At 45.8% G+C, this 72,089-nt stretch overlaps 1 protein-coding gene across 2 annotated transcripts; it reads right to left on the reverse strand.

Moving 5' to 3' along the window:
* Positions 1-22,261: 22,261 nt before the first annotated feature.
* Positions 22,262-28,737, reverse strand: TIMM17A (translocase of inner mitochondrial membrane 17A). Of its 2 annotated transcripts, none has more exons than XM_075853485.1 (6): positions 28,650-28,737; positions 27,527-27,626; positions 25,206-25,269; positions 23,609-23,737; positions 23,333-23,443; positions 22,262-23,126 (listed from the first exon to the last, which is right to left on the reverse strand). In XM_075853485.1, exons 1-6 carry the CDS (start codon positions 28,673-28,675, stop codon positions 23,053-23,055), a joined length of 504 nt encoding a protein of 167 aa, XP_075709600.1. In that variant the 5' UTR covers positions 28,676-28,737; the 3' UTR covers positions 22,262-23,052. The 2 variants fall into 2 exon arrangements, with proteins under 2 accessions (XP_075709600.1, XP_075709602.1); XM_075853487.1 differs by lacking the exon at positions 28,650-28,737 and adding an exon at positions 28,511-28,582.
* Between the last annotated feature and the right edge of the window lie 43,352 nt (positions 28,738-72,089).

Below are 72,089 nucleotides of genomic sequence, written 5' to 3' on the forward strand. Positions count from 1 at the left end.
CCCTCACCTTCAGCGACCACTACTCACACTGATACTCTATGATTTATTCAGGAATATTGCAGCATTGTTCCGAACGGAACTAACACAGGCGGTGGCCGAATTTTCCCGCCAAATACATGAAGTGGGCCAACGAATCTCTGACATAGAGACCCGAGCTGATGACATGGCGGATGCTCTGGAGACGGACTGCAGAGATATCGACACACACGCAGCACAGTTGGAGGCACTGGAATTGAAATTAGAAGATCTTGAGAATAGGTCCCGGAGAGGGAATCTGCGGGTCAGAGGCCTACCGGAAACTGTTACAGAACTGGAACCCACTCTCACCACACTGTTTCGTACCCTCGTAGCTCAAGCTGCCATTGATTTATTTCGGATGGATAGGGTTCACAGAGCCCTGACGTGTCCACGCAACCAGGATTTACCGCGTGATGTGATACTGAAGTTCCATTATCCAGAGGCAAGAGATCGGATCCTAATGGCAGCACGGAACCTCTCACCCCTACCGGGTATGCCACTCTCAGTCCACTTGTATGCGGACTTGGCACCTTCTACACTCCAACGTCGAAGAGAAATGCGAGACATCACTCAATCTCTACAGACGGCCCAGGTCCGTTACCGATGGGGATTCCCCTTTTCGCTTAATTTCCAGGTCAACAACAGAACCTATGTAGTTAAATCGCCGGCAGAGGGTCGAGATGCCTTGCGTTGTGCTGGACTCCCAATGGTCCCTGCCTCAACCCTTCCGCCCAGACCTCAACGACCGACTAGGACCTGGACGCCCGGACCGAGAACCTCGAACTTCACTACTAGGCTGCCCGCTCCCCGGGGGCTAGGAGGACACAATGTATAAGGATCCTCTTCTTTCGCCTGATATCCAGATGAGTATCATGCCCTATGGGGAACCACATTATTTCTGTATGCTCCGCCTTATCTAGGCTATAATCGCTATTTCTTGTACCAAGGAACTTTCCGGCTAGATCCTATCATCAGGCTTAGTGCTGCTGGCCACCATGCTGGCCTTTTTTGTGAGAATTGCTGTAGCAGAGATGTGCACCTCGGGAGGCACTACCTGTCTGCGGAATACTCCACAGAATAGTTGGACACTTGTCCATTGTTTTTTGTTTAACCTGTTTATCTCGCTCTCTATGCCATATACGAGCCTATATGCGAAAAGTACCAGTCACTTACTCCCGCTACACTGAATGCCTAGTAATTTTCTGCTTTGTGTAACTGCCGAGCATATGCCACTTCCTTCCTTGTACTATGTGTAGAGTACTAAGTCATAATGTGAGGGGATTCAATTCACCGCAGAAAAGGAGAAAAGCATTTCTCTCCTATGTTAAGCATAACCCCGATGTTATTTGTTTGCAGGAATCCCATTTCACACCTACGTCTCATCCTAAATTCTTTCATCCCCGGTATACTACATTTTACTCTGCTACATTTCCCTCTAAATCACGCGGAGTGATCACCTTAATTAAGAATAGTCTTCCTATCCAAGTCACTGAGTCTATAGTAGACCCCCAGGGCAGATTTGTGATCATACTAGGTGTGTTATATGATAAAGTCCTATGTATAGTGAATTCTTACGCTCCAAATGAAGACCCGCTTCAATTTTTTGACGGGTTACATGATACCTTACTCACTCTACAGTACCAACACTTAATATGGAGTGGGGATTTTAATTTTGTGATGAACACTACACTAGACCGTTCCTCGCCCGCTCCCTGTAGACGCACGCGTACTGAGGCGGCTTTGATCAATAAGATTCTGGGCTCGCTTTCTATTGCAGACACTTGGAGAGAATATAATGGGGCGCAACGGGGTTAAACATACTTCTCTCCGGCACATTGTCTATACACCCGGATCGACATGATCCTGGCCTCAACTACAGTGAAGGAAATAAGTATTTGATCTCTTGCTGATTTTGTAAGTTTGCCCACTGTCAAAGACATGAGCAGTCTAGAATTTTTAGGCTAGGTTAATTTTACCAGTGAGAGATAGATTATATAAAAAAAAAAAAAAATAATCACATTGTCAAAATTATATCTATTTATTTGCATTGTGCACAGAGAAATAAGTATTTGATCCCTTTGGCAAACAAGACTTAATACTTGGTGGCAAAACCCTTGTTGGCAAGCACAGCGGTCAGACGTTATTTGTAGTTGATGATGAGGTTTGCACACATGTTAGATGGAATTTTGACCCACTCCTCTTTGCAGATCATCTGTAAATCATTAAGATTTTGAGGCTGTCGCTTGGCAACTCGGATCTTCAGCTCCCTCCATAAGTTTTCGATGGGATTAAGGTCTGTAGACTGGCTAGGCCACTCCATGACCTTAATGTGCTTCTTTTTGAGCCACTCCTTTGTTGCCTTGGCTGTATGTTTCGGGTCATTGTCGTGCTGGAAGACCCAGCCACGAGACATTTATAATATCCTGGTGGAGGGAAGGAGGTTGTCACTCAGGATTTGACGGGACATGGCTCCATCCATTCTCCCATTGATGCGGTGAAGTAGCCCTGTGCCATTTGCAGAGAAACACCCCAAAAACATAATGTTTCCACCTCCATGCTTGACAGTGGGGACGGTGTTCTTTGGGTCATAGGCAGCATTTCTCTTCCTCTAAACACGGCAAGTTGAGTTAATGCCAAAGAGCTCAATTTTAGTCTCATCTGACCACAGCACCTTCTCCCAATCACTCTCAGAATCATCCAGATGTTCATTTGCAAACTTCAGGCGGGCCTGTACATGTGCCTTCTTGAGCAGGGTGACCTTGTGGGCACTGCAGGATTTTAATCCATTACGGCGTAATGTGTTACCAATGGTTTTCTTGGTGACTGTGGTCCCAGCTGCCTTGAGATCATTAACAAGTTCCCCCCGTGTAGTTATCGGCTGAGCTCTCACCTTCCTCAGGATCAAGGATACCCCACGAGGGGAGATTTTGCATGGAGCCCCAGATCGATGTCGATTGACAGTCATTTTGTATGTCTTCCATTTTCTTACTATTGCACCAACAGCTGTCTCCTTCTCACCCAGCGTCTTACTTATGGTTTTGTAGCCCATTCCAGCCTTGTGCAGGTCTATGATCTTGACCCTGAGATCCATAGAAAGCTCTTTGGTCTTGCCCATGTTGTAGAGGTTAGAGTCAGACTGATTAATTGAGTCTGTGGACAGGAGTCTTTTACACAGGTGACCATTTAAGACAGCTGTCTTTAATGCAGGCACCAAGTTGATTTGGAACGTGTAACTGGTCTGGAGGAGGCTGAACTCTTAATGGTTGGTAGGGGATCAAATACTTATTTCTCTGTGCACAATGCAAATAAATATATTTAATTTTGACTATGTGATTTTCTTTTTTTTTTTTTATATAATCTATCTCTCACTGGTAAAATTAACCTAGTCTAAAAATTCTAGACTGTTCATGTCTTTGACAGTGGGCAAACTTACAAAATCAGCAAGGGATCAAATACTTATTTCCTTCACTTTAACTCCCTCCCCTTATTGGCCTACTCTAGACATATCCTGTCGGCCTGGTCGGATCATGATATAGTCCTAGCTGAATTTGACTTTTCCAAACGAGGCGCCATGCCCTTCTCCTGGAGGCTCAATGAGTCACTCTTATCTAACCCTACGGTTCAGCTCCAGATTCAGACTGAACTCTCTCAGTACTTTATGGACAACTCCACTCCTGATGTTAACTCACATACTGTGTGGCTTGCCAATAAAGCATTTATAAGGGGCAGGATAATAGCAATGGCTTCTCGTTGTAAAAAAGAACGGTCTCAGGCTCAAAATGCCCTTGAAGCTAAACTGGCCCGACTGGTGGCGGCCATTCAACGAAGTCCTTCCTTGTATCTCATTCATGCTATTAAAGATACTAAGTTCCAGATTAATTTGTTACTGACCAACAAGACAGAAAAAGCCCTCAGATGGACTCAATCAAAATATTATAAATGGGCCAATCAAATCAATCAGGTGTTTCGTATCTAATCACGCCCAGGACAGACCACCTCTAACCCGGACCGTATTCATGAGGTCTTTACCAAGTTCTACCAAACTTTATATGCCAACCCCTCTCCCCCTTCTGGGGCTGCGGTGAGGGATTTTTTAGCCTCTGTAAAAATCCCTCAACTTCCCGAAACGGATGTTGAATTTTTGAATGCCGAGATCTCGAGCTATGAGGTAGAGGACACTATTAAAGAGTTGAAATTGGGGAAGGCCCCGGGACCCGATGGATTCACGGCCTTATACTACAAAAATTCTCCCAGCAGTTAGTCCCGCATATAGTAAGCTTTTGTACGGACCTGATGAAGGGTCGGCCCATGCCCACTGAATTTCTCTCCGCCATGATTACAGTTATTCCCAAACCTAACAAGGACCCCTTGATGGCAGGTAATTACAGACCGATATCGTTACTTAACCTAGACACTAAAATATTTACTTCTATTCTAGCCAAACGGTTGAACAGGTTTATGTCTCAATTAATTCATAGAGATCAAGTAGGATTCATTCCAGGACGGGAAGCACCTGATAATGTTAGGAAAATCCTCAATACTATACATTCAGCCAACGTCACTAAATCCAAGATGGTCCTTCTAGCATTAGACATCGAAAAGGCTTTTGATAGCCTTTCCTGGGAATACCTATTTAAAGTATTAGAAAAGGAGGGGATTGGGGGTCCCTTTCTTCGGGCTGTCAAGATAATATACCACAACCCTGAGGCACACCTTAAACTACCAGCTACCTCACTTCATCCTATACACATTCGGAGAGGTACTAGACAGGGCTGTCCCCTATCGCCAGCTTTATTTGCACTCGCTATGGAACCGTTAGCGGAACTCATTAGATGTAATCCAAATATTACGGGACCGAATGTTGGTAATAGGGAACAAAAGTTAAGTCTCTTTGCTGACGACCTCATCCTCACCCTCACTAAACCGTTGACTTCCCTCCCGAATCTGATGGCGGTTCTCGACTCCTTCTCCGCAGTCTCAGGATTACGTGTGAATCAATCTAAATCGGAGGCCCTGTATTGTAACGTTCCACCTCCCCTGCAAAAACTGATAGAAATAAATTTTGGCTTCCACACCCAAACGCATTACCTCCCCTACTTGGGCATAGCTTTGACCCCCTCCCTTGATACATTGTACAAATGCAATTACCCACCGGTATTTAAGTCCATTAGGGCTGATATGGCAAAGTGGACTAAACTACCGATCTCTTGGGCGGGTAGAATTAATACGATTAAAATGGTGACCCTTCCCAGATTACTCTATTTATTTAGAACCCTTCCTATCCCCCTTCAGAAGGGTGATCTGCAACTCCTCCAGAAAGACATTTTTTTATTTATTTGGAACGATAAACGCCCCAGAATATCAACACGTGTCATGATGTATCATAAAAGAGTGGGGGGGCTCTCGGTTCCCAATATGCTAAACTACTACAAGGCAGCTAGGGTGGCTCAACTGTTACTATTGCATCTCCCGCCAGATAGGGCACCGGTGTGGGTCTCATTGGAGGCGGCTCAAATTACACCTTATTCATGGGGCGCATTGCTGTGGATGGTATCTCCCCTACCGACTACGTTTAAAGAATATCTCCCTTCTATCATATCACTCCCTCATCCTATGGCGATCAGTTAGATTCCGACATGGGCTGCAGTCCCGATGCTCCCCGCTGCTTTCTATGATTGGAAATCCTGAGTTTCCCACGGGCCTTCAGAGCTCAAACTATCGCTGGTTGTTTTCCAAAAACGTAACAAAACTTCATTACTTCATTAGGGCTGACCATCTGATTTCATATGCGCAATTCAATGAGGCCCATACCCCCCCCTGCCCCTGAGCGTTATAGGGCTATCCAGATGTTTTCTTTTATGCGCAAACTACTTCCTGCCCAAACGAATATGACGTACACCCTTTTGGAAAGAATATTACTCTTCTCACCCTCTCGGCTGGGTTTGTTATCTATGGTATATAGTATTTTTAATACCTCACACCCCGATACCAAACTACCGTATATGTTGAAGTGGGAGGAGGACATGGGTACCGCACTCTCACCTGCACAGTGGAGACAATGCTGTGACACTATTAGTAAGGGTAGCTGGCAGGTATCCTTGGTTGAGACGTCCATAGAGCATACTACATCCCAGCAAAGCTCCACGCCATATACCCAACGGTTTCGGCAGGGTGTTTTAGAGGATGTGCCATGGATGGCACTATGTACCATATATGGTGGTCTTGCCCACGTGTCTCAACTTTTTGGTCTGGTATCTGTACTTTGATCATTAATATCTGCCAGTTTACCGTCCCAAAACGGCTTCCTACATGTCTACTAGGAGCCACTCCTCCCAGAATGCCGAATTCTAAATTTAAGCTTGCCCAGTTTATATTCCTAGCGGCTCGAATCTATATAGCGTCCAAGTGGCGTACAGCTGATCTTGATATCTCTATGGTTATTAATAGAGTCAATCGTATAGCTATATTTGAAAAACTTGAGGCTGTGAGAACTGATTCACTCCACCTCTATCGTGCGGTGTGGGACCCATGGCTCTCCTCCCCTCATTCACCCGCCTTTCGGTATACTATTACCCTATAGTTTGTGGTCCAACAATGTGACACTAGGCTCGCTCTACAGTCATATGACTGATATGTATAATTTTATGGCTCAGTTGGTTGGTTTATATTTTCCTACCCTATGTCCCTCCAAATCCCTTATTTCCCTGTAAATGTCTCCCTGTTTGATACAAGCACTTTCTACTGTATCCTCCTGCGCGAGGATTGATTAAATGTAATTGTATATCACATTTCTGAACCGATATACCAATAAATACCTTTTCAAACTAAAAAGTCTGACAGAGATTTGAGACTGGGACATAGGTTTACCATCCAGCAGGACAAGGACTCTAACATACTGCTAAAGCTACACGAGTGATTTAAATGCTATGGACACCTTTGAGGGCATTTTTTTTTTTTAAATAAATAGATTAGTCAGTGTGTTTAGTGTAACTTTGCAATTACTCTTTACTAAAAAATAGTTTTACTTTTGGAGATACAGCTGTTCTGTATTCTCTATCCCACGGAGCTAACAGGTTCAGTGTTGTAATCTATCACATCTAAGTTCATAATTTAGATATGATAGATTACAGGTGGATCCTGCATGTCAGAGACACACGGAGCACGCTGACACTGAACCTGTCAGGTCCGCAGGACTGACAGATTCAGTGTAAAGCGAATGATACAGCTGCTCTGTATACAGAATACAGAACAGCTGTATCTCCAAAAGTAAAGCGATTTTTTAAATAAAGACTAATTACAATCTTACACTAAATGCATTATTTTTAACCCGTTAGTGACTGGCCCATAGTGTTTCTACGTCGGTCACTAACGGGCCTTATTCCGATGCCATAGACTTTTTACGTCGCGGCATCGGAATAAGTAAACAGAGCAGGGAGCTGTTAAATCTCCCTGCTCTCAGCTACCAGAGGTAGCTGAGGGCTGGGGGCGTCCCTGCTCTGCCGGGTGAGATCGATATTAGTATCGATCGCACCGATTTAACCCTTCAGATGCGGTGCTGAATAGCGTGCACCGCATCTGAGTGGTTTTTGAGAGAGGGAGGGAGCTCCCGCTCATCCAACTGACACCCGGCGATAAGATCGCCGAGTGTCTGTTTCTCCGATGGCAGCCAGGGGCCTAATAAAGGCCCCCAGGTCTGCCTGTGGTGAATGCCTTCTAGGTCATGCCGTTTTACACGGACAGGCATAATACCAAAGGGGAGAGAATAGACATGGACCGCACATCCACTGTATACTATGATCAATGCGGCTAGGCAAAATATTTAAATATGAACGAGAGGTTATTTGTAACATTTTGATCAAATTGTATGCAAGCCCACTTGCCACTTCACGGCGACCTCTAAAAGTGGGTCCCTACTCTAGCGGTTGCAGCACCGCATGGCGGCTACCGCCACCGCAGCCCCGCTCCTGCAGAGTGAGCAACCCAGGGGCCCAAAAGCACCCATGCCTTCAGACTGTGCCAAGCCTCCTTGGCTCTGGGCCACGTCCCCCAACAAGTGCAGCACTACAGCAACAGACACCACCACACAGCACCACAACATGTGAACAGATGGAATGAGCTCACCTTGCCATGCGCCCCCAGTGCCCGACTGAGAGTATAAGCAGGAGCAGGAACACTTATGAGGTTATTGTGGTGCTGCGCTTGTGGGGGGACGTGGCCCAGAGCCAGGGAGGCTTGGCTTGATGGCATGGGTGCTTTTGGGCCTCTGGGTTGCTCCCTCTGCAGGAGCGGTGCTGCGGTGGCCGTGGCCGCCACGCGGTGGTGCAACCGATAGAGTAGGGACCCACTTTCAGAGGTCGCCGTGAAGTGGCAAGTGGGCTTGCATACAATTTGATCAAAATGTTACAAAGAACCTCTCGTTCATATTTAAATATTTTGCCTAGCCGCAATTGATCATTCTATACAGTGGATGTGCGGTCCATGTCTATTCTCTCCCCTTTGATATGGACAGGCATAATACACTGCAATACAGAAGTATTGCAGTGTATTATAAATGCAATCGGATAATCGCATAGTGAAGTCCTCTAGTGGGACTAGTAAAAAAAGTAAAAAAAAAATAAAAGTTTAAAGAGGCTCTGTCACCAGATTCTCAAATCCCTATCTCCTATTGCATGTGATCGGTGCTGCAATGTAGATAACAGTAACGTTTCTCTTTTTGAAAAACGTTCATTTTTGGCCAAGTTATGAGCTATTTTATTTATATATGCAAATGAGCTTTGAAATGGACAACTGGGCGTGGTTTTTTTTGTATGTCCAACTGGGCGTGTATTGTGTTTTTAACTGGGCGTGTTTACTTGTTTTACTAACTGGGCGTTGTGAATAGAAGTGTATGATGCTGACGAATCAGTGACCAATCAGCATCATGCACTCCTCTCCATTCATTTACACAGCAGCATCACATTCTTACTAGAACGATGTGCAGCCACATACACAAGTGTCCTGATAATGAATACACGACATCCAGCCTGGACATCATGTGTATTCAGAATCCTGACACTTCTGAATCTTTTCTGTGAGATTCCAGCAAGCCACGCGTAATCTCGCGAGATTACGAGGTAAACGAGATTTCGTTTCCCTTGCTGGAAATCTCACAGAAAAGATTCAGAAATGTCAGGATTCTGAATACACGAGTCCAGTCACGGCGTTCTTTACACTACTCCTTGTGCTTGGTGATGTAAGGCTTGCATGCAGCTGCTCGGCCATGGAAACCAATGCCATGAAGCTCCCGTCTAGCAGTTTTTGTGCGGATGTTAACTGCAGAGTTCAAAGCCTCCTCTGGCATTGAGTCAGCAGAGCGTTGGCGTCTTTTAGGCACTACGCGCCTCAGCACTCGGCGACGCCACTTTGTAACTTTTCATAGTCTGCTACTTTGCGGCTGAGTTGCTGTGGCTCACAAACACTTCCGTTTTACCACTCACAGTTGATCATTGAATATCTAGGAGGGAAGAAATGTCACGAACTGACAAATTTCAGAATCCTTAAAGTGTAGAAAAAAAAAATCTTCATAGTTAAGAGCAGGCCTCATTTATCTGGATAGAACAAAATCCTTTCGAAAGTCTGATTCCATTTTCTAGAGTTCCTGGGTCCCAGGAAATGGTTGCAAGCCAACAAGCCTGTCTAGATAAACAAGAGCTGCTATTTCAGTTGCCTACTCTGTTTAAGGCTTGTGTTCTTCGCTCCAGAAAAAGCTCACTCATCCAGATTAATGGCTACATCCTGGTCAAGATTGGCACACATTTCTCTTGATCTTATTTTCTAATTACAGTGATCCTTCAGACCTAGGTAGGATAGGAACTTTAACCAATTCGTGCTGCCTTTGGACTCAAGGGCAAGACATTTTTAGATAACTTTATTTATTTTCCTAATTCCTAGCACACACGGAAATAAATGGGAGGTCTGTGTATTGCACAGATGAGACATCCTAATTACGAAGGCCAAAAGATAGAACTATTTATACTTACTTTCCCACGGCTTAGACATGCATCATATGGAGAAAAATCCTCAAACAGGTATACGAGTGTTTTTGCTTCAAGTTCAACTAGAGGGGTAATTCTTACTTGCACCAAGCAATTCTTAAATGAACAGCATTGTTATGTACGTAGAAAAGTTGTTAAGGATCTGCCAGACACAGCTTCTGTATCCACGCCCACAGGTAATCAGTCTGCACCTGCTTCTATGTCTGTGAGACTGACTCCATATTCCACCACTCAGGATGACAGGCTTAGGGGTGGGAAAACCTATCACAGCCTGGGCAGACGGAGCTAGCTCCCGCCCTCTGTCTATTTATACCTGCCTTTCCTGTTCCTCCTTGCTTGTGATTCTTCTCTGTTGGTTTCCTGGCCATGCTGCAGCTACTTGAACTACTTGTCCCTGCTTCGTATTGACCCTGGCTTACTGACTACTCTTCTGCTCTGCGTTTGGTACCTCGTACACTCCTGGTTTGACTCGGCTTGTTCACTACTCTCCTGCTCTACGTTTGGCACCTCGTACTCTCCTGGTTTGACTCGGCTCGTTTACTACTCTTGTTGCTCACGGTGTTGCCGTGGACAACTGCCCCGTTTCCCTTTGTTCTGTGTTTCCTTGTCTGTTGTCTGTCGTGCACTTATTGAGTGTAGGGACCGTCGCCCAGTTGTACCCCGTCGCATAGGGCGGGTCGTTGCAAGTAGGCAGGGACTGAGTGGCCGGTAGATTAGGGCTCACTTGTCTGTTTCCCTATCCCTGTCATTACATAAACACAAGCCCATATACCTACTCTACCCTGGTCCCTCACACCACTATGGACCCCCTTGAGACCCTGGTTCAGCAAATGCAGGGTCTCTCCCTACAGGTCCAGGCCCTGGCTCAGAGGGTCAACCACCCTGACGCTACCATGGTAGGGCCCCTCACCTCACCTCTTGAACCCCACCTCAAGTTGCCTGACCGGTTCTCAGGGGACCGGAAGACTTTTCTCTCCTTTCGGGAGAGTTTTAGGCTCTATTTTCGTTTAAAGCCCTACTCCTCAGGTTCTGAGAGCCAGCGGGTGGGTATAATTATGTCCCGGCTCCAGGAAGGGCCCCAAGAATGGGCCTTCTCCTTGGCTCCTGACGCCCCTGAACTTTCCTCCGTTGATCTTTTCTTTTCTGCTCTCGGACTCATTTATGACGAGACTGACAGGACTGCCTTTGCCGAGAGTCAGCTGGTGACCTTACATCAGGGTAAGAGACCTGTTGAGGAGTATTGCTCTGACTTTAGGAAGTAGTGCGTAACTTCTCGGTGGAATGACCCTGCCTTAAGGTGCCAGTTTAGGTTGGGTCTGTCGAACGCCCTGAAAGACCTGCTAGTTAGCTATCCCTCTTCTGACTCCCTAGACCAGGTTATGGCTTTAGCGGTACGACTTGACCGACGTCTCAGGGAACGACAACGTGAACGTTTATGTGTTTTCTCCTCTGACTCCCCCATGATGCCTCCCGAGGTTCCGTTGCTTCGTTCTTCCACGGAAGACTCGGAGGTACCTATGCAACTCGGGGCCTCCGTGTCCCCCCAACAACGTAGAGAGTTCCGCAGGAAGAATGGTCTCTGCTTCTATTGTGGGGATGACAAGCATCAAGTGAACACCTGTCCTAGGCGTAAGAATAAGCAGCCGGAAAACTTCCGCGCCTAAGTGATCATCGGGGAGGTCACTTGGGCGCACAGGTATTTCCCGTAAATATGAAACGTAATAAAATCTTGCTTCCCTTTCAGGTCTCTTTTGGTGCTAGGTCTGCTACCGGCAGTGCCTTCGTGGATTCAGGGTCATCTGCTAATATCATGTCTGTGAAATTTGCTATGTCTCTAGCTATGCCTTTGATTGATTTGCCTAAACCTGTCCGGGTAGTGGGTATCGACTCCACTCCTCTTGCTAATGGTTATTTTACACAGCATACCCCTGTTTTTGAACTCCTTGTTGGCTCCATGCATTTGGAGCAGTGCTCTGTACTATTGATGCAGGGATTATCGTCCGATTTGGTTTTAGGCCTTCCCTGGTTGCAGTTGCATAATCCCACGTTTGACTGGAATACTGGGGATCTTACCAAATGGGGTAATTAATGCTTGACGTCATGTTTTTCTGTTAATTCTATTTCTCCCCCTGAGGTGAACACGCTACCTGAGTTTGTTCAGGACTTCGCTGATGTTTTCTCTAAGGAGGCCTCCGAAGTGTTACCTCCTCATAGAGAATACGATTGCGCTATAGATTTGGTACCAGGAGCTAAGCTCCCTAAGGGTAGGATATTTAATCTCTCTTGTCCCGAACGTGAAGCCATGAGAGAATATATCCAGGAATGCCTGGCCAAGGGTTACATTCGCCCCTCTACTTCTCCGGTAGGTGCTGGCTTCTTCTTCGTAGGGAAGAAGGATGGTGGTCTTAGGCCATGCATTGACTCCCGTAACTTGAATAAGGTCACTGTAAGGAACCAGTATCCCCTTCCTTTGATTCCTGATCTCTTTAATCAGGTTCAGGGGGCCCAATGGTTCTCTAAGTTTGATCTACGGGGGGCGTATAACCTTATCCGCATCAAAGAGGGGGATGAGCGGAAGACTGCTTTTAACACGCCCGAAGGTCATTTCGAATACCTCGTCATGCCCTTTGGGTTGTGTAATGCTCCCGCGGTCTTCCAGAATTTCATAAATGAGATTTTAAGAGATTACCTGGGGGTATTTCTTGTAGTGTACCTTGATGACATACTTGTGTTTTCCAAGAACTGGTCCTCCCACATTGAGCATGTCAGGAAGGTGCTCCAGGTCCTTCGGGAAAACAAACTGTTTGCGAAGACCGAAAAATGTGTGTTTGGGGTGCAGAAGATACCATTTTTGGGTCAAATCCTCACTCCTCATGAATTCCGCATGGACCCCGCCAAGGTCCAGGCGGTGGCGGAATGGGTCCAACCTGCCTCCCTGAAGGCGTTACAGTGTTTCTTGGGGTTCGCTAATTATTACAGGAGATTTATTGCTAACTTCTCGGTCATCGCTAAGCCTCTTACGGACCTCACTCGCAAGGGTGCTGATCTCCTCCGCTGGCCTCCTGAGGCTGTCCAGGCTTTTGAGGTCCCGGTGTTGGTTCAGCCCAACCAAATGGAGCCATTTATCGTGGAGGTTGACGCGACCGAGGTGGGAGTGGGGGCTGTCTTGTCCCAGGGTACCAGGTCCCTCACCCATCTCCGTCCCTGTGCCTACTTCTCCAGGAAGTTTTCGCCCACTGAGAGTAACTATGATATTGGCAACCGCGAACTCTTAGCCATTAAATGGGCATTTGAAGAGTGGCGCCACTTCCTGGAGGGGGCTAGGCACCAGGTAACAGTCCTTACCGACCACAAGAATCTGGTTTTCCTAGAATCGGCCCGGAGGCTAAACCCGAGACAAGCTCGATGGGCGTTATTTTTTACCAGATTAAATTTTTTGGTTACCTATAGGGCTGGGTCTAAAAATATTAAGGCTCATGCACTGTCGCGTAGCTTCATGGCCAGCCCTCCTTCGGAGGAAGATCCTGCTTGTATTTTGCCTCCAGGTATAATCATTTCCTCTATTGAGTCTGATTTAGTCTCTGAAATTGCTGCTGATCAAGGTTCAGCTCCCGGGAACCTTCCTGAGAACAAGCTGTTTGTTCCCCTGCAATAGCTACCTTGTTTGTCAAACACATCCTGCGTCTCCATGGGCTCCCTGTCAATATTGTTTCTGACAGAGGGGTACAATTTGTTTCTTTGTTTTAGAGAGCCTTCTGTAAAAGTTGGAGATTGATCTGTCCTTCTCCCCTGCCTTCCATCCTGAAACTAATGGCCAAATAGAGAGGACTAATCAGTCTCTAGAACAATATTTAAGGTGTTTTATCTCTGACTGTCAATATGATTGGGTCTCATTCATTCCCCTCGCCGAATTTTCCCTTAATAACTGGGTCAGTAACTCGTCAGGGGTCTCCCCCTTTTTCTGTAATTTTGGGTTTAATCTACGGTTCTCCTCCGTTTCACCTGGTAGTTTCAACAATCCCGAGGTAGAGGTCGTTCATCGGGAACTGTGCACAGTCTGGGCCCAGGTTCAGAAGAACCTAGAGGCGTCCCAGAGCATACAAAAAATTCAGGCAGATAGAAGACGTTCTGCTAACCCCTTGTTTATGGTCGGGGATCTGGTGTGGCTATTGTCAAAGAACTTGCGCCTTAAAGTCCCGTCCAAGAAGTTTGCTCCCCGGTTTATAGGGCCGTACAAGGTCATTGAAGTCCTCAATCCTTTCTCCTTCCGACTGGAGTTGCCCCCATCTTTTCGAGTACACGACGTGTTTCATGCCTCCCTCCTTAAACGCTGCTCCCCGTCCTTGGCTCCCTCGAGGAAACCTCCTGTCCCCGTTCTCACCCCTGAGGGGGTAGAATTCGAGGTGGCCACGATTGTGGACAGCAAGATGGTCCAAGGTTCCCTCTAGTACCTGGTCCATTGGAGAGGATACGGGCCGGAGGAGAGGACTTGGGTACCCGCCCGGGATGTTCACGCTGGGGTATTGGTCAGGAGGTTCCACCTTCGTTTCCCCAATAAACCAGGTCCATCTAGAAAGGGTCCGGTGGCCCCTCATAAAAGGGGGGGGTACTGTTAAGAATCTACCAGACACAGCTTCTGTATCCACGCCCATAGTTAATCAGTCTGCACCTGCTTCTATGTCTGTGAGACTGACTCCATCTTCAACCGCTCAGGATGGCAGGCTTAGGAGTGGGAGAGCCTATCACAGCCTGGCCAGACGGAGCTAGCTCCCGCCCTCTGTCTATTTATACCTGCCTTTCCTGTTCCTCCTTGCTTGTAATTCTTCTCTGTTGGTTTCCTGGCCCTGCTGCAGCTACTTGAACTACTTATCCCTGCTTCGTATTGACCCTGGCTTACTGACTACTCTTCTGCTCTGCGTTTGGTACCTCGTACACTCCTGGTTTGACTCGGCTTGTTCACTACTCTCCTGGTTTGACTCGGCTCGTTTACTACTCTTGTTGCTCACGGTGTTGCCGTGGGCAACTGCCCCATTTCCCTTTGTTCTGTGTTTCCTTGTCTGTTGTGCACTTATTGAGTGTAGGGACCGTCGCCCAGTTGTACCCCGTCGCCTAGGGCGGGTCGTTGCAAGTAGGCAGGGACTGAGTGGCGGGTAGATTAGGGCTCACTTTTTCCCTATCCCTGTCATTACAAAAGTACTTAATTTCACAAATCCTTGGTTTTACTTGGACATTTGACTTTTTTCAACCATACTATCTCTATTATGCCTAGTGGTTAATTTACATGTATGTAATGTTTTATCTGTAAATTCCATGCCAAATAGGATCCCATCAGAAGGAAGTAAGCAAACTCTTCACATGTCAGGTGCACATGCCCACATTTGTAATACAATTTCAAATATTGTGGCTGTCAAAATAAGGCTGGTAACAGAAGCAATTTACCTGGTTACTTCAGCCAACATATTTATAAAAATTTTGTACAAACTATATAGATATGTTAAATAAAGTATGTTTCCTATGATAAAGAGCTATGTCCTGGCTAGCTGACACAGATTTAAAGAGCTGTATATTAGAACTATTTAGGGTTAAAAAGTGTACATTACGTTTAAGGTTTGCTACGGACAGGAGCAAGAGAGGGTGCCCAGTCTTGCAGTTTACTGGTGTAAATATTGAAAAAAGTTTACTTATCGGTAATCCGGTTTTCAAGAACCTATGACAGCACCCCTGTAGACATCCCATCCGCTGGACAGGAAACCTGAGAATATAAAAAGGGACACACCTCTCCACACACCCAGTGTTTAGGAAGAACTCAGGATGAGAATTTAGTTTAGTTTATATATATATATATATATATATATTTATCTATTTTTGCGCCACCCAAGAGAAATTACCTTACACCTTCATATATACAGTATTTACAAGGAATCCCTTTGTATTCATGTTGGCAATTTATCTTATAATGGCTCTATATGCTACAAGAAATATTGAGGGTAACAGAGGGGTGCTGTCATAGGTTCTTGAAAAATGGATTACCGGTCAGTAATCTATTTTTTACCCTTTTACCTATGACAGCACCCCTGGAGATGTACAATAGAAATCAGTATTTAGGGTGGGACCACAGCTTGTAGTACCTTTCTACCAAAGGCCAAGTCAAAGGCTGTATGCAGTTGTAATCGGTAATGCTTGAGAAAGGTGTGAGGAGAACTCCATGTAGCAGCCTTGCAATCTTATCAAAGGATGCCTCCGCTCTCTCGGCCCAGGAAGTGGACACCGCCGTGGTGGAGTGAGCACCTGTCACGAAGGGTCTGTGGACCCACTGGGCCGTACCGCCTTGGCGGTATGGCAGCTGGCCAACAGGGCGCCGGTCAATGTCTATAGTTCGTATAGGTACCTGTGGCAGCGCGGACAGTAGCAAGGCATGCTCGGCTGGAACTAGGCAGTAGGTAGACGTCAGGCGAGGTGATGCAGGTAAGGCGTGGTACACAGCACGGCATGACTTAGGCTCAGCACAGTACTCGACCAGAATAGTATGGAAGGCAGGGAATAGGAACACACTAGGAGGCCATCACATAGACAAACTTACGAAACAACAACGCTCAGGCATCAAAGCAGGGGGCTGGACCCCGCTTCTAGTCCAGGGTACTCACGGCTAGATGTTCATCAAAGTCCAGTGCGCGCGCTGCACCCTTTAAGAGCAGGCACGAGCGTGCACGCGCACCCTACAGGATCCGGCTGCGGTGAGTGGAAGAGAGCGCTGGCGTCTCCTGAGGAGGAGGCTGGGGCCAGCTCTTGCCGACTCGTGGCTGCGGCTGTCAGGGGGAGATTGGAGCTGACAGCCCGCAGCCACGGACATGACAGCCCCGAAGAACTCTGGAGGTTGGAGTTTCTGATTTACATAGGCTAACTGTATGGTCTGTTTAATCCATCTCGCTATAAAGGCCCTACTGGCTGCCGAACCTTTGTTAGGACCATGAAACTGGACAAACATTTTCTGAGGATCTTAGATCCTTGGTGATTTTTAGGTACTGGACTACTGGCATCTCCTTACGTCTAGGCAGTTAAACTGTTGTTCCCTCTGATGTTTTGGGGAGTCGCAAAAGGAGGGAAGAATAATCTCTTGGTCTAAATAAAAGGGAGAGACCACTTTAGGAAGAAATCCTGGTAAGGTTTTTAGGATGACTATCCTCTAATAGTAGAGTATGTGAAGGAAAGGCAGAAAAGGCCTGAATCTCACTCTACGGGCTGATGTAATGGCTAACAAGAATGTAATTTTAAGGCTGGATTCACACGAGCATGTTCGGTCCGTAAAAGTACGGAACGTATTTTGGCCACAAGTCCCGGACGGAACACACTGCAGGGAGCCGGGCTCCTAGCATCATAGTTATGTACGATGCTAGGAGTCCCTGCCTCGCTGCGGGACAACTGTCCCGTACTGCAATCATGTATTCAGTACTGGACAGTAGTTCCACGGAGAGGCAGGGACTCCTAGCGTCGTAGAGAACTATGCTAGGAGCCCGGCACCCAGCAGTGTATTCGGTCCGGGACTTGCCGCCGAAATACGTTCCATCCTTTACGGACCGAAGATGCTCGTGTGAATCCAGCCTAAGTGTCAGCATTTTTATGGGTATAGAGTCTAGTGGTTTGAACGGTGGATTTGTCATAGCCTGGAGAACGATGTTTAGGTCCCATGGAGGAACTGGTGATCTTATCTGGAGCTTAAGTCTGCAAGACGCTGTTCGGAATCTCTTAATCTAGGGGTGTTCTGTTAGTTTAAAATTAAAAAAGAAACTTAATGTAGATATCTGAACCTTTAATGTACTAGGTGTAAGGTTCTTCTTTAATCCTGCCTGGAGAAAATCCAATATTAGAGGGATAGAGGTTAGCTCGGTTAGAGAATTAATGACCCTGACTGCAAAATTCAAAAAAGCTTTCCAGGCTCTCAGATATATTTTTGAGGTAACCTGTTTCCTACTAGCCAGCAGGGTGGAAATAACCAACTGAGAATCCTATCTGCCTAAGGATTATCCTTTCAGTTTCCAGGCTGTCAGATGGAGTTTCTGAATCTCGGGGTACATTACTGGGCCCTGGTATAGGAGATTTGGTACGTTCTGGAGAATCCACGGTTGGTCTGATGACATTTTCTTTAAACAGTGAACCATGGTCTCTCTGGCCAGAAGAGCGCTATTAAGATCACGCTGGCCTGATCTTCCCTGACCTTTCCGATTACTCTTGGGAGGTTTAGGGGGGGTAGGCATAGCCCCTCTCTTGACTCCTTCATTGGTAGTGCGCGTCTACTGCTGTTGGGTGTTATGAGGGGTCTAGGGAGAAGAATCTTTTGGTCTTTCGGTTTTCCCTGGACGCAAATAGATCTATTGAGTGGGTCCCCCATTTGAAGATGATCTTCTGAAATACGGTCATATTCAGAGACCATTCTGACCGGCGTAGCCTTTCTCGGCTTAGGAAGTCTGCCACCTGGTTGTCTTTTCCCTTCAGATGGACAGCTCATAGGGTCAACAGGTGGTGCTCTGCCACAGAAAATATCTGGGAAGATAATTCCATCAGCAAGGCTGATCTTGTGGCCCCTTGACGATTTCTTTAAGTCACTGTGGTTGTGTTGTCGGAATAGATTAAGTTCCGACCCGAAATTGCTGGTATGGATTTCTTCATGGCCTGAAGAACTGCTGCCAGTTCCCTGAAGTTGGGGGATCTCTGTATGGTCTATTGATCCCACCGACCCTGAAGAAAAGAGTCGTAATGAGCCCCCCCCACCAAAGGACTTGCATCTGTGGTAATACTGAGGAGTAGGAGTTGATGTCCATGGAATGCCCGGCCTGAGGTTCTCCCTGTTCAACCACCATCTGAGAGAAAAGCCTGGCTGCGGATGAGATGTGTAGGGATTGATCTAGGGAGAGACTGCTCCTGTCCCACTGATTCAGAATGTCCCACTGTAGAGCCCTGGACCTGAAGTGAGCCCATAGTACGCCTGGGATGCATGACATCATGAGGCATAGGACTGACATGGCCTTCCTGAAAGAGGTCGTATGGTCTAAGTATAGTTCTGAGACCGTCTATCAGGGGATTGATTTTCCCTTCTGGAAGGAAGGACATTTGCTTGGAGGAGTCTAGAAAAATTCTTAGGAATACACATCTGTTTGATAGGTTTAAGTTTGACTTTTTTAGATTTATGTTCCATCCTAACCTCGTTAGTATAGCGCAAACGCTCTCTATTTGTTTGGTCAGGGTCTGAGATATTTCTGCAACTTTTAAAAAATCGTCAAGGTATGGGATCAGGAGGATGTCCTTTGTTCTGATGTAAGAGGTCATTTCGGCTATTAGTTTCGAGACTACCCTTGGGGCTTGTGAAATGCCGAAGAGGAGGGCTCTGTATTGCAGGTGAAGTAAAGACCCTTTGAGGGACACTGCTACCCTTAGATATTTTTGATGGGGACGGCATATTGGTACGTGGTAGTAAGCACCCTCCAGGTCTAGTGATGCCATCGCACAATCCCTGGAGAGGAGATTTACGGTTGAAGTAATGCTCTCCAAGTAGAATTGTTTGTAGGTCAGATAAAGATTCAATTTTTTTATAGATTTATTATGACCCAGTGTTTTCCTCACCAGGAAGAGAGGAATAAAAGCCCTGACCTGTTTCTGTCCTTGGGACCTGAATTAGGACTCCTTTTTCTATAAGTGACAGGATTTTTTAATTCTAAGACTTCCTGCTCCTCCGGGTCCCTCAGGGGCCTTGTGGGAAGAAATCTGTCTGGGGGAAGAGACCAGAACTCTAGCACGTACCCAGTCTTTACAATCCCTAGGATCCAAGGACTCGCTGTTATTCTCTGTCAAGCCTTGAAAAACAGGGATAGATGATCACCCACCATGGAACTTTTGGCATCATTGTTGGCCTCTGTTTTTAGGGTCGTTTTGAGGACAGAAAAGGAAGCCCTTATTTTTTTTGTGAATTTTGAGCCTCTAAAATCCTGTCCCCTAGGGTTAGGTCTTTTGCTATTAGGCCTTTTGGGATGACAGGAATCTCTCGTTGGTCTTGCCTGTGTAGGGAAACCTTTTTTGCTATCAGACGCATGTTCTAGTAGGTCGTCTAGCGGGGGCCCAAATAGATAATCTCCAGAGCAGGGAATAGCACACAGCTTCCCTTTTGACCCAGTGTCTCCCTTCCAGGGTTTTAGCCAGACAGCTCATCTAGCGGAATTTGACAGGGCTGCTGATCTGGCGGAAAGGCGTACAGAGTCTACTGATGCATCCCCCAAAAAGTCTGCAGCCTTGGAAAGCATTGGCAGGGAGGATAGGATTTCATCCCTAGAGGTTTTATCCTTGAGATGACGCTCCAATTGTGCAAACCATATTTTTAGAGACCTGTCCACGCATGTGGCTGCAATGCCCGGTTTAAAGGCCCCCATAGAAGCTTCCCAAGTCTTTTTTTAGATAGAAGTCGGCCTTTCTATCCATGGGATCAGACAAGGAGCCTAGATCCTCGAAGGGAATGTTTCCTTGAAATTTTTGCCACTGGGGCTTCAAGTCTAGAGGTGTTATCCCACTCTTTACATACATTATCCTCAAGGGGATTATTCCTCTTGAGGAATACCCACTTTCCGATCAGGATTTTTTCCATTCCCTTTTAATGAGCCTGATTATATATATTCCTATGAATGGGAAAGGTTCTGTTTTTTTCTAGGACCTAGGCCTTGAAACATTATGTCCTTGACGGCCCAAGGTTCTTTGGGATCATCAATGTTCCTGGTTGCCCTTATGGTCTTGAGAAGTTGATCTATATCTTCTGTTGGGAACAAATTTCTCCCTCCCTCGTCTTCATCCGAGGTATTATCTAAGGAGCTATACTCTCCTTCCTCCTCTGGCTGAAAGTCCTCTTCAGCTGAGGAATCGGATAGATCTATCCGGCTAGAAGAGGTAGATGGTAAATCCTTCTTTCTTTTAAGGGACTTTAGGGAGTTCCTAATTTCTGCCCTCACAATATATTTAATACTTGAGGCCAAGTTTGTAGATACTTTTGAAACAATGTTGTCTAAACATTTTTGACAAAGTCTCTTACTATAGGAGGATGCTAGTTTCTTTTTACAAACAGCACATTCCTTGTTGTGAGTTTTTTCCTAGGACAATCCCTGGCTTAAAAGTATGCAAAAAAAGGGACACAACATTTAGTAAGGATGAGGTTTTTTTTAATCTTACCCCATAGTCCTGACTTTTCCTCAAGTACCGGACTGGAGGACTTGGTGGCATCCGAGCGGTCAGCGCATCCTGATGCTTCTTCTGGCGTTTCCATAATGGAGGAAGAAGCTAGAGACTGAGGCTCCGTGTTGTTCAGGCCTAAATAGGCCTTGGATTAGCTGGCAGGCCCTCTCCTCCAGACGCCTGGAGCACCTCCTGTTAGGGTCACCGGAACCAGCGCCACCTGGAGCAATAGACGACCCCGCCGGAAGTGACGCGTCGCGGCGACCGGAAGTTTTGCACCAAGTGCGCCGGAAGCTGCCAATGCTAGGCATCGTCCGGCCACACCAGGGAACCGAGTATGAACCCGGGAGACCGCTCTCCCGCCAGAGGACTCACCCTGTGGACCATGAACCACCTCCAGGGAGGGAGGTGATGGACCGGGAGAGGAGGGAGTACCTGTACCAGGCTTAAGGTTGCTCCCTTCAAAGGAGACTTATACCTTCCAGAGCACCCCTAGGGAAATAAGGTAGGAACCTGGCTAGGGGGTCTGCAACCCAGGGAGAAGTGCTTTTTCCTACAGGACAATCCCATCCGGACGACAGGAAACCTGACTGGGTGTGTGGAGAGGAGGTGTGCCCCTTTTTATATCCTCAGGTTTCCTGTCAAGCGGATGGGATGTCTCTCCAGGGGTGCTGTCATAGGTGAAAGGGTAAAGATAGAATTCATGCTTGCATGGTGCACTCATATTAAAAAACCTTCCATGTAGTCTTCAATTTTTAAACTATGTAACAGGTCAATCGATTGTAAATTCTTTTTTTTTTAAATTAGATTACAGTAGGTTTTATGACAATTTTCTAACCCTTGAAGGCCATTTTTGCAAGTGTAATAAAACGTATTTCACAGTAGAAATAGAATGATACATACTATAAATTAAAAGCTGTGACTTGTCCTAGTGTGGATGTATCAAGGTCACCTTCATATAAAAAGTATGCATTAAGGCAATTTCAAATAATCATACACAGCAATTTTGGAACAGCAGCATGGTACTTTAGTAATAGAACATAGCCATGTAAAGCTGAAAACATGCGGCAAACTGTGTACAGTACAATATCCATTGGATACAAAATATAAATGATACCAACCTGCAGGTGGAGATTTATTATCAATTAGGCGCATCTAATGTCCATGTGCCTGAGAGGGAAATCTACGGCAGCTACGAGCTCCCGTAGATTTCTGATACAATTTGTGCCAGTTATCTTTGGCCTGGACATGCCATAACCCCTTTTTGCGCCTATTCTACGCCAGAAAACTGGTGTAGAACATATAATAAACTCCACCCACAGGGTACATAAATGCCAACATTTCTTGCAACAACAGTTTAAACTTGCTGGGCTTTTTGATGAATTTACTGAAGAAATTGATGCTCCAGTTATATTCGGTTTCAGCATTACTTTCCAAGGAAAATAAATGCTGAAAACTATTAGGCCTAAAAAAGCCTTTAATCGTGTGTTTGTTTGGGTAAACATAAAATCAAATATACATTATTTATACCCATGCTTGGAAAAAATCATGGGTGAAACCTGTGAACTTATAACACATCTTGAGGTTGTTTTGTAGCCCCCGTTGAATGAGCCCAACTATATAATTTATAAAGAACTTGATTGATAGTTGTCATATTTATGTTCTTTAGTCCCTTGGTAGTCCATGAATTCACAGCCACAAGCATAATTTAGAAGCCAAAGGATCCAAATGTGCACAGGGCATGGTGGTCGTTGGTTCAGAGGATGTGTTTCAAGTCTTTCTTATCATTAGCTATTCACTGATATTGCTGGTAACTACCGAAGGGGGATGCTTGGCTCAACTGGGATGAGTCCTCTGCTATTGGTGGACCTAAAGAATAGGGGAAATTATTATAAACTCCACATCAATCCCTGAACGAACATCAGACATAACCTGCAATTGTGATTTTAAAAGAAGCTGGTTTGCATTTACACAGAGAATTGGACAAACCAGACCCAACATAAATAATTGAAATGCATTCCCCCCTCATGTTTAAAATCCACATTACAAAAATTTGTCTTTGAGTCTCCACTTACCATTTACAAACTGTGAAGAGGCAAATCTGGTCAGTAAAATTCCTGCTCCTTCTATCAAGGCCAAAAGAATCCCACCCATTGCAGCAGAGCCCACCATGGCAACAGGACCATCTGGAAAAATAACAGCAATCGGCAAACTGAGTACCGTAGTAAAGTACAAAGCAGCATAATCTAAGGATTTCTGAAAGGCGGTGACGTTCCATAAATCATCAGATTTTATTACCAAAATGCAGTAATGAAAACTCCACACTGTTCTTTGTGAAGCCAGATACTTACTTCTTGCAGCCAAGATCGCCCCAGTCATAGCCCCACTTGTGATAGAATTCCAGGGATCTTCCTTCCCCCGTATCTTAACCATACTGCAATCTATCATGGAGAACAGACCACCCCATACTGCAAAGCTACCTAAAAAAAAAAACAGGAGGAAGTATTCGTGTTTCACTGAACATAGCAAAATAGGCGTAAAATATGTCTGAGCTGCCAAAAACTACTGGTAGCTCAGATGATGATATATATATATATATATATATATATATATATATATATATATATATATATATATATTAGTCCCTTTGCCCACCACATGCTTCAACTTGATGGACATATCTTTTTTCAACCGTACAAACTAAGTATATAATAATATACATGTGTATCTGTGGGTATGGTGCAACTTTCTAAATAATTTTTACTTTTTGAAATACAGCTGCTTTGTATCATGCATAAAGAGTACCTGTATCTAGCGCTGAAACCTGTATCCATCAGGATCCACCGGTTATCGATCAAATCTAAGTTGATAACGTAGATGTGATCAATAATATGTGGACCAGTCAGTGCCGCTGACCTGACGGATTTAGGTCTTAGCGTAAGACACAGCTACTCTGTATACAGGATGCAAAGTAGCTATATTTCAAAAAGTAAAAATAATTTTTAATAAAAAGTATTTAGAAAGTTGCACCAAACACGCTGATAGACATTTTTATTTAAAAAAAAAAAAAAAAAGCATTTGTAAGGCGTTTTAACACACATCGGCCGGGCAGTCTATCGATATGTTTGCAATACTGGTACACCATAATATTTCGATATACTGATATCACTGTATTTTGACACGGTCATCATTGGAAACCAAAGAAACTTATAGACAAGGCAGTGTGCAATTCAGCAAATGGCTATCCCGCTCTTAGGGCTTATAGACTACAGCGATGTATACGAATATAAATACACTGCTGCATGGTTTGCTCATTGAGAAATACCAAGAGCAGTTTTTCAGTCACTTTTGAAAAACTCGAACTTCTAGTTCGGCTGTCATCCAAGCTGATTTCACTTTCTAGCTCAAGGTCTCGATCTAGAACAGTCAAAGGTCAGGGCTTCCATAACAAATACAACACAATGAGACATAAACCTTCAATTGCTGTATGTAAGCAGTCTAAGGCTCTGTTCACACCGAATTTAAAAAAAAATAAAAAATTGATGCGGAATACGCCTCCCATTGTTTTCAATGGGAGGCGGAGGCGTTACCGGCTCACGGGAAAAATCAGCAACATGCCCAATCTTCGGGCGTTTACGTCTCTGACCTCCCATTGAGATCAATGGGAAGCAGAGAAGGAGTTTTTCCCTGCGTTTTTGCCCGCGACGCTCAATGGCCACGGACGAAATACGCAGCAAACGGAGTGCAGACAGATCAAAATCTGCCTCAAAATTCCCTCTGGAATTTTGAGGCTGAATTTTCTGCCTGCAAAAAAACTCAGGCCCTAACATTGCGATGAAACTAGATATTGTTACATTGTACATACAAGGCTCCTTTAAACTAGTTACTTGCAATATAGAGAATTCCAGCCCACATATGTAAAGGAGCAAGTGAGGAATGAAGTCTTACCTCCTAGTTGTGGGGCCCGGGTTCGTATAGCGACAAAACTGCCCTTCATACGGTGCTTAACACCCTGAAAAATAGAAGTTATACCATCACCAATCATTGCAGAATACATGGATTAACCCCTTCCCGACGTATGACATATACTTACATCATATCCGGGTAGGGGAAGTAGGGAACGGGCTCACGGGATCAGCCCGCTCCATACAAAGTGGGTGTCAGCTGTATGTTACAGCCGACACTTCACTGTAACGAGCGGGATCTCGCTCTTTTAACCCATTAAATGCCACGGTCAATAGTGACCGGGGCATTTAAATCATTAGAAAAAGGGGGGGCAACACTCTCTAGCAGCCCACCAGCCCCCCGCAACACGATCGCGGGGTGCCGATAGTTGTTATGGCAGCCTGGGGGACCAATGAAGGCCCCCAGGGTTTCCATTTTTGTGCTCCTTTTAAGCCCTGCCTCAGGCTTAATAGAAGACTGCCAGAAAGACTATATACTGCAATACATTGGTATAGTATATAGCACAAGTGACCCAACAATCGTTGGTTCAAGTCCCCTAGGGGGACTAATGCAAAAAAATTAAAAAATCTGTTAAAATGTTTGTTTATTATTTTATGTACAAAAAAAGTATTAAAAGCTCAAAAAACAACTCCTCTTTTCCCATTTTCATCCTAAAGCATTGTAAAAAAATAAATAAATATAATTGGTATCGCCACGTCCGTAAAAGTCTGAACTATTGCAACATATTATTTAACCTGCAGTAAAAGGAAAAAAAAAAAAGTAAAACTTCAGAATCACTATTTTTTGGTCACCTCATCTCCCACAAAAAAATGTAATAAAAAGTGATCAAAACCTTGCATGTACCCCAAAAATATGCCGCTCAATTGATGGAAAAATTAAAAAAAAAAAAGTTATGGCTCACAGAATTTGGCAATTTTATTTATTAGTTAGTTTTTTCCTTGTAAAAATAGTAACATTTTTAAAAAACAATATCATTTCGCTGTAATCGTATATTGTTATAGTATCGCTGTAATCGTTTTGACCCGCAGAATAAAGTTAACATGTCGTTTTAATTGTACGTTTTTTTTCATTTTTTAGTCCAAATATTTTTTTGCCCGTTTCCTTGCACATTATATGGCACAATAAGTGATGCCATGAAAAACTACAACTCATCCCGCAAAAACCAAGCCCTCATAGGACTATATAGGATGGAAAAATGAAAAAAAAAAAAAAGTTATGGCTTTTGGAAGGTGGGGAGGAAAAAATGAAAATCTGAAAAATGGCTGCGGGAAGGTAATGAGGAGCAATTCATTAGACGTACAAAGAATCTATACATACACAGATGAATAGTGGCTTCAATACAGTAATGACAATGAAACAGATTACAAGCTGCAGATCCCAAGGAAAATGATCACCAGTAACCTGAACTAAAGTCAACCATGTACCCAGTTCTCGGAGACTGCATCATCTCATATGCGGCGTCCTCTTCAATATGCGGTCACCCTGAAGAGAGCTGATCTTAGGCCCAGTTCACACAGAGATTTTCGTTGTTGCGGAGACCGTGTCGGAATCGGCGCCAAAAAACGGCTGAATCAGCCTCCCATTGATTTCAATTGGAGCCGGAAGCAGTTTTTTTTTTCCACAGCGGCTTTTAGCTGCTCACAGTAAAAAAAAAAGCGGCGTGCTCTCCCTTGTCGCAGTTACGCTCAAATTCCGCAGGTGAAAAACTGAAAATCGTGGCAAGAAATTGCAGGCAGGTCAAAATCTGCCCCAAAATTCCAGAAAGAATTTAGACGCAGATTTTTCTCAAAAAAAAATCTCAGTGTGAACAGGGCCTTAGTGTTCTAGCTGCAGGGTACAGCTTACCTATAGTACCTCCGCTGTTGAGCAATACATACATAACTCTTACATACAGTGCATCCGCGTAGCTTTGTTCCTTACGATCTCCAACACATAAGAGATTACAGAAGTGTCAGCACAAACTCTTCTCCAGAACTATATAAAGTTTTGGTTTTTTTGTGGCGAACAGCTTTTCGTTGCCAGACGCTGCAAGTACATTTCTGTAGCCCACTGTGTACACATATAGGTATTTACAGTCAATAATTGTTCCGCTTTACAGAGTTATTGAAAAGTCTCCATTCATAGAGTAGCGTGCCTCAGTTTGTAGGTTCACGGACCCCCCCTGCTTGCATTTTCATCGATCCATTTCAAGATCTATTTGCCTTTCACAGAAATATCTGAAAGCTACGATGGTCCCATCATATTCATATTGACTAGTAAATAATATAAACATTAGAGAAATTCACTATTAACACTATACTTACTTGAGGAGAGTTCCTAAATCCTTTGATGGCCTGAAAAATGCCTCCTCCAATGATACCCATCGTAAAGGCACCACCACAGTCATCTACAATCCTCCAAGGACTGGAGAAAGAGACGAAACGTTATTACACACAATCTGTCAGTAAACCTGGTGCCTGATCAAATGCCCTGGATTATCAGATAGTCAAATATATGAAACTTAAAAAGGGGTATTCAGCTCAAGTCACCATCCTGGCCACTCGCAGTACAGGCAACTGCAGCATTCAAGTGAATCGGCAGATTTTGTTGCAGAAATTTTACGCGACTGAAAATCTGTTCATCTGAATGGAACTTGCAGAAATCCAGACACCTGCCGCAGAAATAACCCCATTCAGACGAATGGAACTGATTTTCAGTTATGGAAATTTCTGCAACAAAACCTGCCGCGTGTGACTACACCCTAATAAATGAATCTCTGGAAAGGCAGTGTAAAAGAAATGTTAATACAATATAATAATGAGGAGTCCAAAAAATACTAATAATTAAATCAGAAGTGTTTTGATGGGTGAAATTTCAGAATATCGTGCAGTTCTGTGCCATCAACTACTGCTGAAATCCTGAGTTCCTGATTATCAGATGCCAGATTAAAGAAACGTTACTGTATAACAAATGACATCACCGTCACAGTCACACAAACTATACTGCTCGGACTTTAATAACACTATATGGATGTATATGTAACATTATGTCTGGGAGCCTGTCACTGGGGCCATAGATGGAATTATTCTTTGTATGTGGCATTTATATGAAAATCATCTAGAATACCAAAGTAATACAACAGGATCCATTCAAATACGGGAACATGTATAGGCAGTGGGTCACCCAGACCTTGTGACCGGATTGTGACATGAGGTAATTGTAATATCAACCAACCAATACACGATCCCCTGACAAATACCGTATGATCTATAGATCGTGCTGCCGGGTTCTGACGTGACCTCACTTACCGGGTTCCGTCTCACTACACTGACAAGTCCCCAACCAGGCAGAACATTGTACCCATATATTAATCGCGGCCCATCTTTCCCACCCACTGTCAGAGTGCAACGTGCAGCTACAGAATCCAAATCCCGAAGTCTGAATTACCAGGGCTCCCGTGTGTACTCCTCCATGATGTCGGCGAAGGTCGAAAAGAGAAGACACAGGAAGAGAGTAAAGCATGTGACTGCCGAAGAACGCCCCTCATTGGCTGTTAAGACATGTGACGTCACTTATTTGCTACCATAGAGAGCAGGTTTAGCGTAACGAATGTCTTTCAGTAATCTGTCGCCATAGATAAGCTATATGGCCATGTTTTTGGTTTGTATAACTCTCCGTGATTTCCAGAATACCTACTGCCTACAGAAAGAAGCAATTCGTTTATCATGGGACCCCCTCCCCGCAACAAACACTGGGCCCCCCCATAACAATGATTCTTGGTATCAGAATCCTTATTTAAAAAATAAAAATAAAAAATAAATATATATATATATATATAGAAAAACAGACATTTCTCCTCTATTGGCTGTTTGATAGAGGCTACTGTTAAAGGGAATGTGTCGCTAGAATTTTTTTTTCAGTTAAACAGTTAGTATATAAATGATTAGACATTGTGTTGATTTTTTTAATTTTTTTCATAAGTCAGGAAATATTATAAATTAGATTCTAATTTATAACATTTCCATGTGCTGGTCACTAGAGGGAGCAATTCCCCAAATTGCAGCATTGGCAATGTAGTAAAGCAACCTCATTGCTTTATGCTGCAAATTTGGAGTAGACACACTCGCTCTAGTGTCCTCACACAATCCCCCCTCCTTTATCCTGGCTAGTGCCAGGAGAAAGGAGGGGGTTGAATGTTCAAACCTCCTACACTGTGTGCCGCCATTTTCTGAGCGAATGCACAGTGTAGGAGGATTAGATACAGTGTAATCACACAGTACAACACGAACATACACACACATCACATACACAAACATAACTTACCTGCTCCTGCCGCCGCTGCCACCTCCGCTCCTAGTCCTTGCGTCTGCTCTGCCTTGAACATATGGCCGGAAGCCGCGACCGGAAGTTGTCATCTTACTGTCCGGCCGCAGCTTCCGGTCCACATGAAAATGGCGCCGCATGTCGCTCTACCAAAGACCTTCCTTTTGGTCTGTGTGGGAGTGGCGCATGCGCCGTTCCCACACAGACGGCGTACGCTATAGTGAATGGAACGGCTCCCGTTCACATTCTCTATGGGGATGTATGTGCCGTATTCCATCTCTGTATGTGTCGTTAATCGACACATATAGAGATGGAAAAAAAATGTCAGCCCCCATAGAGAAGTAAAAGAAAGAAAAAAGTAAAAATTACAACACAAAAACGCAAATAAATACAATTTATTTTAATGACATACTAAAAGCAATATTATATATAAAAAAATAATAATTTGTGACACCTTCTCTTTAACTCCCTGAGGATGCTGCCTATTTGTGCTTTTAGGACCTATCATTTTTTTTCATTGTTGCATTCCAATCTCCATAACTTTTTTCACCTAAGTAGCTGTATGAGGGCTTGTTTTTTGCGCCCCCTCACTGTTTTCAACTGCACAGTGGCGTTTAGGCCATCTGCTATGCAGAGAACTGATTCACAGCTCCATTCAAGTGAATAGGGCTGACTGCAGCTATCTGTACAGCTGAGTAGCCAGGAGCACCCTTATGTAGGGAAAAAACTCATATAACAAACACAGCACCAGACCTAAGGTCAGTACATAAATACAACACCAGAACCAAGCTCAGTACATAAATACAGCACTAGAACTAAGCTCAGTATATATATATATATATATATATATATATATATATATATATATATATATATATATATATATATAAATTAAAAAAAGATATATATATATATATATACAGCACCAGAACCAAGCTCAGTACATAATTACAACTTCAAACCTAAGGTCAGTACATAAATGCAACACCAGAACAAAGCTCATTACATATATACATCATAACAACCAAGCCCAGTACATAAATACAACACCAGAACCAAGCTCAGTACATATATACATCATAACAACCAAGCTCAGTACATAAATACAACACCAGAACCAAGCTCAGTACATATACACACGACACCAGACCTAAGGTGAGTAAATAAATACAGCACCAGAACAAAGCTCAGTACATAAATACAACACCAGAACAGAGCTCAGTACATATATACAACACCAGAACAGAGCTCAGTACATATATACAGCAGCAGAACCAACTCAGTACATAAATACAGCACCAGAACAAAGCTCAATACATATATACAGCACCAGAACAAAGCTCACTACATATATACAGCGCCAGAACAAAGGTTAGTACATATATAGAACACCAGAACAAAGCTCAGTACATATATACACAACACCAGACCTAAGGTCAGTGCATAAATACAGCACCAGAACCAAGCTCATTACATATATACATTATAACAACCAAGCTCAGTACATAAATACAACACCAGAACAAAGCTCAGTGCATATATACAGCACCAGAACAAAGCTCAATACATATATACAGCACAGAATAAAGCTCAGTACATATATACAGCCTCAAAACAAAGCTCAGTACATATATACAAAACCAGAACAGAGCTCAGTACATATATATAGCAGCAGTACAAAGACCAGTACATAAATACATCACCAGAACATAGCCCAGTACATAAATACAACACCAGAACCAACTCAGTACATATATACAGCACCAAACCCAAGCTCAGTACATATATATATACAGCCCCAAAACCAAGCTCAGTACATATACATACCTCCCAACTTTTGAATATGGAAAAGAAGGACATTTTAAGCCACGCCCCTAACCACGCCCAATATCCAGCATAAGCACATTAAATCACGGCCAGATTCTTCTTCAAATAACATGCGCATATTCTCACTGCGGATCTCTAGACTTTATGGATATCACGGATATTATGGGTCAGGTTATATCGTCTTTGTGTTACTTTTCCTAACTTGGGTATAACATTTGCTCATCAGGGCAGCAGCACCTGCAGGACAAACCAAAAGGCTGAGGACAATGAAAGTCAAGAGGGAGACCCTGTGGTGGATGACTTTTCAGTTGACAGGTAGCAGAGTTACATGATTGGGAATTTTTTTTCCTGTTGTGTAACTCTTTTACCTGTCAATGGAAAAACTATCTGCTAGAGGGAAAAATGTTTCCCCATAGCGGAGTATCACAAATAAACACCTGGGAATCAGACATGATGGGGAAACATTTTTCCCTGTGGTGGATGACTTTTCAGTTGTCAGGTAGTAGAGTTACATGAAGGGGAATTATTTTTCATTGATGTCTAGTTTCTATTGCAGTGCAGGAAAGAAGTCGCTGGAGATGAGGAGAAGTTTTTTTATTTTTCTAACGTTATTTTTTTTGTTTTGCAGGTTCCGCTGTACCATTTGGACTACGTCGTAGATTCATTGGACTACTTCGATGATCTACAGTTTTTTAAAATAAAATGGTCAAAAAGGGTTGTGTGGGGGAGTTCTTATTTATGTAATAAAAAATATTTTCTTATGTGTCTGTTTTTTTAATCCTTTATTAGCGCCTTAGTAATGGCAGTAGTCTGATTGACAGTGCCCATTACTAAGGTGGGGCTTAGTGTTAGCCAGTAAAAAGGTTGCAAACTAACCCCCCATTATAACCCCGGTACCCACCGCCATCAGGGGTGTCAGGAAGAACCGGGTACGATCCAGTACCCGACCATCTGTAGTGACGGGCGGACACTGGGGCAGCCGCAGGCATGTACTATTAGGCCAGGAAAGGCCAAAAATAGTGGGCCTTCCCACCCTATTACCACTAATACTATTACCACTAATACTATTCTCCCTCTCCTGCCAGAGGGAGAAGTTACAGCAGTCCCACAATGCTAGTGTTCCCAGGCACTAAATATAGACTCTGTACTCACTGTCCTGTGGCTTCTTTTTTCTGAAGTGCTCCGCTCTGGTGTGTCTGCTACGCTCCCTCAATCCAGGCAGACTGCTGTTGCTGTGTTGCGCTGATAATCACAGTGTTGCGGGGGTCTGTGTGTGGCTGGCAACAGGGAGGGTCCGGGGCAGGACAGGACATTGTTCAGACCGCCCAGGTTGCCGGGACAGCGGGGAAAAACCGGGACTGTCCCGCCGGATCCGGGACTGTTGGGAGCTATGCATATATACAAAACCAGAACAGAGCTCAGTACATATATACAGCAGCAGAACAAAGACCAGTACATAAATACATCACCAGAACACAGACCAGTACATAAATACATTACCAGAACTAAGACCAGTTCATAAATACAACACCAGAACAAAGCTCATAACATAAATACAATACCAGAACCAAGCTCAATACATATATACATCACCAGAACAAAACTCAGTACATATATACAGCACCAGAATCAAGCTCAGTACATATATACAGCACCAGAATCAAACTCAGTACATAAATACATCACCAGAACACAGCCCAGTACATAAATACATTACCAGAACCAAGCCCAGTACATATATAGAGCAGCAGAACAAAGCTCAGTACATAAATACATCACCAGAACCAAGCTTCGTACATAAATGCAGCACCAGAACAAACCTCAGTACATACATAAATACAGCACCAGAATCAAGCTCAATACATGAATACAGTACCAGAACAATTCTCAGTACATAAATACAGTACCAGAACCAAGCTCAGTATTTAAATATAGCGCCAGAACCAAGCTAATTACATAAATACTACACCAGAACAAAGCTCAGTATATAAATACATAACCAGAACCAAGCTCAGTAAATAAATACAGCAAAAGGACTAAGCTCAGTACATCAATACAGAACCAAGATTAGTACATAAATACATCCCCAGAACAAAGCTTGGTACATGAACAGAGAACCTGAACCAAGCTCATTACAGAAATACAGCACCAGAACCAAGACCAGTTCATAAATATAACACCAGAACAAAGCTCATAACATAAATACAATACCACAACCAAGCTCAGTACATAAATACAACACCAGAACCAAGCTCAGTACATAAATATATTACCAGAACCAAGCTTAGCACATATATACAGAACTGAACCAGTTCAGTGCATATATACATCACCAGAACCAAACTCAGTGCATATATACAGCACCAGAACTAAGCTCAGTACATAAATACAATACCAAAACCAAGCTCAGTACATATAGACAGCACCAAAACCAAACTCAGTACATAAATACAATACCAGAACCAAGCTAAGTACATGTATACAGCACCAGAACAAAGCTCAGTACATGTATACAGCACCAGAACAAAGTTTACAAGAGCCGTCTTCAGACTCACGATGAGCGCTTTTGCACCTTTGTTTCAGTAATGGTAGGGGTCTCAGCACCCGTCCCTCCACCGTCACAAACTTTTGATATGTCTCCATAGGAACACACTGACAGGAACTCACCGATTGAAGACAGGGATTGCAACAAGATGATGTCAAACAGATGATGGTAACAAACAGATGATGGTAACAAACAGATGATGAGTAAAGATAACAGTTGAACGATGGCAACAAGCTGATGATGAGTGATGGTAATAGGCTAACCCTAACTCTAGCTCGCCCTATATCTATTCCTGGATCTATCTGTAAGCACTGAACCTAACAGCAAACACCTCTAACGTGGACTGTTCCAAATACTGACCCTAATGGAGTCCCTAATCTGCAGACACTGTCCCTAACACAACAGCAGGAAAACACAACGAACCAGAGTGAATGAAAACTAAATACCCAGTGAAACAAGGCAAGCAGAAGAAAAAACAATTGAGACCAGATAAAATATAGAATAAATAGCTTAAAAAAATACAAGACTAGGCTGGTAACACAGGAAGCATAGGCAAACGCATATATCATACACTATCACCGACACATATTGTTGGAACCAAAGATTTTTAAGGAGAGCTAGATTAAACAGGTTGCTCTCTCCAAACAAGCCTCAGAGGCTCACTGTGGTCACCGGACCTGCACTGATGAATCAGCAATGCAGCAGTTGTCTTAGCAACCTCCTCAGCTGTTGATTAATAGCCAGGAGATGACGAGCTGATTTTACTGATCGTTTTCTAAAACTTGAGCATCAGCGAAGTTGCAGACCTCTGGTTGGATTCAAACTGAAGGTGCAGAAGACCTCACTAATGTATTTATGACTGAAGAGCGTAGGCTGCTATAGCAGCAAATGGATGATTTACTTTTGCATCTTACTTTTTTTTGGCCTTAAAAGAATTTGTAGATTTCAAAATTTCGTGTCAAAGGTGCCTAAACAAGTTTTCCAATGTGACCTTTGTTATAAAGTATAATAACTGTTCTCTGAAGAATCTTCTGCATCTTGTAGAACAAGGTTAACCAACAAACCTGTGGAACACTGGCTAGATTAGCAAAGAAAATTCACTGTTTGTGTAAAATGTTTTCCGTTTTTTTACCACAAGAGGGCCAATAACAATTGGTTACCGGCAAAAAAAAATTAAATAATATCTTTTAGAACCTTATTATATAGTAATAACCTTATTATATAGTAATTATATTATTTATAACCTTAATATATAGAATATAATAGTGTCATATGGCGCGCGCAAAGGCAATTCATTTAAATATTACAGATGATGCTAGAAGTATAGATAACACATAGGACTCAAGCAGCAGTAAACTGCAAGATGTTGAGGGTGAAGAGGATTGTGCAGGATCCTCCAACTCTCGACGTCAGGTTGGGGGACATGTCTCAAAAATTTAGGAACCGTGGTTATCCAAGAAAACTACTGGAAAATAAAAGATTGAAAGTGGATGATATTTTGAGACATGACCTTTTGAGGAATAGGAAACAATCATCTTCCCAAAGACTGACATTGGTGTCCACGTATTCCCACAAGAGTAATGATATTGCTAGAATCATTAAAAAAAGAATGGGGGATATTAAGGAGTTCTTTTAGTAAAATCCCGGAATTTGCGGCTCCACCACGTATGGCCTATCGCAGGACCAAAAATCTGAGAGATCGATTGGTGCATGCTGATGTGGGATCTATGGTTAGGAATTATCAGTCTGTATTGGTCCCTAAAAGATTTGGCTGTTTTCCCTGTTTGGGGTGTAACAACTGTAAAAATATAGCTAGGGGGGAGGTTTTCACTCATCCTACTAAAGGTACAATACATAAAATCAGACATCTTAACGTAGACTTCAAGATCTTCCCTAGCTTTTCTAGATAGCCCAGCGTCATACTTCGATATGAACATCTGCCCGTGGGTTTACTATCTTCCCTGTATTGCTCCTCCTCCTCTGTGGTTAGGAAATCGATAACAGTTTGACTATTTTTGTACTATGAATGTATATATTTTTTATGATATATTCTTTATATACATTATCTATACTGTAGTGGTTTAGATATATTATTAATATTCTATAAACAGCAAAATATTGAATACAATATAAAATGTTTAATATATTTTTTCCCTCTTTTTTAGATATTTTTTCTCAAAGTTTGGCCTCAAGGATCGGTTGAAGCTATACGTATACACTACTCCTATGTACTATGTACCCTACTCTGAATATATATTCTTTCCAAATTGTATATCTGTCCATGTTTTACCTCCAATTCAATACCATCCTCTTTGTGATGCGGCTATTAAATTTTCATATGGCAAAACTCCTATCCCTATATCCTCTATGGGATATTGGGATTTATCATTTATTACAACATTAGTATAGAGACATAATATTTGCCCCCCCCCCCCCTTTAAATATTAAGGTATAGTGGTATTCCATACACTACATATCGCTATCTATATTGCTGCCTGTACTTGCATATGTATTCTTGGTTTTATAAGAGGACAACATGGACTTATAACGTATGATGTGGTTTTGCCCTTTTCTTAAATGGCGCTGAGTATCTTCAGTGAGTTTTGCGCATGCGCGAACTGGTGAAATACACGGTGATTCACATTCGAAATTGAGAGGATGTGATGCCATGTATATGTAAAATGTAAGGGCAAGTAGCCCTCTTCCAAAATGGCGATTTTCGCTATGAGTGGACTATACGCATGCGCGATATGACGCGATGTGCGATGACTCACATCAACAGGTGATAGGATTACATACCATTTAGATCTACGTAGTAGAGAGTGTTAAATGCCATCAGCCGATCCAGCGAGGGTAAGATGTTTTTTAACTCAATTTTATAACATTCACCTGTCTTTGGACATTGTTCACTTGTTACTGTACACAGGTAGCCCATCAGATTGATTGGCCTTATTATAATAAACACACTGTTTATACTGTACACATTTAACTATTCACAAATACTTTCCTATGTATGTGTTGCTATAGGGAATTACATTGATATACGAGCATGTCAGGAAGGTGCTCCAGGTCCTTCGGGAAAACAAACTATTTGCGAAAACCCAAAAATGTGTGTTTGGGGTACAGGAGATACCATTTTTGGGTCAAATCCTCACTCCTCATGAATTCCGCATGGACCCCGCCAAGGTCCAGGCTGTGGCGGAATGGGTCCAACCTGCCTCCCTGAAGGCGTTACAGTGTTTCTTGGGGTTCGCTAATTATTACAGGAGATTTATTGCTAACTTCTCGGTCATCGCTAAGCCTCTTACGGACCTCACTCGCAAAGGTGCTGATCTCCTCCACTGGCCTCCTGAGGCTGTCCAGGCTTTTGAGGTCCTTAAGAAGTGCTTTATCTTGCCCCGGTGCTGGTTCAGCCCAACCAAATGGAGCCATTTATCGTGGAAGTTGACGCATCCGAGGTGGGAGTGGGGGCTGTCTTGTCCCAGGGTACCAGGTCCCTCACCCATCTCCGCCCCTGTGCCTACTTCTCCAGGAAGTTTTCGCCCACTGACAGTAACTATGATATTGGCAACCGCGAACTCTTAGCCATTAAATGGGCATTTGAAGAGTGGCACCACTTCCTGGAGGGGGCTAGGCACCAGGTAACGGTCCTTACCGACCACAAGAATCTGGTTTTCCTAGAATCTGCCCGGCAGCTAAACCCGAGACAAGCTCGATGGGCGCTATTTTTTACCAGATTCAACTTTTTGGTTACCTATAGGGCTGGGTCTAAAAATATTAAGGCCGATGCACTGTCGCGTAGCTTCATGGCCAGCCCCCCTTCGGAGGAAGATCCTGCTTGTATTCTGCCTCCTGGTATAATCATTTCTTCTATTGATTCTGATTTAGTCTCAGAAATTGCGGCTGATCAAGGTTCAGCTCCCGGGAACCTTCCTGAGGACAAGCTGTTTGTTCCCCTGCAATTCCGGCTAAGGGTACTTAGGGAAAATCATGACTCCGCACTATCTGGTCATCCAGGCGTCCTGGGTACCAAACACCTCATTGCCAGAAACTATTGGTGGCCTGGGTTGCCTAAAGACGTTAAGGCCTACATCGCCGCTTGTGAGGTTTGTGCTTGGTCCAAGACTCCCAGGTCCCGACCAGCGGGCTTACTACGTTCTTTGCCCATTCCCCAGAGACCTTGGACCCATATCTCCATAGATTTTATCACCGATTTGCCTCCATCTCAAGGCAAGTCGGTGGTGTGGGTTGTAGTAGACCGCTTCAGTAAGATGTGCCAAAGAAACTACCCAATGCCAAGACGTTAGCTACCTTGTTTGTCAAACACATCCTGTGTCTCCATGGGGTCCCTGTCAATATTGTTTCGGACAGAGGGGTACAATTTGTTTTATTGTTTTGGAGAGCCTTCTGTAAAAAGTTGGAGATTGATCTGTCCTTCTCCTCTGCCTTCCATCCTGAAACTAATGGCCAAACCGAGAGGACTAATCAATCTCTAGAACAATATTTAAGGTGTTTTATCTCTGACTGTCAATTTGATTGGGTCTCATTCATTCCCCTCGCCGAATTTTCCCTTAATAACCGGGTCAGTAACTCGTCAGGGGTCTCCCCCTTTTTCTGTAATTTTGTGTTTAATCCACGGTTCTCCTCAGTTTCACCTGGTAGTTCCAACAATCCCGAGGTAGAGGTCGTTCATCGGGAACTGTGCACAGTCTGGGCCCAGGTTCAGAAGAACCTAGAGGCGTCCCAGAGCGTACAAAAAACTCAGGCTGATAGAAGACGTTCTGCTAACCCCTTCTTTATGGTCGGGGATCTGGTGTGGTTATCGTCTAGGAACTTGCGCCTTAAGGTCCCGTCCAAGAAATTTGCTCCCCGGTTTATTGGGCCGTATAAGGTCATTGAAGTCCTCAATCCTGTCTCCTTCCGACTGGAGTTGCCCCCATCTTTTCGAATACACGACGTGTTTCATGCCTCCCTCCTTAAACGCTGCTCCCCGTCCTTGGCTCCCTCGAGGAGACCTCCTGTTCCCGTTCTCACCCCTGAGGGGGTGGAATTCGAGGTGGCCAAGATTGTGGACAGCAAGATGGTCCAAGGCTCGCTCCAGTACCTGGTCCATTGGAGAGGATACGGGCCTGAGGAGAGGACTTGGGTACCCGCCCGGGATGTTCACGCTGGGGTATTGGTCAGGAAGTTCCACCTTCGTTTCCCCAATAAACCAGGTCCACTTAGAAAGGGTCCGGTGGCCCCTCATAAAAGGGGGGGTACTGTAAAGGATCTGCCAGGCACAGCTTCGGGATTAACGCCCATAGGTAATCAGTCGGCACCTGAGTCTATGTCTCTGAGACTGACTCCAGCTTCCACCACTCAGGCTGGCAGGCTTAGGAGTGGGAGAGCCTATCGCAACCTGGGCAGACTCAGCTAGCTCCCGCCCTCGGTCTATTTATACCTGCCTTTCCTGTTCCTCCTTTGCTTGTGATTCTTCTCGTGTGGTTTCCTGGCCCAGCTACAGCTTCTGACTATTTGATCCTGCCCCATACTGACCCTGGCTTACTGACTACTCTCCTGCTCTGCGTTTGGTACCTCGTCACTCCTGGTTTGACTCGGCTCATTCACCTCTCGTGTTGCTCACGGTGTTGCCGTGGGCAACTGCCCCATTCCCTTAGCTTTGTGTACCCTTGTCTGTTTGTCTCGTGCACTTACTGAGCGTAGGGACCGCCGCCCAGTCGTACCCCGTCGCCTAGGGCGGGTCGTTGCAAGTAGGCAGGGACAGAGTGGCGGGTAGATTAGGGCTCACTTGTCCGTTTCCCTACCCCTGTCATTACTGATCAGTTATTTTTCTGAGTTAGGCCGGATTCACACGAGCGTGTGCGTTTTGCACACGCAAAAAACGCTGCGTTTTGCGTGCGCAAAAGGCACTTAACAGCTCCGTGTGTCATGATCATATGATGCACGGCTGCGTGCTTTTCGCGCAGCCTCCATCATTATGACACTCCGATTGTATGTTTGTAAACAGAAAAGCACGTGGTGCTTTTCTGTTTACATTCATAGTTTTACTGCTGTTGCGCGCAAAGAACGGACATGTCGGGAGTTTTACGCAGCAGACTCACGCTGCTTAAAAATCACGGACTGTCTGCACGGCCCCATAGACTAATATAGGTCCGTGCGAAGCGCGTGAAAATCATGCGCGTTGCACGGACGTATATCACGTTCGTCTGAATAAGCCCTTAGACTTTTACTGTAGCTATAACTCAATATGCATGAAAGAAAGTGACGGGCGAAAGATGGAGTTCAATAGTCAAGATAGCTAGTATTTAGTAATTCCATTTGTAATGTAATGCTGTCTCCCAGGACTTTTTTCGTTTTTAATTTCAGGACCTTGACGTGTGTCATATCACACATTGTCACCAGTGTCATTGTTAAAAGGGTTATCCGGCTTTTAAACATATATATTTAAATCCATCAGATATTCATATTGAGGCCACTTACAAACTTTTTTTATTTGTAGGTGCTGCTGCTGTACACTCCCAGTGATGTTTCATATACTAATCATGTGAAGTTTCCTCCATTAATTGCAACTCCCACCAAACAAAAAGTCACAGGTCATTGGACATTTCCTCCACTGTAACGAGAGGATTCAGTACAGGGAGACTGTATGCATGACAATTATACTCGTCCATATTTGGGCTAGGGATAAAGAACCTCACAAATAAATTGACGCCGAACACCATAGTTTTTCTCTGTAGCGTCCACGACCGCGGGCCGTCGAGTTTACTCACCTCCCGACGCCCGCAGCCATGGATCTGTGAGCGCTGGTCCCCATCCCCTTCCTAGGAGACGCCAGCGCTCACTTCCGCTCCGTTCGGCTGTGTCCCGTAGGGTGCGTTGCGCACGCTCGTGCCCGGCCTTAAAGGGCCAGTGCGCGCAAAAAGGAGGAAGTCATCATCATCAACTGCCACAACTTCCTGGTCTATAAGAAGGCCCCTGGCCTTCTAATCCTTGCCTGAGCGTTGTTAGTTTTCCCAGTCTGTCTTGCAAATGGTCCCTTAGTGTTTCCTGTTCCTGTTGTTACCCGTGCCTTGTTCCCCGTTCCTGTTTCCCGTGCTGTGCCTTAGTATCAAGTCGTGCCACGTCCTGTGTCATCTGCCACGTCCGGAGGAATCCACCACGTCCTGTGTCATCTGCAATGTCCAGAGGAATCCGCCACGTCCTGTGTCATCTGCCACGTCCGGAGGAATCCGCCACGTCCTGTGTCATCTGCCTCGTCCGGAGGAATCCGCCACGTCCTGTGTCATCTACCACGTCCGGAGGAATACGCCACGTCTGGCGCAACTTGCGACTCCTGTGTCATCCGCCACGTTTGCCGCTATCTGCTGCAACCATCTCCATCTGTACCTGAGCTGCGGCAACCGTCTGGACTATACAGATACTCTTGTGCGGGACATTCTATTTCTGGGGTGTCCTGTTGTTTGGCCAGCTGCCTCCCCGCTACGGCGGTACGGCCTAGTGGGTCCACTAACCCGCTTCGTGACAGTACGCTCAGGCCATGGACCCCGCAAGTCAACCTGAGACTTTGACGACACAAGCCATGCAGACCGAGATGGAGGATCTCCAGTCACGACAAGACCAGCTCCTCCTGTCGGTGAACGCCATAGCCCAACGGTTGCTTGCTCCAACCACAGTCGTCACCGCACCCGTTCCTGCTGTTCCTCCTGCTACACTTCCTGTCTGTACCGGTACCAACCCCCTGTGTTTCTTGCTGCTACCTCCACGCTATGACGGAGATCCGAGGTCCTGCAGGGGATTTTTGAATCAGTGCCTGATCCATTTCAGACTACATGCCAGGTCCTTCTGTTCGGATGAAATCATGATCGTCTTCATCATCTCTCTCCTTACTTGCAAAGCCCTGGCATTGGCTAATCCTCTGTGGGAACATCAGGGACCAGAGACCCGGGACTTGCAGTGCTTCTTGCGGACCTTCCGCTCGATCTTTGAGGAACCTGGGAGAGTTTCTTCGGCTGCTGCATCCTTGCTTACCCTACACCAGGGAGACCTCTCCGTGGGCGAGTATGCCATTCAGTTCCGTATCCTGGCTGCTGAATTGACCTGGAACAATGAGGCTTTGGTGGCCACATTCTGGCAGGGACTGTCTTCAGGGATCAAGGACGAGCTGGCTGCTCGCGATCTGCCATCTACCCTGGACGATCTTATCCTACTCGCCTCCCGGGTTGACATGAGGATCCGGGAACGTTCCCAAGAGGTTCTCCGGGAGAGAGAACTTCCTAGGCTGGATTCTGCTGTCCTGCAATCCCCCTGAGTCATCCCACCAGAGGATCCGATGCAGGGTAATTATGTCAAATTGTCTACCCAGGAGAAACAACGCAGACGCACTTCTGGACTTTGTCTGTATTGCGGCCGTGGAGGCCATGTTGTGCGTCTGTGTCCCCAGAGGCCGGAGAGACCCTATTGCCTAGGATTGGTTGGAGAGACAACCCTAGGTGGAACGGAATCTAACAGAGCATTCGGTTCCAAATTGACTATTCCTGTGACCCTGGTATCCGGCGAGAGGACGCATCAAGTTTCTGCCTATCTTGACTCTGGCTCTGCTGCTAACTTCATCCAGAAAGAGCTCGTGGATCATCTTCAGCTGCCCACAGTTCCCCTAGAGACGTCTTTGGCTGTTGCCTCTGCCTGATCCCATCATTTCTAAAACCAAGCCGTTGAAGCTCCAGGTTGGAGTCCTGCATTCTGAATTAATTTCTTTCCTTGTTTTGCCGGCCATCAGTCCTGTTCTGCTGGGCCTGCCTTGGCTTCGACTACATGCCCCAGTCCTGGACTGGATTTCTGGAGAGGTTCTCCAATGGGGCTCCAAGTGCCATGGTCGTTGTCTGTTGCAGATCCATCCTGTCAAGCCTCCTCTGCCTCAGTCGTTGGCAGGACTGCCTCCCCATTTTGCTCAGTATGCAGATGTTTTCAGCAAAAGTGAGGCTGAGACGCTGCCTCCACATCGGACCTATGACTGCCCCATTGAACTGGTTCCTAATGCCTCTCTCCCCCGTTGACGGGTATATCCTCTCTCCTTGCCTGAGTCTCTATCCATGTCGGCCTATATCAAGGAGAGTCTGGAGAGGGGTTTAATACGAAAGTCTTCCTCCCCGGCCGGGGCTGGATTCTTCTTCGTTAAAAAGAAGGATGGATCCCTTCGTCCCTGCATTGACTACCGGGGCCTCAACCTGATCACAGTCCAGAACAAATACACGTTGCCACTCATTTCTGAGCTGTTTGATCGCATACGAGGAGCCAATTTTTTTTCTAAGCTAGCCCTTCCCCCCGCAATCTAGTCCGGATTCGCCGGGGTGATGAATGGAAGACTGCATTTAACAGGATGGGCACTACGAATACCTAGTGATGCCCTTTGGATTGTGTAACGCTCCCGCAGTGTTTCAGGAGTTCGTTAACGATATCTTCCGGGATCTACTCTATGTCTGTGTTGTTGTTTATCTCTATGATATTTTGATTTTCTCCCCAGATCCGACGACTCATCGGAGGCATGTCCGTCAGATTCTACTACGATTGAGGGAGAATAATTTATACGTCAAGTTGGAGAAGTGCGTCTTTGAGAAGAATTCTCTGCCCTTCCTGGGCTACATCTTCTCGGATCAAGGCCTCAAGATGGATCCTGAGAAAGTGAAGGCTGTCCTGGAGTGGCCACGTCCTCAAAGTTTAAGGGCCATACAGCGGTTCCTGGGATTCGCCAATTTCTACCGGAAGTTTATTCCTAACTTCTCTTCTCTGACGGCTCCCACCTCAACCCTTACCAAGAAGGGTGTGAACGCCAAAGTGTGGAATCCAGAGGCAGAGTCCGCATTTATTAGCCTCAAGAAAGCCTTCACTTCAGCCTCAATCCTCCATCATCTTGACGTATCTCGGCAGTTCTCACTGGAAGTGGACGCTTCCTCTGTTGGTGCAGGTGCACTTCTGTTCCAGAGGAGCTCCAAAGGAAAGGCAGTAGTATGTGGCTACTACTCTAGACTGTTTTCTTCTGCTGCAATTACTCCATTGGAGATCGTGAGCTGCTGGCCATCAAATTGGCTCTGGAGGAGTGGAGACATCTTCTGGAGGGCGCTGCTCACCCCATCCTGATCTTCCCCGACCACAAGAACCTTACTTAACTTCAGTCTGCTCAACGACTGAATCCCTGTCAAGCCAGGTGGTCGCTGTTCTTCACCCATTTTCAGTTTGTGCTCCACTACCGTCCCGCGGACAAGAATTTGAGGGCCGATGCCCTGTCCAGATCGTTTGAGACGGAAGACACGGTGGAGTCCCTTCAGACCATCATAGACCCGTCCTGCATTGTCACTGCTAATCCTCTGCAGGTTAGAGACATCCCTCCTTGGAGGACTTTTGTTCGGTTGGCAGACAGGAGAAGAATTCTCCGCTGGGGACATAGTTCTAAACTTGCTGGGCATGCTGGTGTCCGTAAAAAAAAACGAGACCTGATTGCTCGTCACTTTTGGTGGCCCACGCTACCTAAAGATGTTCTGGACTTTGTCTCTTCTTGCACGGTGTGTGCCTCTAACAAGCCTGCCGGCCTGCTTCAACCTCTGCCTGTACCCAATGCCCCCTGGCAGCACATTGCGATGGACTTCGTCACAGACCTTCCCCCCTCAGCAGGATGTAACACTGTCTGGGTGGTGGTGGACCGGTTCTCTAAGATGTGTATAGGTTCAGACAGCACCAGATATGTGGAAGGGTGAGGTTTTGCACGGATAGGGGCCCAACCCAAACATAAATATAAAAGAGTATCCGGCACACCAATTTTGAAACAAAGGTATTTTTAATTTTGTTTTTGTTTTTAATGCCAGTGGCAGAGTGCGACGTTTCGGCCTATGTGACCTTCATCAGGCACTGAGCATTGCTGGGAAACTGAATAGACGAGCGCCAGTGGTGCTAATAGCGGCTGGCCGCTGTATCATGGCGCTCTAAGATGGCTCATTTTATCCCGCTGACCGGCCTACCTTCTGCTGCTTGTCTGGCGAGTCTCTTCATTCTACACATCTTTCGCTTGCATGGCTTGCCTCTACACATCGTGTCAGATCGGGGTGTTCAGTTTACCTCTAAGTTCTGGAGAGCCCTCTGTAAACTCCTGGATGTGAGTTTGGACTTTTCCTCAGCCTATCACCCCCAGTCCAATGGGCAAGTTGAAAGGATCAACCAGATCATGGAAAATTATCTCCGCCACTTCATCTCTTCACAGCACGATAACTGGGTACAGCTTCTTCCATGGGCCGAGTTTTCATACAACAACCACACAAGTGAGTCCACCACTTCCACTCCATTTCACATCGTGTACAGTCAACATCCTAGAGTCCCTCTTCCTGTGTCGACTTCATCTCAGGTACCCGCTGGTGACTCTGCATATGGGGACTTCCTGCAAATCTGGCAACAGACCCGGTCCTCTATTTTGCTGGCGGTAGATCGCATGAAGCGAAAGGCAGATACTAGGAGAAGAGAGCCGCCTCAGTATCTTCCGGGGACTAAAGTCTGGCTGTCCTCTCGGAACATTCGCTTGAGGGTGCCTTCATTCAAGTTTGCTCCCAGGTTCCTTGGTCCTTTCGAGATCCTGCAACAAATCAACCCTGTCTCCTATAAGCTGCGGCTGCCTCCTACCCTCAGAATCCCTAACTCCTTCCATGTGTCCCTCCTGAAACCAGTGGTCCTGAACCGCTACAGCAAGACTTCTAGTTCCACAGTTGCTCCCAGCGGTCCTTCTGATGTATTCGAGGTAAAGGAGATCCTGGACTGCAAAAGGGTAGGAGGAAGGACTTTCTATTTGGTAGACTGGAGAGGGTTTGGTCCTGAGGAGAGGTCCTTGGAGCCAGAAGAGAACCTCAGCGCTCCTGCTCTTATTAAAAAGTTCCTCTCTCGCTCTGGCCCCAAGAAGAGGGGGCGTAAGAGGGGGGATACTGTAGCATCCACGGCCGCGGGCCGTCGGGTTTACTCACCTCCCGTTGCCCGCAGCCATGGATCTGTGAGCGCTGGTCCCCATCTCCGTCTTAGGAGACGCCAGCACTCACTTCCGCTCCGTTCGGCTGTGTCCCGTAGGGTGCGCGCACGCTCGTGCCCGGCCTTAAAGGGCCAGTGCGCGCAAATAGGAGGAAGTCATCGTCATCAACTGCCACGATTTCCTGGTCTATAAGAAGGTCCCTGGCCTTCTAATCCTTGCCTGAGCGTTGTTGGTTTTCCCAGTCTGTCTTGCAAATGGTCCCTTAGTGTTTCCCGTTCCTGTTGTTACCCGTGCCTTGTTCCCCGTTCCTTTTTCCCACTCTGTTCCTGAGTATCAAGTCGTGCTACGTCCTGTGTCATCTGCCACGTCCGGAGGAATCCACCACGTCATGTGTCATCTGCCACGTCCAGCGGAATCCGCCACGTCCGGAGGAATCCGCCACATCCTGTGTCTTCTGCCACGTCCGGGGGAATCCGCCACGTCCTGTGTCATCTGCCATGTCCGGAGGATTCTGCCACGTCCTGTGTCATCTGCCACGTCCGGAGGAATCCGCCACGTCTAGCGCAACTTGCGCTCCTGTGTCATCCGCCAGGTTTGGCGCTATCTGCTGCAACCATCTCCATCTGTACCTGAGCTGCGGCCACCGTCTGGACTATACAAGTACTCTTGTGCGGGACATTGTATTTCTGGGGTTTCCTGTTGTTTGGCCATCTGCCTCCCCACTACGAAGGTACGGCCTAGTGCGTCCACTAACCCGCTAAGTGACATTCTCCTTTTAACGTGGGTTGACTCGGGATCGGCCACAGCTTTTATTATTAATTTAAATATTGAAATCTAAACATATTAACTTTAGGTAAAAACCTGTATGCCGGTCTACAACATAAGTGGGCATGTAGGTAATCCATCTTATAAAACCGCCATCAGGAGGCCGTGTACTCACACTACACGTTCCTCCGCCCCACCACGACCCCCAGCCAACAAGAAAAGGGCCTGCTCAATACCGTCTTGAAGACAGAAAAGGAATATGTCGAGGCCAATGTCCGTTAAGTGAACGCCGTCTGGCAGTAACAGGCATCTATTATCTCCTTCCAGTTGTCTGTGTCTAATCACCACCCCGCCTCTCTCTCTCACAAAGCGGGATACTCGCGTATTTAGAAGTCTCCCGCCCCACTCGATAGTATTACCATCCCGGGCACAGTGCCTTACCACCCTGGGGATTACCTCGGACCAAACCAGCACAACGCTCCAAGTCCGACTGTATGAGAGCAATCATTTCCCCAAGGCAGATCAAGCACAGGTCGTTACCCCCAATATGAAAAACCAAAACTGTTGGCACCAACCGGTGCCGGCTAATTTCCACCACTTCTTGCAGTGCCTGCAGCCACCTAAGGCCCCTCAGGCCTCTCCAGTACACTTTTGCATCCTGAAAACCCAGAGAGAGGCCCCGGGCCTTATGGTCGCTCTCCGCTCTGCCCAGAAAACATAGGAGTGGCCCAATATCCCGACCGATGGCCGGTAACCTATAAAACAAAAGAAATTAATGTAGAACCAAATCAGGACGAATATAACCTGCAAAGCAATCAGAACACCAATGTCCTATACGACACACCTGGGAATCCGTAAGACCCAATTCGCTGGTGGTAGTAGTAGCAACTTTACGAAAAGAGTGAGTGCCGAAGTCACCAGGGGGAGGCCGGAGAATAACAAGGCCTTATTGGACTCCGCAGAAAACAGAAATTTAGTAAGGAGACTGCCGTCGATTTGTGCTAAAAACTGTGAACCGGATTTACGCACGCACAAGTAAGAGGTGACCGCAGCAACAGGGCAACCTGCTCCGCCGACCTGTCGCAAAGAAACCGAGCAACCCCTGCTAAAATTGTCTGTTTCAGAACGACGGATGCGAAAACGCAGCCCCGTAGAAGACAAACTAACATCTTCAAATAAGAGGCCGCCCGGTCGGGATACAATAAGGAGAACTGGGGAGGCGCATACTACAGGTAAACTACGCAATAATTTTAGCAGGATTGAAAATGAAATCGGAAGCCTGAATTCCTGATGAACTGCAGACTTTTTCCAACCCTTGATTGCTTGTAAAATAAAAAAGGATTTCGTGACACCAGACCACCCATGGAGTTTAAAGAAAAAGGCCAAACCCGCGAGTTGCCGCTGCGCCACTAACCCCGACACTCCCCGTTCTGATAGACATGACAAATATTCAATATTAACCCCTTAAGGACGCAGCCTAGTTTGGGCCTTAAGGCTCAGAGCCCATTTTTCAAATCTGACATATTTCACTTTATGTGGTAATAACGTCGGAATGCTTAAACCTATCCAAGCGATTCTGAGATTGTTTTCTCGTGACACATTGGGCTTCATGTTCGTGGTAAAATTTGGTCGATATATTCAGTGTTTATTGGTGAAAAATTGCAAAATTTAGAGAAAATTTTGAAAAAATAGCATTTTTCAGAATTTTAATGCATCTGCTTGAAAAACAGACGGTTATACCACCCAAAATAGTTACTAGTTCACATTTCCCATATGTCTACTTTGGATTGGCATAGTTTTTTGAACATTCTTTTATTTTTCTTGGACGTTACAAGACTTAGAACATAAACAGCAATTTCTCATATTTTTAAGAAAATTTCAAAAGCCTTTTTTTAAGGTACCTCTTGAGTTCTGAAGTGGCTTTGAGGGGCCTATGTATTAGAAACCCTGATAAAACACCCCATTTTAAAAACTAGACCCCTCAAAGTATTCAAAACGTCATTTAGAAAGTTTTTTAACCCTTCAGGCATTTCACAGGAATTAAAGCAAAGTGGAGGTGAAATTTGCAAATTTCATTTTTCTTGCTGAATTTCAATTTTATTCATTTTTTTTTCTGTAACACAGAAGGTGTTACCAGAGAAATACTACTAAATATGTATTGTCCAGATTCTGCAGTTTTTAGAAATGTCCCACATGTGGCTCTACTGCGCTCATGGAATAAAACACAAGCCCCAGAAGCAAAGAAGCACCTAGTGCATTTTGAGTCCTCTTTTTTTATTAGAATATATTTTAGGCAGCATGCCAGGTTTGAAGAGGTGTTGAGATGCCAAAACAGTAGGAATCCCCCAATAGTGACCCCATTTTGGAAACTACACCCCTCAAGGAATTCATTTATGGTTGTTGTTACCATTTTGACCGCACAGTTTTTTCACAGCTTGTATTTGAATTGGGCTGTGAAATGAAAAAAATGTAATTTTTTCCAATAAAATGTCATTTGTGATCAAAATTTCTTATTTTCACAGGGAACAAAATACCCCATTTTGTTGCCCAATTTGTCCTTAGTGTGGCAATACCCCATTTGTGGTGATAAACTGCCGTTTGGGCTCTTGGGAGGGCTCAGAAGGAAAGGAGCGCTATGTGTTTGTTGGAGTACAGATTTTGCTGGATTGGTTTTCGGGTGCCATGTCGCATTTGCAGAGCCTCAGAGGTATCAAAGCAATGGAAACCCGCCAGAAGTGACCCCATTTTGGAAACTACACCCCTCAAGGAATTCATTTATGGGTAATGTGACCATTTAGACCCCATAGTTTCTTCACAGAACTTATTTGAATTGGGCTGGGAATGAAAACAAAATTATTTTTTTCAAATAATATGTAGTTTTGGCTGAAAATTTCTTATTTTCACAAGAAACAAAATACCCCATTCAGTTGCGCAATTTGTTCTGAGTGCCGCAATACCCCATTTGTGGTGATAAACTGCCGTTTAGGCCCATGGGGGGGGCTCAGAAGGAAAGGGCCACCATTTGGCCTACTGGGGATTTTCTAGTGCGAAGTCATGTATGCAGAAGCCCCTTAGGTACCAGTACAGTTGAAACCCGCAAGAAGTGACCCCGTTTTAAAAACTACACCCTTAAGGCATTCATCTAGAGGTGTAGTGAGCATTTTGACCGGAGACATACAACCCATAAACTGTAATGTGGGTTCTCCCGGGTATGGCAATACCCTACATGTGGCTGTTATCAGCTGCCTGGGCACACAGCAGGGCTCAGAGGGGAAAGACGAGGGGGGATAAGCTGTGCGGAGTGCATCAGGGTAAGTAAAATTGGGGTAAATTATAAACCAAGGGATGTATGATAAATTTTAAAACACTCTTTCATACAGAGCTCTGGTTATTCGGGACACGTGTCACATTGATATATTGTCTCATCCCTTATAGCAGACTTTGCACCTCTTTTGACTTTTTCCCTTCTTGCCAGTTTGGGGAACTTCTCCTGGAAAGTGTTGCCGCCCTGGTACGATGTGTGTGGCCCCGCTTCCAGAAGTACTGGGTGCCCCCCCTTCTTGGTCCCTAAAGATTAGGTTCTTGATAATCACCTCTTGAAATTCCAGGAAAGTTCCCGTCTGGCCTGCACATCGACGTAGCACGTACGCATTGTACAAAGCCATCTGTATGATGTGCCCGGCCAGCTTCTTATACCACACCGCATGGCGCTGTAGGGCTTCAGGATTTGATCTGACAAGTCCATCCCTCCCATGTACCTATTGTAGTCCAGGATGCAGTCTGGTTTGGGGGTGGCCTTTCCTTCATATATCCTAAACCTGTAGGTATACCCTGCTGCACTCTCTTACAGCTTAGACATCTTCACGCCATACCTTGCCCTCTTACCCGGCAGGTACTCGCGGAATTGAACCCTCACTTTAAAATGTACCAGGGACTCATCAATAGAAATACACTTCTTGGGGGTGAATGCTTTGGAAAACCGGGCACTGAAACGGTCTAATAGGGGTCTCCGTTTATACAAACGGTCAAAACTGGGGTCATCTCGGGGTGGGCACGGCTCATTATCAGTATAATGTAAGAAGCGAAGTATTGCCTCATTTATTTATTTTTTTAGGTTCCAGCTCAGTTCTGAAGTTGCTTTGAGAGGCCCATATATTAGAAACCCCTATCAAACACCCCATTTTAGAAACTAGACCCCTCAAAGTATTCACAACAGCATTTAGAAAGTTTATGAACCCTTTAGGTGTTTCACAGAAATTTAGAGCAAAGTAGAGGTGAAGTTTACTTTTTTTTTTGTCAGAAAATCCTCTTTATTCCATTTTTTTTACAACACAATTAGATTTATCAGAGAAACGCAACTTAATACCTATTGCCCAGATTCTGCAGTTTTGAGAAATATCCCACATGTGGCTCTAGTGTGATAATGTACTGAAGCACCGGCCTCCGAAGCAAAGGAGCACCTAGTGGATTTTGAGGCCTCTTTTTTATTAGGCACCATGTCCGGTTTGAAGAGGTCTTGTGGTGCCAAAACATTGGAAACCCCCCAAAAGTGACCCAATTTTGGAAACTAGACCCCTTGAGGAATCCTTTGTAGTTTTCTTGGGATGCATGCGGCTTTTTGATCAGTTTTTATTCTATTTTTAGGTGGCGTGGTGACTAAAAAACAGCAATTTCCTTTTTTTTTTTTTATATTTTTTTTACAGCGTGCACCGTGCGCTATAAATGACATATTCACTTTATTCTGCGGGGCGATACGATTACGGCGATACCAGATGTTTATAGTTTTTTTTTATGTTTTATGGCGTTTGCAGAATAAAATACGTTTGGTAAAAAATCATTCACTTTTTGTGTTACCTTATTCTAAGAGCCAGAACGTTTTTATTTTTCAATCAATAAAGCCGTGCGAGGACTTATTTTTTGCGTAACGAACTGTAGTTTCGATCAGTACCATTTTTAGGTACATGCGACTTTTTGATCTCTTTTTATTCAATTTTTTGGGAGGTGAAGTGACCAAACAATTGTGATTGTGGTACGGTTTATTATTATTTTATTTTACGGCGTTCACCATGCGGGATAAATAATGAAATAATTTTGTAGTTCAGGCCGTTACGGATGCGGCGATACCAATTATGTATAGTTTATTTGTTTGTTTATATCTTTTTATTAATAATAAATGACTGATAAGGGAAAAAGGGAGTATTTTTACTTTTAATACTTTTAAAACTTTTATTTTCTTATTTTGACACATTTTTTTGTAACTTTTTTTTTACTTTATTACTTTGTCCCACTAGGGGACTTGAGGGCAGGAGGCCCTGATCGCTATTCTAATACACTGCACTAAATGCATAGTGCAGTGTATTAGAACTTTCAGCTACTCACTGACAGCAAGCATAGTGGGTCCTGACGTTGTCAGGACCCACTAGGCTTCCGTCTATGGCATAGCCGGACGCCATTGTTTGGTGTCTGGTTGCCATAGTCACCATCGCCGGCCGCTATCGTGTAGCAGGCCGGCGATGGCAGCTTAACCCCTAAAAAGCCGCGATCTCTATAGAACGCAGCTTTTAAGGGGTTAATCAGTGGGGACACAGCGATCGGTCCCCGCTGTAGGAGCTGTGACAGCTGCTGAACAAGACAGCAGCTGTCACAGCTCCTGTATGTGTCGGGAGGACGGCCGAAACGGCCATTACTCCCGAGACGTACTATTAGGTCATGGAGCGCGAACGCTATAGTTACCATGACCTAATAGTACGTCCAGGAGCGGGAAGGGGTTAAAGGTAAAGTGAGGATAGTCCAGTGGACCAATGATCTGTTCGCCAACTACATTAAGCCATTGATTCCAAGCATTACCATACGCTATCAATGTAGACAGAGCAAGGGATGACCTGATGAGGGGCACTAATTGGGATCCAACAGTCTCCAAAGAGAATCCGGGCACGCCGTCCTCTCCACATCTGAACGAAACACCTGAAAATTAAAGCGGAAAAGAGAATCAGCTGCCTTATTGTCAACACCGGGAACATGCCGGGCACTGAACTAGATGTTGTGTTGTAAGCATCGCAGCACCAGCCAGAGCAGCAATACCACCACCGGCAATGAGGAGGAAGTTAGATGGTTAGTAGCATTCACAACACTAGCATTGTCCGACCAGAATAGCACGGTAGAGTTTGCCATTGCATACACCCACAATACCACAGACACAATAATAGGAAACATTTCATGGAGAGTCAAATTCCCACACCATCCTCTGGATCGCCAAGCATCAGGCCAGAGAACCGCACACCATGCTGTACTAAAGAGGGCCGCAAATCCCAAGCTACCTGACGCATCTGTAAACAGCTCGAAATCCAGGCTGGAGACGGAGACCTCCATAGTAGTCATGCAAGAATATATACCAAATTCTCAAGTCTGCTTTAATATCAGACGTAATACGGACTAGATGACTAGGTGAAGAAACTCCCGCCCTAGCCATGGACAAGTGGCGAGGAGAAATCCTACCCATGAGCATCACCCTACTAGCGAAAACCAACAGCGATTGGATCTGTCTCGATTGCATCTTTTTTACTGACAAGGCCGATACTAAGTGACAGCAATTTTTTCCACGGGCAAACGAAAAACCATATTTGACAAATCGATTTCTATACCTAAAAACAAAATTACCATAGTGGGACCCCAAAATGGCTAGATAGTTTCTTCCACTGAAAGGGGGACCCCAAAATGGCTAGACAAAAAACGAAAAGAATCACGTAAGAACTGGCAACGAGGCAACGTGAGAGGACCGACAAAGAAAAAATCTTCGAAATAGTGCGTAAAAGACGAAGAGCAGGTTTGCTCCCGTAGAACCCATTTGAGGAAAGAACTAAAAACTTGAAACTTGAAATAAAAACACGAAATAGAACAACCCATGAGCAAGCACATGTCATAGTAATATAGGCCTTCTAGCTGGAAACCCAACAATTGGAAACAGTCTTCATGAACCGGCAAAAGCCGGAACGCTGACTCAATGTCAAATTTTGCCATGAGGGCCCCACGCCCGGACCGACAAACTAATTCAACTGCCCGATCGAATGAAACATAAGAAACCGCGGCTATCTCCTTACTAATGCCAACTTTAACCGAGAGACATTTAGAGTTTGAGAGATGATGTATCAAACTAAATTTACCAACTTCCTTTTAAGGGACTACATCGAGCGGGGAAACACCAAGGTTAGGGAAAGGTAAAACAGTAAAAGGGCCAGCCATGCGACCCATGCTGACCTCCTTCATAACTTTTTCTTTTATAACAGATGGGAATTCCCTGGCTGACTTTAAATTTTATGAAAACAATGGCGTAGGGCTATAAACGAAGGGTACGAAAAAACCGAACATAAAACCAGTTCTAAGTAGGGCGGCTTCCCCCATCTTGGGGTACCATTCTAACCACTGCCACATCGCACTGACGCAGACCAGGGTCCTAAACTTTACTAACGTGCACAGCGGAATGACTGCCCCCGCAGTTGGAACGTTCATGTTTAAATTTGCAGGAGCCATAGAACTTGCAATACCCCTCATTGAAGAGCCAGCAGGATCCAGACCGGCACAGCGCAGGACCCCCAACCCCGATAGATTAACCGGTAAAGTACACGGAGGAGGGAGGGCGGCGGGCTGAAAGGGGCGCAGCGACATCATAAGTGGCAACCATACATCGGTCGCCTTTGTATCCCAACCTATCTTGGGACGCTGCGACATTCTCCTCCTAAACCCCTGGTAATAACGCCACCACGCTGCACGCCCATGCGTCCTGTATGCACTGAAAATCATGTCCAGGTACACAGATAGCTGAAAAGATTTTTCTGGGAATCTGTGCGAAACTACACATCCCAGCACCTCAAATACCTGTATACAATTATTAAATGTACGTGCTACTTTTAGTTTAGTTTGAACCCCCTCTAAAAACGCCGCTCCTTATCGATGGTCACGGAATTCACCGACACCAGGGACCAAATATCCACGTACTCGTTTTTGCATATTTTTTCCCTGGTATCGTCACACAAATGAGCACCAAGAGGAGTTATTCTGCAAAAATAAGTATCCCTAAAGACGGGCAGCATGGGGGTAGATGAAGAGGTGGTTCGCCGCTACCAGTGCAGCGACGGGCTCGACCTGGGTCCCAGTGCCGCTCGATCTCAAAAGAGACAATAAATCAGCATCAGAAGAATTAGCAGTACACCATGCCCGAAGGCAGTCAGACTCACCCGGACCAGGAGCAGAAGCGGTGTTTGACGTCGGCGGTGGACATACAGATGTCTCCGGTAACGATGCACAGTTGGTGCCACTGAGTGAGAAGTCCCAATGGATCCGCAAGCACTCCTCGACGATGCGTGGCCACGTGTAGATGTGCCACGGTTTGCGGAATGATCACGGGAACGTCTGGAGGAGGCCTCTGAAGAACTGCTAGACGATTAAGTCCCCCTTCACTTAGAGCAGCGATGACGAGAACGATGTGATCCCCGATCTCGCGAGGAACGCCTACACCGTGACCTATAACTGGCGGAGCCCTCACGCGAGCATGACGACCGGGATCCTGAGTGATCGATAGGAACAATATAAGCCGAGCCCAAATCCTTGTGAACTAACACGGGAGCAGTCAAGGCAGATGAAGACGCAGCAGGAATGGAAGATTGGTCCTGTTCAGCTGTGAATAAATCATCTCCACTGTCGCATAGCGAGAGTAGGAGCTCATCGTCTAGGGGAGGTGGGGATACGTTGTGCCATGTGCGCCCACCACGCACTGTAGAGCACTATCAGTGGGGCCTGCAGCTGTAGATGTGGCTAGTGGTGTGGGCCGGAAAGCAAGCGGAAGGGGGCGCCCCTGGGCAATTCAGCGAGGCCGGCTGTGCTAGGAACCAGGCTCGCGGTGACACAAACCACCTGTGTGGCCGCCAGGCGAGGCCTAGCCAAGCCCAGCACTAAGGATAGAATGAGGCCGGGAGAAGGGGGATCATAATCCAGTAAAATGGCTTCCTTCCGCAGGCAAGCAGTCCCTGACGGAGTCGATGGGGGAGGAGCCGATGCTGCCAGGTAAGAGGATGCTAACTGCGCTCCATGTCCCAAGGGCGCGGAGCGCTGACTCTTGTGGTCGGAAGGGGATAGCCGGACAGGCCGCCTGGATAGCCGTGCCGTCCGCCGGACTGTAAGGGAAATGGGCGGCAGGTCTCATCAAGCAGAGACTGCAGCCAGCCAGGCCCCTCCTGGAGCAGACGCCGACGGATTGAATCCTCCATGATCTCTTGCTGGTATGTACTCGTCCACAGGGCTGGCCTTAGGATAGATGGTGCCCCATGCGAAATTATGTTTCGGCACCCTACCCCAACAGAAAAAAAACGCCCCATACAAAAAGTATAATGCCCCCCACAGTATAATACCCTATATAGTGCCCCCACACAGTATAATGCCCCTTTAGTGCCCCCCATACAGTATAATAATAATATTTATTGAGATAATATATTATAACCCCTTCAAGGACACAGTATTTTGTCCTCTAATTGTGCCCACACAGTATTATGCCCCCTAAGTGCCACACGCAGTATATTGCCCCCTGTAGTATCCCTACACAGTATAATGTCCGCTTAGTGCCCCCCACACAGTATAATGCCCGCCTCCCCTGGCTGCCACACACAGCCCCCCTGTTAAAGGGAATGTGTTGCCAGAAAAACATGTTTTTTTTTTAAAAATTAAACATTTAGTGTGTGGGTGATTAAACATGGTTCAAATTTTTTTTATTTTTTTCACGAGTCAGGAAATAGTCAGGAAATATTATAAATTAATTCTAATTTATAATACTACCCATTTTTGGTCACTAGATGGAGCTAGTTCCCAAAATTGCAGCATTGCAACATTGGGTTAAAAGCCCTCGCTCTAGTGAGCTCTCAGCATCCCCCCCTCCTTTATCCTGGCTAGTGCCGGGATAAACGAGGGGTTTGAAAGGTTTAACCTCCTACACTGTGTGTCGCCATTTTTTGAGGTAACCCACAGTGTAGTAGGTTTACATACAGTAGTAAACACACACAAACACTAACATACATTGAAATCTCTTACCTGCTCCTGCCGCCGCGGCTCCCTCCGGCCCGTCCGCTCCCTTTGCTGCCGCTGTTCCATGTGCACAAGTCCGGAAGCCGCGACCGGAAGTAGTAATATTACTGTCCGGCCGCGACTTCCGGTCCACAGTAAAATGGCGCCGGACGGCGCCAATTTCGAATAGGACTGTGTGGGAGCGGCGCATGCGCAGTTCCCACACAGACGCCGTACACGGCAGTCAATGGGACGGGAGCCGTTCGCAGTCCCTATGGGACTGTGGCTGCCGTACTCCATGTCTGTGTGTGTCGTTAATCGACACACACAGAAATGGAACAAAAAATGGCAGCCCCCATAGGGAAGAAAAAAGTGTAAAAATAAGAAACAGTAAAACACAAACACACAAATGAAAATAAACGTTTTTATTAAAGCACTAACATCTTTAACATATAAAAAAATTATTTGTGATGACACTGTTCCTTTAAGGATCTGACAGGCACAGCTTCTGTATCCACGCCCATAGGTAATCAGTCTGCACCTGCTTCTATGTCTGTGAGACTTACTCCATCTTCCACCACTCAGGATGGCAGGCTTAGGAGTGGGAGAGCCTATCACAGCCTGGCCAGACGGAGCTAGCTCCCGCCCTCTGTCTATTTATACCTGCCTTTCCTGTTCCTCCTTGCTTGTGATTCTTCTCGTTTTGTTTCCTGGCCTTGCTGCAGCTTCTTGAACCATTTGACCCAGCTTCATATTGACCCTGGCTTACTGACTACTCTCCTGCTCTGCGTTTGGTACCTCGTACACTCCTGGTTTGACTCGGCTTGTTCACTACTCTCCTGCCCTGCGTTTGGTACCTCGTACACTCCTGGTTTGACCCGGCTCGTTCACCACTCTTGTTGCTCACGGTGTTGCCGTGGGCAACTGCCCCTTTTCCCTTGCTTCTGTGTACCCTTATCTGTTTGTCTGTCGGGCACTTATTGAGCGTAGGGACCGTCGCCCAGTTGTACCCCGTCGCCTAGGGCGGGTCGTTGCAAGTAGGCAGGGACGGAGTGGCGGGTAGATTAGGGCTCACTTGTCTGTTTCCTTACCCCTGTCATTACATAAACACAAGCCATATACCTACTCTACCCTGGTCGCTCACACTACTATGGACCCCCTTGAGACCCTGGTTCAGCAAATGCAGGGTCTCTCCCAACAGGTCCAGGCCCTGGCTCAGAGGGTCAACCAGCCTGATGCTACCATGGTAGTGCCCCTCACCTTACCTCTTGAACCCCACCTCAAGTTGCCTGACCGATTCTCAGGGGACCGAAAGACTTTTCTCTCCTTTCGGGAGAGTTGTAGGCTCTATTTTCGTTTAAAGCCCCACTCCTCAGGTCCTGAGAGCCAGCGGGTGGGTATAATTATGTCCCGGCTCCAGGAAGGGCCCCAAGAATGGGCCTTCTCCTTGGCTCCTGACGCCCCTGAACTTTCCTCCGTTTATCTTTTCTTTTCTGCTCACGGACTCATTTATGACGAGACTGACAGGACTGCCTTTGCCGAGAGTCAGCTGGTGACCTTACGTCAGGGTAAGAGACCTGTTGAGGAGTATTGCTCTGACTTTAGGAAGTGGTGCGTAGCTTCTCGGTGGAATGACCCTGCCTTAAGGTGTCAGTTTAGGTTGGGTCTGTCGAACGCCCTGAAAGACCTGCTAGTTAGCTATCCCTCTTCTGACTCCCTAGACCAGGTTATGGCTTTAGCGGTACGACTTGACCGACGTCTCAGGGAACGACAACGTGAACGTTTTGGTGTTTTCTCCTCTGACTCCTCCATGATGCCTCCCGAGGTTCCGTTGCTTCGTTCTTCCACGGAAGACTCGGAGGTACCTATGCAACTCGGGGCCTCCGTGTCCCCCCAACAACGTAGAGAGTTCCGCAGGAAGAATGGTCTCTGCTTCTATTGTGGGGATGACAAGCATCAAGTGAACACCTGTCCTAGGCGTAAGAATAAGCAGCCGGAAAACTTCCGCGCCTAAGTGACCATCGGGGAGGTCACTTGGGTGCACAGGTATTTCCCGTAAATATGAAACGTAATAAAATCTTGCTTCCCTTTCAGGTCTCTTTTGGTGGTAGGTCTGCTACCGGCAGTGCCTTTGTGGATTCAGGGTCGTCTGCTAATATCATGTCTGTGGAATTTGCTATGTCTCTAGCTATGCCTTTGATTGATTTGCCTAAACCTGTCCCGGTAGTGGGTATCGACTCCACTCCTCTTGCTAATGGTTATTTTACACAGCATACCCCTGTTTTTGAACTCCTTGTTGGCTCCATGCATTTGGAGCAGTGCTCTGTACTGTTGATGCAGGGATTATCATCCGATTTGGTTTTAGGCCGTCCCTGGTTGCAGTTGCATAATCCCACGTTTGACTGGAATACTGGGGATCTTACCAAATGGGGTAATGAATGCTTGACGTCATGTTTTTCAGTTAATTTTATTTCTCCCCCTGAGGAGGTGAACACGCTACCTGAGTTTGTTCAGGACATCGCTGATGTTTTCTCTAAGGAGGCCTCCGAAGTGTTACCTCCTCAAAGAGAATACGATTGCGCTATCGATTTGGTACCAGGAGCTAAGCTCCCTAAGGGTAGGATATTTAATCTCTTTTGTCCCGAACGTGAAGCCATGAGAGAGTATATCCAGGAATGCCTGGCCAAGGGTTACATTCGCCCCTCTACTTCTCCGGTAGGTGCTGGCTTCTTCTTTGTAGGGAAGAAGGATGGTGGTCATAGGCCATGCATTGACTACCGTAACTTGAATAAGGTCACTGTAAGGAACCAGTATCCCCTTCCTTTGATTCCTGATCTTTTTAATCAGGTTCAGGGGGCCCAATGGTTCTCTAAGTTTGATCTACGGGGGGCGTATAACCTTATCCGCATCAAAGAGGGGGATGAGTGGAAGACTGCGTTTAACACGCCCGATGGTCATTTTGAATACCTCGTCATGCCCTTTGGGTTGTGTAATGCTCCCGCGGTCTTCCAGAACTTCATAAATGAGATTTTAAGAGATTACCTGGGGGTATTTCTTGTAGTGTACCTTGATGACATACTTGTGTTTTCCAAGGACTGGTCCTCCCACATTGAGCATGTCAGGAAGGTGCCCAAGGTCCTTCGGGAAAACAAACTGTTTGCGAAGACCGAAAAATGTGTGTTTCGGGTGCAGGAGATACCATTTTTGGGTCAAATCCTCACTCCTCATGAATTCCGCATGGACCCCGCCAAGGTCCAGGCGGTGGCGGAATGGGTCCAACCTGCCTCCCTGAAGGCGTTACAGTGCTTCTTGGGGTTCGCTAATTATTACAGGAGATTTATTGCTAACTTCTCGTTCATCGCTAAGCCTCTTACGGACCTCACTCACAAGGGTGCTGATCTCCTCCGCTGGCCTCCTGAGGCTGTCCAGGCTTTTGAGGTCCTTAAGAAGTGCTTTATCTCGGCCCCGGTGTTGGTTCAGCCCAACCAAATGGAGCCATTTATCGTGGAGGTTGATGCGTCCGAGGTGGGAGTGGGGGCTGTCTTGTCCCAGGGTACCAGGTCCCTCACCCATCTCCGTCCCTGTGCCTACTTCACCAGGAAGTTTTCGCCCACTGAGAGTAACTATGATATTGGCAACCGCGAACTCTTAGCCATTAAATGGGCATTTGAAGAGTGGCGCCATTTCCTGGAGGGGGCTAGGCACCAGGTAACGGTCCTTACCGACCACAAGAATCTGGTTGTTCTAGAATCTGCCCGGAGGCTAAACCCGAGACAAGCTCGATGGGCGTTATTTTTTACCAGATTCAATTTTTTGGTTACCTATAGGGCTGGGTCTAAAAATATTAAGGCTGATGCACTGTCGCGTAGCTTCATGGCCAGCCCTCCTTCGGAGGAAGATCCTGCTTGTATTTTGCCTCCAGGTATAATAATTTCCTCTATTGATTCTGATTTAGTCTCTGAGATTGCTGCTGATCAAGGTTCAGCTCCCGGGAACCTTCCTGAGAACAAGCTGTTTGTTCCCCTGCATTTCCGGCTAAGGGTACTTAGGGAAAATCATGACTCTGCACTATCTGGTCATCCAGGCATCCTGGGTACCAAGCACCTCATTGCCAGAAACTATTGGTGGCCTGGGTTGCCTAAAGACGTTAAGGCCTACGTCGCCGCTTGTGAGGTTTGTGCTAGGTCCAAGACTCCCAGGTCCCGACCAGCGGGCTTACTACATTCTTTGCCCATTCCCCAGAGACCTTGGACCCATATCTCCATGGATTTTATCACCGATTTGCCTCCATCTCAAGGCAAGTCGGTGGTGTGGGTTGTAGTAGACCACTTCAGTAAGATGTGCCACTTTGTGCCCCTCAAAAAACTACCCAATGCTAAGACGTTAGCTACCTTGTTTGTCAAACACATCCTGCGTCTCCATGGGGTCCCTGTCAATATTGTTTCTGACAGAGGGGTACAATTTGTTTCTTTGTTTTGGAGAGCCTTCTGTAAAAAGTTGGAGATTGATCTATGTCCTTCTCCTCTGCCTTCCATCCTGAAACTAATGGCCAAACTGAGAGGACTAATCAGTCTCTAGAACAATATTTAAGGTGTTTTATCTCTGACTGTCAATATGATTGGGTCTCATTCATTCCCCTCGCCGAATTTTCCCTTAATAACCGGGTCAGTAACTCGTCAGGGGTCTCCCCCTTTTTTTGTAATTTTGGGTTTAATCCATGGTTCTCCTCCGTTTTACCTGGTAGTTCCAACAATCCCGAGGTAGAGGTTGTTCATCGGGAACTGTGCACAGTCTGGGCCCAGGTTCAGAAGAACCTAGAGGCGTCCCAGAGCATACAAAAAAACTCAGGCAGATAGAAGACGTTCTGCTAACCCCTTGTTTATGGTCGGGGATCTGGTGTGGCCATCGTCAAAGAACTTGCGCCTTAAAGTCCCGTCCAAGAAGTTTGCTCCCCGGTTTATAGGGCTGTACAAGGTCATTGAAGTCCTCAATCCTGTCTCCTTCCGACTGGAGTTGCCCCCATCTTTTCGAGTACACGACGTGTTTCATGCCTCCCTCCTTAAACGCTGCTCCCCGTCCTTGGCTCCCTCGAGGAAACCTCCTGTCCCCGTTCTCACCCCTGAGGGGGTGGAATTCGAGGTGGCCAAGATTGTGGACAGCAAGATGGTCCAAGGCTCCCTCCAATACCTGGTCCATTGGAGAGGATACGGGCTTGAGGAGAGGACTTGGGTACCCGCCCGGGATGTTCACGCTGGGGTATTGGTCAGGAGGTTCCACCTTCGTTTCCCCAATAAACCAGGTCCATCTAGAAAGGGTCCGGTGGCCCCTCATAAAAGGGGGGGTACTGTTAAGGATCTGCCAGGCACAGCTTCTGTATCCACGCCCATAGGTAATCAGTCTGCACCTGCTTCTATGTCTGTGAGACTTACTCCATCTTCCACCACTCAGGATGGCAGGCTTAGGAGTGGGAGAGCCTATCACAGCCTGGCCAGACGGAGCTAGCTCCCACCCTCTGTCTATTTATACCTGCCTTTCCTGTTGCTCCTTACTTGTGATTCTTCTCGTTTTGTTTCCTCGCCCTGCTGCAGCTTCTTGAACCATTTGACCCAGCTTCATATTGACCCTGGCTTACTGACTACTCTCCTGCTCTGCGTTTGGTACCTCGTACACTCCTGGTTTGACTCGGCTTGTTCACTACTCTCCTGCTCTGCGTTTGGTACCTCATACACTCCTGGTTTGACCCGGCTCGTTCACCACTCTTGTTGTTCACGGTGTTGCCGTGGGCAACTGCCCATTTTCCCTTGCTTCTGTGTACCCTTATCTGTTTGTCTGTGTACCTTTATCTGGGACCGTCGCCCAGTTGTACCCCGTCGCCTAGGGCGGGTCGTTGCAAGTAGGCAGGGACGGAGTGGCGGGTAGATTAGGGCTCACTTGTCTGTTTCCTTACCCCTGTCATTACACCCCCCTTGTAGATAGTGCCCCCTGTAGATTGTAATTGAAGAAAGGAACTGCAGCACTCGAGATAATCCAATGAGGTGTATTTGATTTATTCACCAAGCATAAAAACACTTGCAACGTTAAAGACCCATTCATGGGTTGAAACGTTGCAAGTGTTTTTATGCTTGGTAAATAAATCAAATACACCTCATATAATTATCTCGAGTGCTGCAGTTCCTTTCTTCGACTGCATGTTTGGGGAGTTTTCCATTCCCACCCAAAAATTTTTTTAGTTTTATGGCTGTGCTGCTGTTTTCTTGAATACCCCTGTAGATTGTGCCATACAGACTCCCTGTAGGCAGTGCCATAATCCCCTACTTCCTCTTTGTAGATCGTGCCATAATCCCCTACTTCCTCTTTGTAGATCATGCCATAATCCCCAGCTCGTCCATGTAGACAGTGCCATACATCCCCCACCTCCCCCTTGTAGACAGTGCACCCAAACAAAAACAAATTCTACTCACCTAATTCTACTCACTAAGCTGCTCCACGACGGGATCCTTGCATAGGCCGGTGTGATCCTGTAGCCTAGTACAAAGTTTCCCAACCTTTTCAGAGTTCGAGGCACCACTGGAAAAATAAAATTTTCTCAGGGCACCCCTACCAAAAATTGTTTAGAGAAAGACAGAAAACGGCTAAAAACAAGCATTACACTCGTAGGGTATGTTCACACAGCGTTTTTTGTAAGGCAAAAAAAATCTGCCTCAAAATTCCTTCAGCGTTGTTTGACCTTTTTATTTTTTCCTTTTTTTTAACCATGGAAGCTAATGCAAAAGACGCAGGCAAAAAAGCACCAAACGGGCGCAACAGGTATTTTCTGCCACCTATTAGTTTAAATTAGAGCTCATTGGTGGAAACCACTTGAATACTGTCAACCCGCCACTCACAGTAAAATGACCATCAGCCCCCCACTCACAGTATAATAACCATCAGCACCCTTGTAGGTAGTGCCACAAAGCCCCCTGTAGATAGTGCCACACAGCCCCTGTAGGTAGTGCTACACAGCCCCCTTGTTGGTGGTGCCGCACAGCCCACTTGTAGGTAGTTCCATACAGCCCCCTTGTAGGTAGTGCCACACAGCCCCCTGGTAGGTAGTGCCACACAGCCCCCTGGTAGGTAGTGCCACACAGGCCCCTGGTAGGTAGTGCCACACAGCCCCCTTGCAGGTAGTGCCACACAGCCCCCTTGTAGATCGCACCCCCTTTCCTGTAGATCTGTGATTCACAGTAGGATTGATGTTGAATGTCGTTCAAAAATGTTATTATTAAATAGATTCACCGCCTAAAAGAACGATTAAGATAATGTTTATTAATGATATTTGTTAAAAATATGGCTCAACAAGCCACTAACTCCAGAACCAGGCATAAGCAAGTGATTGGCGAAAAGGAAAGTGTCCAGGGTGAATGGTGTGTCTCTAACACCCAGGAACCACCTCTCCCTGCTTATTGTATAGTTATTCGCTACACCCTTGCCATTGAATTACAATATATCCAGATCCTACGCGTTTCAGTGTCACCATCAAAGTGATACCTCATCAGGGATTCATAGACATTGATTCTTAAATTGTTAAAAGCACAACACTGGATAGCACTGTTCATGTGCTGATTTTAGCCTCCAGACGCGTGTACGACTCTAATGTACTGGCCGCACACGCGCCGGAGAAGCTATGGGCTTATAAGGTTGAGAGCCCGCCCTCCTGAGGTCGTCGCCGAGGCAGACCGCCAATCCGCATTGAACACGACACTCTGTGACGTGCCAGAGGCGGCGCACCTCGATCCTGTCGATCAATGAGGGTGCCTGGACGACACAGGCGTCCATGGTAACCAGGGGACACTAGACGCGGCTCCTGAACTACCCGCCCACATCACACAACATCATGGATCCAGTAACAGGATCATGATCGAGTACCCCTCCTGTCATGGAAGACACTGCCCCAAACGAATAGGGCAATGTGGAGACAGAAGGAGGTGTAATAATTCTCCGGGAGCCGTCTCGTAGAGACTATCTCCCAGTGATTACACACGTTGCCTAGCAACGTCCCGTCACAATACTGGCCAGGGAACTCACATCTCAGATAGACGATTGCAACTGCCCTTCGTATTGCAGATCAGGGACACTGGACGTGGGGCATATTGGAATGGGGCAGAATGGGCACCAGGCGGTGTAAGCACATACCCGGGAGCAGTCCTAAATGAAGACTCACTTAGGGCAGGACCCATACCTACCCACACTTGTAGTCTTAGCACTGAGGCTGCCCTTCAAACAATATCCAACAGGATGCAGCTGAGAAAGCATGGTGAAATACCGAGATACACTCTCTCAGGGCATATGCAGGGTCAGCGAGCAGGCATATGAGTGGCAATAGGGAATCGCACAATGTGACTAGAGAAAACAGGACCAAATATGCACCCCTCAGTGACAATACTCCCATTGATGTTTTTGTGAAAGTGGTGGAAGACCAATTAAAACTGATTAACCAGAGAGAGTTCTAATATTTCTAGCAAAGAGATGGCGGGCCTATTATCTCTAGAAAGGGATGACAACATCATCATAAAGCCCTCTGACAAAGGTGGGAACATAGTGGTGATGGATCGATCACAATACAGCAGGATGTGTCATGGCATCCTGGGTGATCGAAATTGCTATAGGGTGCTCACCAGCAACCCCACCGCCATCTTTAGAGAGAAACTAATGAACATCCTCGGTCCAGCAAAATCGGGCGATCTTATAAATGACAGGGAAATGAATTTTATGCTGAGGGAGCATCCGCAGATGGCAACATTCTATAGTCTCCCCAAGGTGCACAAAGGGGTGAATCCTTTGAAAGGTTGCCCCATTGTATCTGGGATTGACAGCCTCACGCAGAATGCTAGCCTGTACCTTGATCAGGTCCTCAGGCCATTCGTGGTGTCCCTGCCATCTTATGTGAGGGACACCATGGATGTGCTGAGAAGACTGGAGGGTATACGCTGCGACGGTGATGTGCTGTTGGCATCTTTGGACGTTGAGTCTCTATACAGCTCAATCCCACACAATCAGGGATGTAGAGCCATTGAATATTTCCTAATGGATAAAGGGACGCAATACCAGGTCCATAATAAATTTGTTATTGACCTGTTGAGATTTATCTTAGAACACAACTTATTTTTATTCGATCAGAAGATATACCATCAGCTCAGAGGAGTGGCCATGGGCAGCCCCTGTGCCCCCACCTTTGCCAATCTTTACTTGGGGTGGTGGGAAAAAGAGGTTGTGTTCAGTGACCTTATGGACAAATGGTCAGCTTGCATCTTTCTCTGGATCAGATTTATAGATGACGTCTTGATCCTTTGGACAGGGAACAAGGGGGACTTCCAGGAGTTTGTGTAGATCTTGAATGCCAATGAGTTAGGTCTCTTTTTCACATCTGAAATTCAAGACACTAAAATTACATTCTTGGACATCATGATCTCCAAGACAGACTCAGGGGTGTTACAGACGAACATGTATCGCAAGGAGACTGCAACAAATAGTCTATTGCGTTGGGAAAGCTGGCACCCAATAAATCTGAAGAGAGGAATACCGAAGGGCCAATATCTCAGGGCACGTCGAAACTGTTCAACCATCTCAGATTTTAGGGTCTCTGCACGGGATCTTGAGAACAGATTCAGACACAGGGGATACCCCAGGGATGTGTTGAAAGGGTCATATCAAAATGCCCTGGGTTGCAACAGAAACGATCTCTTGAACCTCAAACCGAAAAAAATGGAGGAAGAATCAATCAGGGTTATAGGCACCTTTGACTCTGCCAATAGGGAGGTGAGGGAAGTCCTTAAACGTTTCTGGGACATCCTTAAAGCTGATCTTGACGTGGGGGACCTGGTGGGGGACTCTCCGTTGATTACATACAGGAGGGGACGTAACCTAAGGGATCGACTTGTTCATAGTCACCTACTACCGCAGGCACATATCAGCACCTGGTTGGATAATAGTATAAAAGGGACTTTCAGATGCGGAACATGTAAAGCATGTGTGTCTATCCTATGCAGTAGGAACTTTACGAGCACAAAAAATGGAAAAACGTTCGATAACAGGTCATACATTAATTGCAAGACGAAGAGTATTGTCTACCTGATCACCTGTAGATGTGGCCTACAATACGTTGGCAAGACTGGGAGGGAGTTCAGGAGAAATATCCGTGACCACATTGGGGATGTCAGAAGGAAAGTGGACACCCCGGTATCGAGACATGTGTGGTCATGCCATGATGGGGATGTTACTGCTCTTGGATTTCAGGGAATTGAACATGTCAGACCCCTTCTGAGAGGTGGGGACCTGGATAGGAAGATACTACAGAAAGAGGCAGAATGGATATTTAGAATGCAGACCATAAACCCCCATGGCCTTAATGAACAAATCTCTTACTCCTGTTTTCTCTAGTCACATTGTGCGATTCCCTATTGCCACTCATATGCCTGCTCGCTGACCCTGCATATGCCCTGAGAGAGTGTATCTCGGTATTTCACCATGCTTTTTCAGCTGCATCCTGTTGGATATTTTTTGAAGGGCAGCCTCAGTGCTAAGGCTACTAGTGTGGGTAGGTATAGGGTCCTGCCCTAAGTGAGTCTTCATTTAGGACTGCTCCCGGGTATGTGCTTACACCGCCTGGTGCCCATTCTGCCCCATTCCAATATGCTCTGGGGCTGGTACGGGACTCTTCTAGTCTAGGTGCCGGTCCCTTTTATTCATGCCCCACGTCCAGTGTCCCTGATCTGCTATACGAAGGGTAGTTGCCCTGGTCTATCTGAGATGTGAGTTCCCTGGCCAGTATTGTGACGGGACGTTGCTAGGCAACGTGTGTAATCACTGGGAGATAGTCTCTGCGAGACGGCTCCCGGAGATGTATTACACCTCCTTCTGTCTCCACATTGCCCTATTCGTTTGGGGCAGTGTCTTCCGTGACAGGAGGGGTACTCGATCATGATCCTGTTACTGGATCCATGATGTTGTGTGATGTGGGCGGGTAGTTCAGGAACCGCGTCTAGCGTCCCCTGGTTACCATGGACGCCTGTCTCGTCCAGGCACCCTCATTGATCGACAGGATCGAGGTGCGCCGCCTACGGTACGTCACAGAGTGTCGTGTTCAATGCGGATTGGCGGTCTGCCTCGGTGACGACCTCAGGAGGGCGGGCTCTCAACCTTATAAGCCCATAGCTTCTCCGGCGCGTGTGCGGCCAGTACATTAGAGTCGTACACGCGTCTGGAGGCTAAAATCAGTAAATGAACAGTGCTATCCAGTGTTCTGCTTTTAACAATTTAAGAATCAATGTCTATGAATGCCTGATGAGGTATCACTTTGATGGTGACACTGAAACGCGTAGGATCTGGATATATTGTAATTCAATGGCAAGGGTGTAGCGAATAACTATACAATAAGCAGGGAGAGGTGGTTCCTGGGTGTTAGAGACACACCATTCACCCTGGACACTTTCCTTTTCGCCAATCACTTGCTTATGCCTGGTTCTGGAGTTAGTGGCTGGTTGAGCCATATTTTTAACAAATATCATTAATAAACATTATCTTAATCTTTCTTTCAGGCGGTGAATCCCTTTCCTGTAGATAGTGCCACTGTAGCTTCCTGAAGAAACGGCATCCCCCTGTGGCCGAAGATTCCGCTCCTGGAGCGCTCCGCTTGATGTATCTGTCCATATATGGACAGTGACATCAGGGGCAACTCCTGAAGCGGAATCCCTGTCCACATCGTTGCCGTCGCGTAACTTTTTTATTTTTCCGTCAATAGAGCGGTGTGAGGGCTTATTTTTGCGGGAGGAGTTGTAGTTTCTACTGGTACCATTTAGGCTATGTTCACACGGAGTATTTTGGGGGAGGAATATCTGCCTCAAAATTCCGTTTGGAACTTTGAGGCAGATATTCCTCTCCCTGCACGCCGATTTTCGCGGCAATTATCGCGCCGTTTTTCGCCCGCGGCCATTGAGCGCCGCGGGCATAAAACAGCGAGAAATACGCTTTCTCCTGCCTCCCATTGAAGTCAAAGGGAGGTCAGAGGCGGAAGCGCCCGAAGATAGGGCATGTCGCTTCTTTTTCCCGCGAGGCAGTTTTACTGCTCGCGGGAAAAAGACGCCGACGCCTCCCATTGAAATCAATGGGAGGCGTTCTCGGGCCGTTTTTGCCGAGTTTTGCAACGCGGTTTCCGCGTCAAAAAACTCGGCAAAATACCCCGTGTGAACATAGCCTTATAGTTCCATATAATGTACTGGGAAACTGAAAAAAAATTATTTGCGGGCTGAAGTTGGAAAAAACTGCGATTCCTCAATTGTTTTTCGTTTTTATCTTTATTCTGTGGCTCAATACGATTATGGTGATACCAAATTTATATAGGTTTTTTTATATTTTACTACTTTTGTTGATAATAAACTATGTTAAAAAAAATAATTTTGTGTTGCCATATTCTAAGAGCCGTAACTTTTTTTATTTTTTCACCAATTGAGCGGTGTGAGGGCTTATTTTTTGCAGGACGAGATGTAGTTTTTTGGTACGTAGAACTTTTTGATCACTTTTTATTACATTTTGTTTGAGAGCGAAGTTGACCAAAAAACTGCGATTTTAGCATTTTTACATTTTTTACGGCGTTCACCGTGCGTGTTAAATAACACTATATTGTAATAGTTCAGACTTTTACGGACGCAGCTATACAAATTTTGTTTACTTTTTTTATTCTTTACATTACTTTAGGGGGAATATGGGAAAAGGTTTTTTTTTTTAAAAAATGTATTTTTTTTTTTTTTTTCATTACTAAAAACTTTTTTTCACTTTTTTTTTCCACACACTTTATTAGCTACCTAGGGGACTTGAACCTGCGATTGTAAGATCGGTACTAATGTATTGCAGTATATCGTCATTTTTACAGGCATCTGTTAAGCCCTGCCAGAGTGAAGGCAGCTCTGGGGGCCTTCATTAGGCCCAAGGGCTGCCATAACAACCGTCGTCGTCCCCCGATCTCAATGCGGGGGGGGGCGATGAGCTGTCGGAGGAGGCCGTCCCCCCTCTTTTCAACGACTCAGATGCTGTGGTCACAATTGACCGCAGCATTTGAGGGGTTAAACAGCCAGGAACAGTGCGATATCTGCTCCTGGCTGTTAGTCCCGGGTGTCCGCTGTAAAATACAGCCGACACCCGCAGCATATGTAGCACATTCAGCGCGCTCCAAACATCAACTCCCGCACCCGGACTTAATGGCACGTCAGGATGCGGAAAGGGGTTAAGAGGAGAACATGCAGTGAAGGAAATAAGTATTTGCTGATTTTGTAAGTTTGCCCACTGTCAAAGTCATGAACAGTCTAGAATTTTTAGGCTAGCTTAATTTTACCAGTGAGAGATAGATTATATATATATATATATATATATATATATATATATATATATATATACATATATATATATATATATATATAAAAAAGAAAATCACATAGTCAAAATTATATATATTTATTTGCATTGTGCACAGAGAAATAAGTGTTTGATCCCCTACCAACCATTAAGAGTTCAGCCTCCTCCAGACCAGTTACACGCTTCAAATCAACTTGGTGCCTGCATTAAAGACAGCTGTCTTAAATGGTCACCTGTATAAAAGACTCCTGTCCACAGACTCAATTAATCAGTCTGACTCTAACCTCTACAACATGGGCAAGACCAAAGAGCTTTCTAAGGATGTCAGGGACAAGATCATAGACCTGCACAAGGCTGGAATGGGCTACAAAACCATAAGTAAGACGCTGGGTGAGAAGGAGACAACTGTTGGTGCAATAGTAAGAAAATGGAAGACATACAAAATGACTGTCAATCGACATCGATCTGGGGCTCCATGCAAAATCTCACCTCGTGGGGTATCCTTGATCCTGAGGAAGGTGAGAGCTCAGCCGAAAACTACATGGGGGGAACTTGTTAATAATCTCAAGGCAGCTGGGACCACAGTCACCAAGAAAACCATTGGTAACACATTACGCCGTAATGGATTAAAATCCTGCAGTGCCCGCAAGGTCCCCCTGCTCAAGAAGGCACATGTACAGGCCCGTCTGAAGTTTGCAATACATCTGGATGATTCTGAGAGTGATTGGGAGAAGGTGCTGTGGTCAGATGAGACTAAAATTTTGCTCTTTGGCATTAACTCAACTCGCCGTGTTTGGAGGAAGAGAAATGCTGCCTATGACCCAAAGAACACCGTCCCCACTGTCAAGCATGGAGGTGGAAGCATTATGTTTTGGGGGTGTTTCTCTGCTAAGGGCACAGGACTACTTCACCGCATCAATGGGAGAATGGATGGAGCCATGTACCGTCAAATCCTGAGTGACAACCTCCTTCCCTCCACCAGGACATTAAAAATGGCTCGTGGCTGGGTCTTCCAGCACGACAATGACCCGAAACGTACAGCCAAGGCAACAAAGGAGTGGCTCAAAAACAAGCACATTAAGGTCATGGAGTGGCCTAGCCAGTCTCCAGACCTTAATCCCATCGAAAACTTATGGAGGGAGCTGAAGATCCGAGTTGCCAAGCGACAGCCTCGAAATCTTAATGATTTACAGATGATCTGCAAAGAGGAGTGGGCCAAAATTCCATCTAACATGTGTGCAAACCTCATCATCAACTACAAAAAACGTCTGACTGCTGTGCTTGCCAACAAGGGTTTTGCCACCAAGTATTAAGTCTTTTTTGCCAAAGGGATCAAATACTTATTTCTCTGTGCACAATGCAAATAAATATATATAATTTTGACAATGTGCCTTTCTGTTTTTTTTTTTAATATAATCTATCTCTCACTGGTAAAATTAACCTAGCCTAAAAATTCTAGACTGTTCATGTCTTTGACAGTGGACAAACTTAGAAAATCAGAAAGGGATCAAATACTTATTTCCTTCACTGTATCTACACATGCTAAGATATACTCAAAGACACCACTTTTAGGTGTTTTAACCTTTTAGGCGTTTCACAGGAATTAAAGCAAAGTAGAGGTCAAATGTACAAATTTTATTTTTTATGCCGAAATTCATTTCTAATAAAAAAAAAAATTGTACCACAGAAGGTTTTACCAGAGAAATGCAACTCAATATTTTATTGCCCAGATTCTGCAGTTTTTAGAAATATCCCACATGTGGCCCTAGTGGGTGTAATGTCCGTGACTGCGGGCTGTCAGCTCCAACCTCCCCCTGACAGCCGCAGCCAAGAGTTGTCAAGCGCTGGCCCCAGCCTCATCCTCAGGAGATGCCAGCGCTCGCGTCCACTCACCTCTGCCGGATCCCGTAGGGTGCGTACGCACGCTCGTGCCCGCTCTTAAAGGGGCAGCGCGTGCACCGAACCTCATGGACGAACTTTGACCCGTAAGTACCCT

The sequence above is a fragment of the Rhinoderma darwinii genome, chromosome 2 (assembly GCF_050947455.1).
Source record: "Rhinoderma darwinii isolate aRhiDar2 chromosome 2, aRhiDar2.hap1, whole genome shotgun sequence".
NCBI classification, from domain to species: domain Eukaryota; kingdom Metazoa; phylum Chordata; class Amphibia; order Anura; family Rhinodermatidae; genus Rhinoderma; species Rhinoderma darwinii.

Bases quoted from the DNA above. Each gene is read 5' to 3' on its own strand.
- TIMM17A (XM_075853485.1), bottom strand. From the start codon at position 28,675: ATGGAGGAGTACACACGGGAGCCCTG. The intron at 27,627-28,649 runs GTAATTCAGACT...CTCTTTCTCCAG, and splicing joins GAGTACACACGGGAGCCCTG to TCCTTGGAGGATTGTAGATG. The intron at 23,738-25,205 runs GTAAGACTTCAT...TTTTTTTTTTAG, and splicing joins CCGGGCCCCACAACTAGGAG to GTAGCTTTGCAGTATGGGGT.